General features: G+C 36.8%; 1 pseudogene; it reads left to right on the top strand.

The window, feature by feature from the left end:
- The first annotated feature begins 1,316 nt into the window (after positions 1-1,316).
- LOC142538731 (uncharacterized) lies at positions 1,317-28,000 on the top strand (annotated as a pseudogene).
- The last annotated feature ends 32,948 nt before the right edge of the window (positions 28,001-60,948 follow it).

The raw sequence follows: 60,948 nt of genomic DNA, 5'->3' as shown, positions 1-60,948 counted from the left end.
TCATATTCAAAGTTTTACACTTTGAATAATGAATAGCTAACTTCCTAAAGTTGAGATGAAAAGGTGAAACTCTTGGCATGATAATAAGGTTACTACAAGGTAAGAATCTATGTTTTATATTATTTAATCATTATTTATTGTTTATGTTATATTTATTTCTTTAAGCATTTTTATACCCTACTTGTAAGTGGGAGTTTTGATTTATTATTGCTATATGTTACACTAAATTCTTGGAACCATTTAAATGTTAGTTTGGTATTACCAACCATTTAAAGTGGATGCCTTGATTTATTATATATAAATATATTATAATATTAAATTCTTGGAACAATTTAAATGTTAGTTTGGTTTTACCAACCATTTAAATTGGATTCCTTGATTTATTATATATGAATATATCATAGTATTAATTTATTGGTACCATTTAAATATTTGTTTAGTTTTACCAACCATTTAAAGTGGGAACTTTGATTTAGTGTTTACAAATATATATAGCACAATAAATACTTGACAATATTTATAAGTTTTGGGATATATTATATACTTATAAGATAATAATATATAACATAATATAAATATGATTATTTAATATATTGGAACCATTTTATTAAGTGGATTTCAATAATGTTCGTTAATGTTAACTTTATTAAAATACCAAGAGTGGATCCTTTAATCTCAACTACTTAATTAAAAATTGAATAATTAAAAATTATCAATTAAAGATTCAAACAACTAAAAAAAATAAAAATAAAAAGACATTGTAGTGGACTTGTAATTACCTTAGCTTCCCTGTGGATACGATATTCGGACTCACCGAATTATACTACTTGTGGACAACCTGCTCTTGGGAGTAAAACAATCAAAGTCGCAACAAGTTTTTGGCGCCGTTGCCGGGGAAGTATAGTTTAATTTCAAGTCTATTTAATTTTGTTTATAGTTTATTTATTTGAATTTTTATTGCTTTTGTGTGTTTTTATTCTTTTGCATTTGCATTTGCATGAGCATTTGGTCTCGTACACTTAGTGGTCGACTCATTCGAAATAACCCTTTATTTTTACAAAACATGGCGGAAGAACCCATCCAAGAAAATGAAGATGAAATTCAATCTCAACATGATCATGATAGACGAAGAACACTTAGAGATCACATGAATCCTACACGTACTAGTGCACCTTCATGTATAGTTTTTCCCCCTGATGCATCTCATTTCAATTTTAAACCTGGTATTATCCAACTTTTACCCAATTTTCATGGCTTAGATTCTGAAAATCCATACATGCATTTACGAGAGTTTGAAGAAGTGTGCAGCACATATAATGATCTAAATTGTAGCATGAACACCATTCGACTTAAGCTTTTTCCTTTTTCTTTAAAAGATAAAGCTAAAACTTGGCTACAAAATCTTAGATCGGGATCCATTCGAACTTGGGATGAATTGCAACAACAATTTTTGAAAAAGTTTTTTCCATCTCATAGAACAAATTCTTTCAAAAGGCAAATCATCACTTTCACTCAAAAACAAGGAGAAACTTTTTATCAGTGTTGGGATAGATACAAAGAATTGCTTAATCTTTGTCCACATCATGGTTTTGAAATTTGGAGAGTTGTTTCTCAATTTTATGAAGGCTTAACACCTAAAGATAGGCAAATGGTTGAATTTATGTGTAATGGAACATTTGAAGATAAAGATCCAAATGAGGCAATTGAGTATCTCGATTCATTAGCTGAAAATGCTCAAAATTGGGACACTATAGGTACAATCGAACCATCAAAATAGATTCAATCTCCTACATCTAGTGGATGTATGTACACTCTCAAAGATGAACATGATCTTCAAGCTAGATTTACCTCTTTGGCAAGAAAAGTTGAGGCACTTGAATTGAAAAAGAATGGTCAATTAAAATCTGTTCAAGAAATTGTGTGTCACATCTGTGATACAAGTGATCATTTTACAAAAGATTGTCCCACTTTGCCCTCTTTTAAAGAATGTCTCCATGAACAAGCCAATGTTTTAAACAATTTCAAAAGGCCAAATTTTGAACCATTTTCTCAAAATTACAATCCAGGTTGGCGAAATCATCCAAATTTTTGTTGGAGGAATGATAATGCAGCACAATTTTCACAACCACATTTCCAAAATCAACAAAATTTTCAAAATTATGCACCTTATGTTCCTCCACCTAAAAGAAATTTGGAAGATACATTGAATTCTTTCATTGCAAAGCAAGAGTCTATCAATACTCAAACTGCTCAAACCATGACAGATTTGAAAGATACTCTTGCTAAATTTGCATCTGCACTTAATGTTCATGAAAAAGGTAAATTTCCTTCACAACCTCTGCCTAATCCCAAAGATCATCATTCACAAACTGGAACTTCTGGAACTCAATCGATGGATCAGGTAAAATCTGTTATTACCCTTCGAAGTGGTAAGGTTGTGGAAAAATCCATTCTTGAACCTTGTGAAGATGATGATAAATCAACTCCAAAGGGTAAGGAAGTGGAACCCATAACTTGCGAAGGGGAGGTTCAACAGACAGTGTCACCACCATTCCCTCATGCATTGAAAAATACAAAAAAATCAAATTTGAATTCTGATATATATGATATTTTTAAACAAGTAAAAGTTAATATTCCTTTATTAGATGCAATAAAACAGGTACCATCATATGCCAAATTTTTGAAAAACTTGTGCACTGTGAAAAGAAAATTGAATGTGAAAAAGAATTAGCCGAACAAGTAAGTGCAATCATTCAAAATAATAATACTTTGAAATACAAAGACCCTGGTTGTCCTACTATTTCATGTATTATTGGAGAACGAAAGATTAAAAAAGCCTTGCTTGATCTTGGAGCTAGTGTGAATTTACTTCCATATTCAGTTTATCAAGAACTCAATCTAGGAGAGTTAAAATCTACTTCGGTAACACTTTTACTTGCCGATAGATCTGTTAAAATGCCAAGAGGTATGGTAGAAGACGTATTGGTCCAAGTTGATAACTTTGTATATCCTGTTGATTTCATAGTTTTAGATACACAACCTATCGAAGTTTGTAATGCAATTCCTGTAATTCTGGGTCGTCCATTTTTAGCAACTTCTAATTCTCTTATAAATTGCAGGAATGAAATAATGAAGTTGTCATTTGGTAACATGACCTTGGAGCTCAATGTTTTTAATATTTGTAAGCAACCACATGACAAAGGAGATGAAAGTGAAGATGAAAATCTTATTGAAACTCTTGTGGAAGAAAACATTCAAGAAGGGAGTACTCGTGATCAATTAGATATTTGTTCAATTGAAACTGTTAAAGAAAATATTGAAATTGATCTTGATGATTTTATCAGGTATCACGCGTTACCAGGATCAGAGAAAGAATTTGATGCCAAATATGAGAACAAAGACGAACCACCCATATTGGAGTTAAAACCCTTGCCTAGAAGAATTGAAGTATGCATTTCTTGGAGAAGATGAAACATATCCGGTGGTAATTTCTTCCAAACTAGAAAGTGATCAAGAAGGTAAATTAGTTGATATGCTTAAAAGACATAAAAATGCAATTGGTTGGACACTAAAAGATCTCAAGGACATTAATCCACTAATTTGCACACACAAAATTCATTTAGAAGAAAATGCTAAAACATCTCAACAACCACAAATGAGATTAAATCCACACATGAAAGATGTTGTGAAAACTGAAGTTCTCAAACTACTTGATGTTGGGATTATCTACCCTATTTCTGATAGTAAGTGGGTAAGCCCAACACAAGTAGTTCCAAAAAAATCTGGCATCACAGTGATAAAAAATGAAAAAGGTGAATTGTTAACAAGTCGAGTCCCATCTAGTTGGTGGATGTGTATTGATTATAGAAAATTAAATGACGCCACTAGAAAAGATCATTTTTCATTGCCATTTTTGGATCAAATTTTAGAAAGAGTAGCAGGTCATCCATACTACTGTTTTCTTGATGGATATTCAGGTTATTATCAAATTCCCATTGCACTCGAAGATCAAGAAAAAACTACATTCACATGTCCTTTTGGAACATTGGCATTCAGAAGGATGCCATTTGGTTTATGCAATGCCCCAGCAACATTTCAAAGATGTATGCTAAGTATTTTTTGCGACATGGTTGAAAATTGTTTGGAAATTTTCATGGATGATTTAACTGTCTTTGGGAATATATTTGATAATTGTCTTGAAAATTTGGAAAAAGTTTTAAAAATATGCGAGGAAAAATGTCTTATTTTAAATTGAGAAAAATGTCATTACATGATTACTTCTGGAATTGTTTTGGGATATGTCGTGTCATCTCATGGAATTGAAGTTGATAAAGCAAAAGTTGATGTCATTGCCAATTTACCCCCTCCAAAAACCATTAAAGAAATTCGCTCATTTTTGGGACATGCTGGATTTTATAGGAGGTTTATAAAGGACTTTAGTTTAATCTCTAAACCCATTTGTAACCTCTTAACAAAAGACACTGCATTTGAGTGGACTCAAGAATGTCAAAATGCTTTTAATAAAATTATTCGACATTTAACATCAGCTCCTATCATGCAACCTCCTGATTGGTCTTTACCATTTGAAATCATGTGCGATGCGAGTGATTATGCAGTCGGTGCAGTACTGGGTCAAAGAAGAAACGGTAAGCCTTATGTGATATATTATGCAAGTAGAACTTTAAACAATGCTCAAATGAACTACTCCACAACTGAAAAAGAACTACTTGCTGTAATATTTGCATTAGATAAATTTCGTTCTTATTTGATTGGATCAACGACTATTGTGTTTACTGATCATTCTGCTATTAGATATTTGTTGACCAAACAGGATGCAAAGCCACGACTGATACGATGGATTTTGTTACTCCAAGAATTTGACATTGTGATCAAAGATAAAAAAGGAACCGAGAATGTCGTAGCCGATCATTTATCGAGACTAGTAACAGGATCATCTTGCGAAATGACACCAATTAGCGATAATTTTCCTGATGAACATCTATTTTCAGTTACTACTACACCTTGGTTTGCTAACATAGTAAATTTTCTTGTGACATGAAAAATGCCACCGCAATAGAGTTCCCAAGATAAAAGAAAATTTTTGAATGAGGTAAAAAACTTTTATTGGGATGATCCGTATCTGTTCAAGTATTGTCCAGATCAAATTTTTCGACGTTGCATACCCGACAATGAGGTAAGTAGTGTCATTAAATTTTGTCATTCAGAAGCATGCGGAGGACATTTTTCTTCAAAGAAAACGGCTGCAAAAATCTTGCAGTGTGGATTTTATTGGCCCAATTTGTTTAAAGACACCCACGAAATCTGCAAGATCTGTGAAAATTGTCAAAAATTGGGTGTGATTTCAAAAAGAAACATGATGCCTTTGAATCCTATCTTTGAAATTGAAATCTTTGACTGTTGGGGAATTGATTTTATGAGACCTTTTCTATCGTCGTTTGGATATTTGTATATTTTAGTTGCAGTTGATTATGTTTCCAAATGGATAGAGGCAATTTCATGTCGAAAAAATGATCATAAAATCGTCATCAAATTTTTAAAAGAAAATATTTTTAGTAGATTTGAAATTCTTCGAGCCATGATAAGTGATGGGAGAACTCACTTTGTTAATAAACCATTTGCTTCATTAATGAAAAAATATGGTATTACTCATAAAGTAACTACTCCGTATCATCCTCAAACAAATGGACAAGTTGAATTAGCTAATAGGGAGATAAAGCAAATTTTGGAAAAAACTGTTAACTCAAATAGAAAAGATTGGTCTCTGCGACTTAATGATGCACTTTGGGCATATCGAACAGCTTTTAAAACATCATTGAATATGTCTCCATATAGGTTGGTTTATGGAAAACATTGTCATTTGCCTGTGGAATTGGAACATAAAGCTTATTGGGCGATCAAAACTTTAAATTCAAGTATGGATGATGCCAACAAATTGCGTAAATTGCAACTTAATGAACTTGATGAACTCAGAAAAAACGCGTATGAGAATTCAAGGATTTATAAAGCAAAAATCAAATCATTTCATGATAAAACAATTCTTAGAAAATCTTTTGAGATTGGTAAAAAAGTTTTGCTTTATAATTCTCGACTTCACATATTCCCAGGAAAATTACGATCAAGATGGACAGGCCCATATGTTGTAAAACATGTGTATACTTATGGAGCTGTGGATATTGAAAATCCTAAAAATGGTGATATTTTTAAAGTAAATGGACAAAGGCTTAAACCATTTTTAGAAAATGAAATCTTTCAAGAAAAGTTTATTTCCCTTTCTGATCCTTGATTTCTTTTATTTTTTCGGTGTTGCATTTAAGTTTGTTTTTATTTCAGGTTTTCCTAATCTTTTTATTTTCTCGGTTAAATGGCGGATAACGGTACTCCGTGACTCTCATAGTCGGTTAAATCAGTTTCCCACAATTGCTGATACAAAAATAAAAAAAAAATCATTTCATTTCTTTTCAAAATGGATGAAATTCTCTCAAAAATTTGTAAATATTTTCCCTCTGTTTCTGAAAATGTTCTAAGAAAAATTTATGCAGGAAGGTGTGAAAGATTGAGATTGCTAATGCAAAAAGGAATTCCAGAAGATATTTGTCTTGTAATAGAAGCTAAGGTCCGATTAAGAGGAGAATTTCCACAATCATTGCTCATTCGGTATTTGCCTGGATTAGGAAAAAGCACTTATGCAAAAAAACGAAGGGCCAAAAGTTTAGGGGTTTGTCATAAGTGTGCAAGATGGACTTGTGACAAACGATGCAGATCTTTGGGATGTGTTTCCAATAACAGAGAAGATAAAATTGGTTTCATTAAGAATGGGCTGAGTAAGGAGTCTTTAGATAACGTCTTATTGACTCTTGAGACGCATTCTAGTGGACATGTGCATATTGAACTTCTCCGTTTATGGAAACAATTCCAAGATGAGCGTCATAGTCTTGGGAATCCGACTAAAAAAGACCCTGTTTGCCAATTTATAAGAAAATTGGATGGGAAGCATATCCTCGACTCATAGAAGGCGTTGAAGTCGTTTCTGGACGTAAAACCAGAGGAAAATTAATTTCATTTCAGAAAATTCACGACGGATGCTCATATGTGCTTCGACTGCCGACCAATTAATTGATGATTTGGAAACTTTTGTTCATAAGCCTGATCCGATGATAACAAAGATCAATTGGTCACAATCAAGCAGTAAGAAAAGGAAGTTGGATCATTGATTCAAAAGTCGTGGATTGATTTGCGTTTGTTTCAGTTTGTTATCTTCAATAAAATTCCAGGTGATATCTCTTTCATTATGTACTCTTTATTAATAGTTATTTTGACATTAGGGACAATGTCATATTCTGATTGGGGGAGAACAAACTTATTAAAAATTTTTTTTTTTAAAAAATAATATATATTATTTTAAAATAAAATCATGTTTATTGTTTGTATCTTAGTAGTTTTTGCAAAAATGTCATACATTACATGTTTGAAAGATTTAAATTAGAACATGCATTAATCTATTTAAGAATGTTTAAATTTTTATTTGAAAAAAAGTCAATTTTAATATTTTGATCAATATAAAAATATGATTTATGAAATCTTTTTGAGTGATTAACCATTGTGATAAAATCAGGTATTAAAGTATATGGCCCAAGATATACCTTATAAGAGTGCCTAAAATTTAAACTCACACATATTTTGTGAGTGAGTGGAGAGGACTGAGTAAACAGCTTTCGAGCCTTTATTGATCATGAGAGAGACTATCTATTGTTTAGATCTTGAGTTCTTATTTTGAAGAAAAAAAATGATATTTCCTGAAAAAAAAAGGGAGAAAAATACAAAAAGAAAGATATTGAAGATCTATGTAATTTTTAAGTTATATGCTACGAGCCATATATCTCTCATAAAAAAAAAACAAAAAAACAAAAAAGAGAGAAATTTATTGTACAAATTAAATAAATATGTGGTCAAGAAGCATAAACTTAGTCTGATTCCATGATATTATGAAAATATATATATATATATATATATATATATATCAGGAAAAAATATATAATAAGAACAACTAGATTTTGAATCAATGGATTTTCTATCTTTTGATTAGTTTGGCTCGTTTGTCTTTCTGCATTCTGTAAACCATTTTTCTGAGCATTTATCTGTATTTCAACTCCATGAGAGAAATCGTTGCCATAAATTAAAACATTTATTAACCTGTGAGGATATGGAGTTGAGACTCTTACTAGGAATTTCTGAAGGCCTTGTACATTTAACTACCTAAAATAAGTTTTGAATTGATCATCTCAAATTATTTCATAAATTATAATTATGATGATCTTGATATAACTTTGACAGTTTTCAAATTTAATTTAAACACTTAGATAGTTTTGATTACATTTCTATTTAAATTAATCAATATGTTTTGTATTGCTATTAACGCTTAAATTGCTAGGGACTAGCAATAAGTCGGTTTGGAGGTGTGATAAACATAAAAATTGTACATTAATTAAATGTTTTATAATATAAATATATAGTTTTTGTTTTATTAAATGTTTAAGTATTATATGTTTTATAATAAATTGTATAAAATATAAGTTGTTGTGTAATTATAAGTTTTTACTATTTTTTACAGGTTCGATAAAACAAGAATAAACTTGGCGTTGCAAATGGGATTAAGATGATTCTTGGACCTGTAGAAAGTTGATGTTAATATCTACAATATTGGTGGCAAGCATGAGATAAAAATTCTCTCACAATTGGGATCAAATTAAGCAACAAATAAAGTTACCAAAGGAGTGACAATTTTACCATGCTCTAGTATTTTGACGATATCTCTCAAATTACTTGATCAAATGGTTTGAAAAAAATACCACAACTAGACAACTCAATTATCCACATGTTTTTTTTATGTGAAGAAGCAAATTTGGAGAAGAAGATTTTCAATAGTGATGTGTAATATAATATAATATCTTGGAACACCAATGAAGACTTATGTGTAAAAAAATAATATTTTATTTGTGGTTGTCTCCCCCAATTTGGCTATAAATAGGGGTGCATTGTAATGTATTGGGATATCCCTCATTCTATGAACAAACCTTTGAGTTCATAATATTTCTCTCTATATTTTTCCTTTATTTCTTCATTTAAATATAATTAGCATGTTAAATTCATATTCAAAGTTTTACACTTTGAATAATGAATAGCTAACTTCCTAAAGTTGAGATGAAAAGGTGAAACTCTTGGCATGATAATAAGGTTACTACAAGGTAAGAATCTATGTTTTATATTATTTAATCATTATTTATTGTTTATGTTATATTTATTTCTTTAAGCATTTTTATACCCTACTTATAAGTGGGAGTTTTGATTCATTGTTGCTATATGTTACACTAAATTCTTGGAACCATTTAAATGTTAGTTTGGTATTACCAACCATTTAAAGTGGATGCCTTGATTTATTATATATAAATATATTATAATATTAAATTCTTGGAACCATTTAAATGTTAGTTTGGTTTTACCAACCATTTAAATTGGATTCCTTGATTTATTATATATGAATATATCATAGTATTAATTTATCGGTACCATTTAAATGTTTGTTTGGTTTTACCAACCATTTAAAGTGGGAACCATGAGTTAGTGTTTATAAATATATATAGCACAATAAATACTTGACAATATTTATAAGTTTTGGTATATATTATATACTTATAAGATAATAATATATAACATAATATAAATATGATTATTTAATATATTGGAACCATTTTATTAAGTGGATTTCAATAATGTTCGTTAATGTTAACTTTATTAAAATACCAAGAGTGGATCCTTTAATCTCAACTACTTAATTAAAAATTGAACAATTAAAAATTACAAATTAAATATTCAAACAACTAAAAAAAAATAAAAATAAAAAGACATTGTAGTGGACCTGTAATTACCTTAGCTTCTATGTGGATACGATATTCGGACTCACCGGATTATACTACTTGTGGACAACCTGCTCTTGGGAGTGCAACAATCAAAGTCGCAACAAATCATAACCACAGACTTATCCTCTCGATGAATGATAACCACTTGGAAAGTCCGAGGGAGGGTTGTTCGGTATAATCATCATATGACTTATCCATCTGTATGTTTGGACATCTCTATGCCCTTACCAAGAAACGCAATACACAACATCACAGATGCTAGTCTCGAGCTCAAGCGACCTTTATCCATGTTTTAGGCAGCTGAATCGACTAGGAACTAATTTAGAATATGCAGTGTTTACAAATGAGTTTCAACATCGAATTACGATTCATTTGTATTAAAGCATAATCAAGGAATTTATCTATGTTGTTTGCATGGGTATACAGATAAAGTATAACGAAACCATTAAAAGTTAAATTATATTAAAATAAAGATTATTTATTTCACTTGAGTCAATAAATTCCCTAGCCAACCAGTTGCTTGCAGGGCATCTACTCTAACAATCTCCCACTTGCCCTAGAGCCAACTACCCAATCCCATTGCTTCGCGATGCTTCTCAAACAATGGTCCTGTCAAGGGCTTTGTAAGTGGATCAGCAACATTATCTGCAGAGGGGACTCTTTCGACTGATATGTCTCCTCTTCCCACAATCTCCCGTATGATGTGGAACTTCCTCAGTACATGTTTGGATCGCTGATGAGACATTGGTTCCTTTGCTTGCGCAATGGCACCAGTGTTGTCCCAGTACAACGGGACTGGATCAACTCCATTAGGAATAACACCCAACTCTTGGACAAAATTCCTCATCCAAACTACCTCTTTTGCTGCATCAGATGCAACAATGTATTCAACTTCAGTAGTGGAATCCGCAACGGTGTCTTTCTTGGAACCTTTCCAAGAGGCAGCCGCACCATTAAGCTTGAATACAAAGCCAGATGTCGATTTCGAATCATCTACGTAACATTGGAAGCTAGAATCAGTGTAGCCTTCCAATTTTAATTTTCCACCCCCATAGACCATGAACAAGTTCTTAGTTCTTCTCAAGTACTTAAGAATATCTTTCACGGCCTTCCAATGTAGTGGATCAGGGTTCGCCTGATATCTGCTTGTAACACTCAAAGCATAAGCAATGTCAAGACGTGTCTATATCACACCATACATGATACTACCAATGGCTGACGCATATGGAATACGTGTCATCATTTCTATCTCTTCATCAGTTTTGGGACACAAAGCTTTAGATAGAGTAACACCATGACACAATTGTAAGTATCCTCTCTTGGACTCTTCCATAGAGAATTGCTTTAGAATGGTATCGATATAAGTGGTTTGGGTGAGTCCGAGCATCCTCTTTGATCTATCTCTATAGATTTGTATTCCCAATATGTAGGATGCTTCACCCATATCTTTCATGGAGAATTTACTGGCTAACCATACTTTAGTTGATTGCAGTAATCCTACATCATTCCCAATGAGCAGGATATCATCAACAAAAAGTACTAGGAATGTCACTGCACTCCCATTAACTTTCTTGTACACACACGGTTCCTCAGGATTCTTAGCAAAACCAAACTCTTTGATAGTGCTATCAAATCTGAGGTTCCAACTTCTTGATGCCTGCTTGAGACCATATATTGATTTCTGAAGTTTGCATACATTATGCTCACTTCCCACTGATGTGTATCCCTCAGGTTGAGACATATCAATTTCCTCTTTGATGTCTCCATTGAGGAATGCAGTCTTTACATCCATTTGCCATATCTCATAGTCATACTATGTTGCTATGGCTAGTAGTATTCTAATGGACTTAAACATAGCAACTAGTGAAAAAGTTTTCTCATAGACAACTCCTTACCTTTGAGTATAACATTTTCCAAGCAATCTTGCTTTGAAGGTCACTACCTTCCCATTCGCCCCAAGCTTTATTTTGTAGATCCATTTGCATCCTATGGGAACGATTCCCTCAAGTGGATCAACTAATGTCTAGACTTGGTTTGAATACATAGAGTCCATTTCTGACTGCATGGCTTCAAGCCATTTGGTTGAATCAGTATCAGATATTGCTTCTTTGAAATTCATTGGATCACATCCAACACAAGACTCATCATGGCCTTGTTCATGAAGAAGCGTATATCTTGCAGGTGGTCTAATAACCATATCAGACCTTCTAGAAGCTTGTACTTCAACTAATGGTTCTTGGGAAATGGGTTCAACTTCTATAGTTGAGGGAGTATCTTTAATTTCTTCAAGTTCTATTATCTTGCCTTTTCTATCTAATAGAAATTCCCTTTCCAAAAAGGTGGCATTTCTTGAAACAAGCACTTTTGTTTCATTGGGATGATAGAAGTAATATCCAACAGAATTCTTTGGATATCCTACAAAGTAGCACAAAGTGGATCTACTATCCAATTTGTCTCCCACTGTCTGCTTCACGTAAGCAGGACATCCCCATATTCTCATGTAAGAATATTTGGGAGTTTTACCCATCCATATCTCATATGGTATTTTATCCACTGCTTTTGTATGGACATTATTCAACAACATTGCCGCCGTTTCAAGCACAAAGACCCAAAACGATATAGGCAATTCAGTGAATCCCATCATAGATCGAACCATGTACATCAAGGTTCGATTTCGACGTTCAGAGACACCATTCAATTGTGGTGTTGCTGGTGGAGTCCACTGTGAGAGAATCCCATTCTCTTTTAGATAACCCAAAAATTCAGCACTTAAGTATTCTCCACCTCGATCAGATCGAAGTGCCTTAATACTTCTTTCAAGCTGATTTTCTACTTCAGATCTGAATTCTTTGAACTTTTCAAATGCTTCAGATTTGTGTTTCATCAAATAAACGTACCCATACCTCGAATGGTCATCAGTAAAGGTAATGAAATAGGAATGCACAAATTTTGTGCTAACACTTAGCGGGCCACAAACGTCTGTGTGGATCAAATCCAGTAGACCATGTGCACGTTCTACGTTTCCATCGAATGGAGTCTTGGTCATTTTTCCTTTCAGACAGGACTCACGGGTAAGTAGAGTATTTATGTCTGACAAGTCAAACATGCATTCTCCCACTAGCTTGTACATCCTTCTTTGAGAAATGTGACATAGTCTAGCGTGCCATATTTGTGTGGGATTTGGATCATCTAACTTTCTTTTGTTTGTTGTTGAAATCAAGTTTACTTGGACATTCACTTATCATTTCCAGAACATTTCTGGCACATATAATTTCTTATGTCCGGACTTCTTGCAGTGAAATAAATATGTTCTAACTTATCGGGCTTTGTAGGTCTTTTAAGTGTCTCTCAGAGTTTGCCTCTTATTGGGATTGTTTTTCTTGTGCGGGGCAGAACATTTCTTTCCCTTACCTTGTGGGTCATTTTTCGTCTGACGAAAGACTCATTATAAAAACAACAATTTTTCTTATTTTATGGTGATCTCATAAGTTATAAGCATATTGACTAGCTCTTCAAGGCTATCAAATATCTTATTAAACTTGAAGTTCACCATAACCCCGTCAAATGAGGAAGAGAAAGACAACAAATTGATGTTATTAATTAACTCGTTAGGAATCACATATTCCAGGCTCACCATATTCTCAATAAGCACAGTCATACGTACACCATGCTCATGGGCCAGTGCCCCATCTTGCATGCATGTAGTCATGAACTTTTAAAATGATGTTCATCACTGTACGAGTTTCATGTACCATGCAACTCTTGCATGATTATTCGAATGTCAGCAACATTCAACATTTCCTCAAACTGTCCCTACAGTTCATTTGACATAAAAGCGAGCATATTACACTTTAGCTTGTACACTATGGTCCCACCATCTTGCATGCATTGTCAGTTCAGCATGACTGACATTAGTGTGTATATCATTTTCTCCGAATTTAGAACAATTTTCCCAACCAGTCTTGAAAAATAGATTCGATTAGCTTGTTAATAATCAAAATGGATTACGTGACAAAATCGAAAATATACTGATACGGAAACAGAATAATGGTTGCTGATTATTTTAAAATAATTTTAAGATATAAAATATGGATTTTATTTTATAAATCTCTCTCCCACTATTTTGACATTTCCACCACCCTCTGATGAAAAAGGGAAATCGTATTTCCTTATTGGGCACGTAGAGTCCAATTAGCCAATTATAATCACGAATAATATCAGCCAATTATAATTTCTAAAAGGTAGAATCCAATTGCATCCCTATACAACCTCCGCGTGTTTTGCCTCACATTTAATAAGGACCCAATAATATGACGTCGTTTATTTTCGCGTGTCAAACCTACCCATCAATATTGAATTGTTGTAGACGGTCGCCATGAGTTCCCCCAATAATATGAGCCGAAGTCATGGGAGTTCCACTCAATTCACATCATATGTCCGGTGGAAGTCACAACTTTCCGGCTGTAAGGCCTGAGATTATATCATTTTAATCCGAGATTATTTAATTTTCGAATTTTGGAATGATGAATTAAATTCCACGATTTTTGTAATTAATTAGGATTGAAATGGAATTAAAAAGAGTTTTGAGGACCAAATTGTAAATAGTGAAGAATTCAGGGGCTAAAGTGCAATATTGGATTGAGTGGGACACTTGTCACCACCATACAACTTGATACATATATCACAATCTCCAATTCATTCTTCAGCAAAGAAAATCGAGAACAGCTCCAAAGAAGTGCTCAAATTCCTTGTGATCTTAGAAATCTATTTATGCATGATTCGGCCATCAGAATTTCTATCCGAACACGGTTCTGTGCTCCTCTCGTCACCTACTACACAAGAATGTAAGTTTCTTTACTTTCTAATATGGTTTGAAATTTATGTATTGGGAGAATTATTATTTGATCATTATGATGTGTTCTGGGAATACTAGACATTGCATAATCGAAGTCGGATCGAAGAAAAGATTGATTATGGAATTGTTATGAATTTCTGATTATATCGATTGAAATTGGACAGATTTGAACTATGAATTGATTACAGACTATATTGGATATGGGTTATGATTTGTAATTAATATCTGTTGAGGTTGTATTGACGGGAATATTCAGATTGTTCCGTTATGCCGTTGATTTTGAATTAAATTTCAGATTGATCAGATTCAGTGTTGAATTGATAATGGAATGTTGATATTATGATTCTCGATATGTCATTTCAGATTGATAGAGACAGTCTTGAATTCAGAACTTCCAGTTCGTCAGACCGAGACTACGAAAGAAAAATATAAGTCAATGTGGTATTGGGAGAACGACTCGAGTAGGATATACTTGAGTTTCCCTAAATCACATACTTATTGTTATTGTATGCATTGTTTTGAATTAATATGCTTGTTCTATTGATTTATAGAAAGCATGTATTAGACGAGTATTAGACGAGTGATCTTGTGACAGAAGTGCCTGATAGTGGTGGATCGCCACGGGCACATTGCACGATGTCACAGGATAGTGAATCGGCGATAGTGCCAAAGTTTGTGACGGATAGGTCAAGACACTGGATGTTTGGTTATATCGGCGTGGATAGAATCGGAGTTTCTTCTATTACTGATGGTCGATATGGAATGCCAACGTCTGGAAACCGGGATCCCTAGACTAGGATTGAGTCTAGTCTGAGACGTGGAGTCACGAGTCGGATTGACATCATCATATTGATTTTATTTCCAGATTTTGATATATATATCTGATATCTGTTGCATGCTTTGTATTGATTATATGATTGCATGTTCGTTGATTTATACTGGGATTATATTCTCACCGGAATTATCCGGCTGTTGTCGTGTCTGTATGTGTGCATGGTAACAGGTGGGGCAGGATCAGGGTCGAAGAGATGAAGAGAGATCTTGATAGAGTGAAGACTACAGACTTTATTTTAGATAGGGTTTGAACACTTGATATTTAGCTGTTGAACCTTAGTTTGTATTGAATGCATGTTGTACCCAACTACCCAATCCCATTGCTTCGCGATGCTGGCGGCGCACGCGTGCGGACACTCAGCACGCTGCGCCGCCCGACGCGCTGAATATGCGCGCGCGCGTCTCTGCGCGCTGGCCGTGCGCGCACGCTGAGGGCACCCGTGCGCGACCCTGCGCGCACGGGTTGCCCGGAACAGTTTCGGGCAGAAACAAATTTTTTTTTTGTTTTCAGAAAAAAAATAATTTTATGGTGCATCAATTTTCTGAAAAATTTTCTTGTGTGGTTAGAAATAAATTATTCAATATCAAAACCATACGATCTAGAAAAACCATGGCTCTGATACCACTGTTGGATCTCGGTTTTCTACACGACCAATCGCAGCGGAAGTTTTAAAAATTTTAGATCTTGACATTCAATATGTGTTTTTCTTTGGGCGCACGTATGATTTTATTATAAACATTCATAGGATGTCAGAAATTATACCTTTGTGAATTAATCATGTGGCTCCAACTAATCCGGTATAAACGGATTAGCTCTTGTTGATTCCCTACGAACTTTCTTCGATGAAATCCTTTCTTTTCTTCTAATCAGGTCCACGACTGAATTGTATGATCCTATTCCAAATTGCACTAAAAATATTGGAAGAGATTTAACGTAGGAGAAGATTATTTGAGAGATGACTCAAAAACCTTTCTCAAAAGAAGGTGGCCTTTTTTTTCTTTGGAGGATGATTCACGTGAGTTTAATGGTGGTAGGCTAGGGTTTTTCTTTTCATGTATTATTTATAAGTAAATAATAGCCTAATTACATAATTAACATTAATGGGCTTGATTTAATTAATTGGGCTAGTCAAACTAGCTTAATTAATTTAATCAAAGCCCATTAAAACTTTAATTATTTAATATGTTGGACTTGTACCCCTACAAGCCCATTAAACATATTATCCACCATATTTAATTTAATAATTAATAAACTCAACTTTTGAGCTTAATAAATTAAATACATTATAAATTCAACATTGGAATTTATTATTTAAATTATAACTTCAACTCCTTGAATTTTTATCACCTCCAAAATTTAATATTTAATAAACCCAACATTTGAGTTTAATAAATTAAATTCTCAAATTTTATAAATTCAACTCCTTGAATTTATTCTCTCAAAATTTAATTATCATAAATTCAACTCCTTGAATTTACTATATAATATAAATTCAACTTCTTGAATTTATTATCTCAACGGGAACAAACAATCCAGTGCTTGTGTGACCCTCAATGATTCATGGATACAGCTAGCCGTGGGTTCACAACTCTTTGTGATTCAGGACATAATCCTTTATTCGGGCTTATCCTAGTTAGCCCTAATCTTTTCATCAACACCTTGATCAAGAATGTCAGAACTCATTTCTGATTGCAGCCATCGGATCATGGTAAGAGCGTCTAGTAGCATCGCCCCATGACCCCCTAGGTATCACTGATAGAGCCTGCAAGAACCAGTCGATTATGATTAACGTACAGTACGGTCCCTTCATCTCATATATCCCGATTGAATCTGCAACCATTGGTTCATCGAGGGTTGCATATTAATTCGATAACTATGTGATAACTATAATAGTGGCATCGCGTGTACTATTGGAGAACTCCTTCTCCAACGTACATCTCATACTCTGGCCAGGAATTTCATGCACTATTATTACATCAAATCACATAGGATATCCACACCCGTAGGTGAGCGGTGAATCCCCGATTACAATGCACTGGCTCCTATATGTGTCGGAGCTGTGCCCAACCTCACCACCTGATGACTCTCCTGGAGCCGGTAAACGAGTCAAAGCATAGCCCTAGCATATAGAGCCTTAGTGTTGTCCCGGGTCGTAAGGACTAATGGTGTACAATCATAACCACGGACTTATCCTCTCGATGAATGATAACCACTTGGAAAGTCCGAGGGAGGGTTGTTCGGTATAATCATCATATGACTACCCATCTGTACGTTTGGACATCTCTATGCCCTTACCAAGAAACGCAGTACACAACATAACAGATGCTAGTCTCGAGATCAAGCGACCTTTATCCATGTTTTAGGCGGCTGAATCGACTAGGAACGAATTTAGAATATGCAGTGTTTACAAATGAGTTTCAACATCGAATTACGATTCATTTGTATTAAAGCATAATCAAGGACTTTATCTATGCTGTTTGCATGGGTATATAGATAAAGTATAACGAAACCATTAAAATTTAAATTATATTAAAATAAAGATTGTTTATTTCACTTGAGTCAATAAATTCCCTAGCCAACCGTTGGCTTGCAGGGCATCTACTCTAACATCACCAAGGTGGTCGAGGCAAGGAAAGTTTGATTTGGTGCTGTGTCAATTGTAACCAAAGGATATGACAAGGGAGAAGATGAGATATGAAGTGTGGTAGGGGTGAAAGTGAGATAGGAGGTTGGCAAGTAATGATACCAGCTATGAGGTGTTGCGGGAAAGGAGGTGGAGAACCAAAGATGTGCTAAGGAGCTGAGGATAAACTTCGGAGTTAGGGAGCCGATGATATGCTAAGGAGCCAGGGATGAGCCTATTAGATGGGACGTGGATGAGAAGCAAGGGTGAGGAGCTTGCCCATGGAGGTCGAGCCTCAAGGGGCGAGCTCCTAGTCTGAGCCTCACCCCAGGGGCGAGCTCACCGTTGCACTTGCCCTAGTATGGCGTTCCATATTCAGAGAAGTGCACGCATGTCGTCTTTACATTTCTTCTATAAATATTGGGTTTCCACATTTATTTGTAATTCATTACTTTCATTTCGAGGGACGCTCTAGCTCTTATATTTTTTTATTTATGTTTCTGACTTGAGAATCAAAGGAGCTATGTCTGGACACTCTCCCGGCCCCCTCTAACACTCATTGTGTGGTTTCAGGTTCGCTTTTGACTTGAAGATTTGGTCTTGGGTTGGATTAGGATTTCATGCGAGGACTCTCAAATTTTATTATGTATCACTTGACGTCGTCTGTGGGAACATTTGAGCTATGACGTTGAGATGGTAGGCATGAAATGGAGAAGAAGAACCAACTCAGATTCATCACGCTCTCGGTCGAGGCACGAAGAGCCTCCTCCAAATAAGATTGTCGGGAACTTGACGCTAGAGCATGTAGGCTAATTCATTACCAAAACAAAAGAAGAGGCCATGAAGAAGAATCAGGAATCCACATTTGTCAAATATCATGATCAACGGCAAGAAAATGATGAGAATGTCGAGGGGGGTCATCAGATTTGAGCTTCCAAGTGGAGAGAATCCTAAGATGGAGGATATGTGAAAAGAGATAAGAATGTGGAGGCAGCGGTTGGGGAACATGGCTCCAACATGAAAGAGAGAGTCTTTTTCCCCATCACATCTTAGAAGAAGAGATTCCACCAAGTTTTAGGCAATCAACCATAGGAAAGTACGATGAGCGTATCAACCCTGAGGAACACTTGGGAAGATTTGAGAATGTTGTGTTGTTGCATCAATACTCGGATGGCGTTAGGTGCAGGTGTTCCTGGGTATGTTGGTGAAATCAGCTCAACAATGGTTTAACATGCTACAACCAAATTCTATAAGGTCCTTTGAAGATTTTGATATGGATTTCTTGCACCTATTTGCTAGTAGCAAGAGATGCCGGAAAAATTATCTAAGCTTGTTCATAATGAAGCAGCTTCTTCAACAATGTAGCGCTAGAAATACTAGAGGCTACACCTGACTTTATGATCGGTGTCTTTACCCAATGATTAAAAGAAGGAGAATTTTTTCAAATCATTGGTCAAGAACATCCGTTGAGCAGGATGATCTTTTGGCTTGGGTGGAGTAATACATGAACCTTGAACCCAAAGACATAAGAGAATCGAACAAAGAGAAGAAGGTAGTAAGGTGGAAGGTACGGATAAGAGAGGTAGGAAGCGGGGAGTGGGAGAGATGGAAGATGAGGTCAGGGGCAGTTTTCATCTTATGTCCTTTTGGTCTCAAGTTGGGATCAAGTGATAGTGGTGGATGAAGGAGGTCAGAGACATGAAAGATCGCAAAGGATTTAGGAAGGACCTAAGTTGCCTCCACATCGGGGGGCAAACCAAGAGTTAGTCCTCCCCCCTAGGCAAGTCCGATGCCCTCCACGAGAAAATCAAAGTGAGGAGAAGCCGAGAAGGGAGGTGAAAGGTTAGAATCCTCAATAACCTGACCAACGAAGGAGGAGGATGGACGAGGCTAACAATCCTTCAAGAGGTATGATTCATATGATTTCGGGAGGTGCTTCTGATGGGGACTCTAGGCGAGCTTGTAAGGTACATGGGATGAGGTTGGAAAACTTTGAGATATCGAAAGAGTTGAGTTTACCACAGGGTTCCATCATTAGCTTTGGGCTGGAATACCTGGTATTGTGGCTTTGCATAATGATGCCTTAGTGATGACATGCACATTTTCAAATTATTATGCAGCTGGAATATTTATTGACAGTGGAAGTTCGGTGAACATCTTGTTCAAAGGAACTTTGGATCTTATGAAGACATGAAGAATTTGAATTGGATCCAATCTCTACACCCTTAAATGGATTTACGGGTCATGCTATTCAATTGACGGGCCAAATTGATCTTCTAGTATCCATGGGAAGTGATCCTATGAGGGTAACAAAATGGAGAGCTTTACTCAGGTAGATGCTCCACCATCTACAATGAGATTTGGGTCGGCCGGCTATGAAAACTTTAAAGCCATCCTTCTACATATCATTAGAATGTCAAGTTTCCAGTAAAAAGATAAGTTGGGGTCTTGCTTGGGAATCAAAGGATGGCACGCCGATGCTAGGATGGAGTGGTGAGAGAGGAAGGAAAAAGGGCATGGGTGGAGGTTAACATGATAAAAAAAGGTAGAAGTATGTTTCCACTGGCTGAGAAAAAGATTTCAAATACTTGAGAAAGAAGAGCTTGAAGTAGTAGAATAGGGCCTGGGGGGATAAACTTAATTCTTGAGCCTATTACTTGGGGAATGCACATGATAAGGCTTTTATCATAGTAGGAAGCATTATTCTTAAGTTAACTATTGGTGTACCTTGATTTGAACTACTAATTTTGTAATTGTTTGAAGTTCAATGAAAGTTATTTTTTATGCTCGAGTAATGAATGTTGTTTTACTATAAAGAGGGTGGTGATTTTATCTCGCTCCGAAATCTTGGGAGCTTCAAGTATAACTTGTATAAAAAGTTATATTTTTCTACTATGGGTAAGACCTAGTAGAGGCGTTAGAGTAGTGGAAGTTAAGAAGTTATATTTTACCTACAGAGGAGTAAAGGTGATGAGGGTAAAAAATTGGTAAGAAGTTACATTTTTCCTACCAAAGCTCACCCTAGGTAGAGGAGTTGAAGTGAGGTGGATGAAGCTTATATTTTTTCTATTAAGGGAGGAGCCTAATAGAGAAGCTTGAGGTGTAGAGTGTTAAGAGGTGAAGAAGATGAAGCTTATATTTTTTCTATTAAGAGAGGAGCCTAATAGATGAGCTTGAGGTGTAGAGTCTTAAGTTAATGTTTTTCGTAATATGGCTACGGCCTAGTGGAGGTGTTTGAAACGTGCAATACTTGTTTTTCTTATAAATTTTTTTCTTTCTTAAGCTTTCGACCAAACACATACGCATATAAATAAATATTTTGCATCATTTAAAATAAACCAATCAACCTAATATTTGAAAACCCAAAAACACAATTCGAAACATGAAATCGTAAACGTCAACAAAACCTAAATTTAGCATTCTTCAAAATAAAACATAAACATCTTAATCCATAAAAAATCTCTCAAAAGCATCATAAGTCATAAAATCTTTAAGTAAACTTAAATCATAAACGTAATTGCGAAAAACTAGTGATGGTTCTCGGGTTGTGTGCACCTTCAGTCTAGCTAGTTCAACCATCAATTCCTCCACCAATATCAACAACATGCTCACATGCATCGACCACACCTAGTAGACTCAAAAAACCTTAACCATGATAGCAAATAATATATATACATTCACAAGCAACAGTGAAAATATTTTTAGTAAAAATAGCTTTTATGAACATACATAAACTTAAAAATTTTTCCTTTCATCATATCTTATTTCCTTTCATCATATACGTACACGTTTACCTTTTTTTTATTGAATTCAGAAACTTAATTGTGATATTCATATCAGCTGTAGGTCGATGAATCCATCTATGTATAACCATGGTGGCGGGGATATCAGCGACACTTTCACCCATCAACTGAGCCTTGACCTTACATATCATTATATCATCGTATTAGTCACAATCAATTCACCTCCTTCAACCTTTTATATTTCCATCACTTATAAAAATTCATGCATATATAAATCATTTTTTTAAAACCAAGCATGCAACATGTCTTTTAGCATTAACGTTTCATCATAAAATTCAATAAACTTTTGAAATAAACATTTTAACATTCATTACAATATTCAGGGCACTGCTAGGGCGTCTAACATTTTTCAGGTGTAAAATGATCATTTTGCCCCTGAAACCCCAACTTTCTCAATTTATCTTTTGAATTTAAAACGACGAACCAAATCCATCCAAACTTAACATAACACCTAAAAATACACCAGTAAATATTTCTTAGACATAAACTTAAGCTCCTCGACTAATTTGCTAATCTCTTTTTCAAACTTAAACGTACATCTCAGTTTTAACTCAAATCGACTCAAAACTTAACCAATCCTTACAACACTTGAACCATAGCTTAATAACGCCTAACCATACCATATACAATCCAAATCAAGTCCATTAAAACCATCTAACATGCCTAGAACAGCAACTGAAGTTTTCCCCTATTTTTTTCGAAAATCTAGCCTAGCTTGCCATGCATCCATTCGGCCCTAGCCCTCAACCAACACGGTCAGCCCCTATTAACCCTTCCTAGGACCTTGAATGAACCCTAGGGAACCTGCTGGACAGAGCTTAACAAGCCTAGAATCCGCAGCCCTCAAAGCCGATCGCCCCTAGCCATGCGCGCCTAAGCCTTACGTCCCAACCCCTTGCCTGCGAACCATCCCTCATGCAGCCACCCTAGGACCATCATACAATCCCCTTAGGTCTCCTGGATGTGCCCTTACAACATCTAAGTGACGTGCCCCGCTAAGGACCCGTAGCCGAAACCCTAACTCCCATATAATCAATTTTTCGTTCAGCTTTTCTACCCTCAATATCCAACCCTTATGCAGTCTATTCTAGGCCCTTAAACCCTCTGTAATTCATCTTTCTAAGAGCCCTACAATGGCAGCCCTCTTTGTGCAACATAACCATAAGTTTTAATTCAAAAAAAAATCAAAGTTTTGGTATGCACAAGCCATAAAAGGAAAATACATGAATGAATTCATATTTTTTATGCACACATGATTAAACATACATAATATAGTGTGAATGATGAGTAAAAGAAGATTAAGGCATGCCTTTGTGTTTATTACGCATTAAAAATGACTTGTGATGCGAGGAACGTTGGCGGAGAGGGACCTTGCTGAATTTTCTTCCCAAAACTCACGTAATTTCCCCTTGGAACGTGCTGGTGTGTGTGTGTGTGTGTGTCGGCTGATGGGAGAGTCCTAGTAGGTTTCTAGGTGAGTGGCGTGTGTTATTGTGTGTATAGGTTAGGGTTTTTGGGCTAGTTTTAATATAAATAACAAGATACAAGGCATACGCCTAATAATATGGGTATAATAGGCCCATTAGATAGTAGATAAAAAATTTTATTTAGGTTGATTTTCAAAAATATTACCGTGTAACGTCCGAAAAACCAACTTATGTAAACCATACGCATGCAAATTATTTTAATTACTTAATTGTTTTATTTAATTGATTTTAAATGCTTGCATGATATTTATTAAATGATTAAAGATATGATTGCATGATTAAATGATATATGATATGATTTCATGAAATTGAAGGATTTTACCCGAATATTTGATAGGTGTCATTTTTACGTGTTTTATTGCATTAGTTTTGTGTGTGTTTGCATTGTGCATGCATACATTTCATTTACATTTCGTTCATTTTACAATCAACCTATGCATATGATAGTGTCTCACTTATACGTGATGAATCTGCAGGTAAAGTGACCGAAGAGTCAAAATCGGGACAAAAGTGCGAAGGCCACAAGAAAGTAGCAGAAAAGCTCGCGTCCGAGAGGTAGAATCTTACCGCTCAAGCGCGAGTGTTGCTTACAAGGCGCCTGGGACAGAAGAGTCGGTGCCCGGGCGGTATAATCTTATCGCTCGGGCGCGAGATGTGCATAATGAAGACTGAATTTACAGAGAAATTGGCGCTCAGGCGGTAGAATCTTACCGCCCAAGCGCGAGTGCCGCACTTAACAAGCAAATTTACAGAGAAGTTGGCGCTCGGGCGGTAGAATCTTACCCTCGAGCGCCACTTAATTTTGGAAAGATTTGTTGGCCGATTTCTTCCCAAATTTTCTGGAGGAGGATGATATGGTAAGAATTTGGACGAGTTTGGGAAGGGGATTTTCAGACACTATCCAGCAGCCACCTCAAGCCTTAGAGAGGATTTTGCGCTTGGATTGAAGATTTCGAGATTTCCGGGCACTGTTCCTCGCACTTTCGTCACGAATAGTATTTCTAATTTAGTTTTTATCATTTAAACGTTGTGGTGTTTATTTTTACTATGAGTTCGAGTAGCTAATTTACAATATTTGTTGGGATTTAAGGGGATTCTACCCGAAACTGATTTAGTTAATTCATATTTCGATTTTTGGTTTATTCTTGACTATGCTATTGTGTTATCGTGTTGTTAAAGTGTAGCTAACTTTAATAAAAAAATTTATATCGTGAGTGAGTTCGAGAGAATAACTTGTGATAGGAACGAGTAGTATAGTCCGTTGCTTTACAATTTACATAGACATATGAAATTGGATACGCGCCGATAGTCATAGTCCGGTAGGGCAAAAACTAGAGGATTTCATAGATCGATATGCGATTCACTCTTGATAAATAATTAAAGAAATTTAATTACTTCATTGAGTATAGTTAGTTTGGCATAGCTCGAGAGGGCATGTTCAATTGAATAGGAAATCCCGTCGGAAGCGTAGATCATTATCGAATGAATTAAGTAAATAACGAGGGGTAGGTGAACTGAAATTCCCAACAAATTCATTTTTTAATTGAATCTTAATTAACCATTCTAGATTATATATCTCATTAGTTAATTCTTGAAATTTACCTTTGAGTTTTTATTTAAGTATAGTCGTAGAAAATAATCACTCAAATTTCGTTGCTAAATATTTGATAACTAAAAATAATAATTGTAAAATACAGTCTCCAGTGGAACGATACTTGTACTCTCGTACATTATACTATTACTTGACATCGTGCACTTGCGATCATTTCGAGCTTAAATATTACAAATTTACCAAGGATTTTATAGTGCAAGTTTTGCTCGATCAAGTTTTTGGCGCTGTTTCCGGGGACTGTTAATCCACAATTTTGTTGGACACCTTCGATTTGTTTGCAGTTATCTCTCTCGTGCATGCCAAGGTCTCTAGAGTCTGAACTAGAGATATTCGATCCCGAGATGGTAAGAACCTTATGCAGAAGAAGGCGACAACAGAGGCTTAGAGACATGATGAACATGAACAAACATGAGGAAGAGCATCATGAAGATCTAAGGGTCGAAGAACCAAGGCGCATACCCATGCTTGAATATGCACAACCTTCGCTTGATGGAGCACGTCCAAGCATAGTGCGACCAACTGTCAGGGCGAACCAATTTGAGATCAAGCCATCCATAATTCAAATGATCCAGAACACTGTCCAATTCAGGAAAAATGCGCTAGATGATCCAAACACTCACATCGCCGACTTTTTAGAAATTTGCGACACTTTTAAATGTAATGGAGTTTCTGACGATGTAGTTAGACTACGTTTATTTTCGTTCTCTTTGCGTGACAAAGCTAAATCTTGGTTGAATTGTTTGCCTGTAGGTTCCATCACAACTTGGGAAGATATGGCCAAGGAATTCCTCTTGAAATACTTTCCTCCATCAAAAACCATGAAGCTGCGAGCAGACGTAACCACCTTCTCTCAATTAGAGCAGGAGTCACTCTACGAGGTTTGGGAGCGCTACAAAGACTTATTGCGAAGATGCACACATCATGAGTTGTCTCATGTGTTAGTTGTCCAAACTTTTTACTATGGTTTAATTTCCTCTAACCGTACCATGATAGATTCTACGGTCTGTGGAAATCTGTTGAGGAAAACGGTCGAAAAATGGTATGAGTTACTGGAGGAGATAGCTGCTAGCAGCTATCACTCTCAATCTGAGAGGAACAATCAGAGAAAGAATGCAGGAGTACACTAGGTAACTGATTTTTCGGCTGTCACGGCACAGTTAAAAGCACTTAACAGGAAAATAGACAGCTTGAACATAAACGGGACAACGATGCACCTTCAAGAGATATTTTGTGAAAAATTGCGGAGGCGAACACTATATTAAGGACTGTCAAGACAGTGGTCCTTTCTATGTGAATGAAGAGGCTTCAGTGAATCAAGTGGGGATTCAAAACCTTTCGAAGAATGATCTTTATTCGGATACATATAACCCTGGATGGAGGCAACACCCCAAATTCTCATGGGGTGGTCAAAGCAGTCAGAATCGACCTCAATGAGGACAAAAATATAATAAGAAACCGATGTATCGACCTGAGCCTTGAGGTGATAAGTATAGTTTGGAGCAAATGATGTCCAAGATCATCTCAGCCACCGAGATTAGAATTTAGAACCAGGACGCATCAATAAAGGGCTTTGAGAATCAGATAGGTCAGTTGGCTAAAATAATCACTAGCAGAGAACCGGGCACCTTGCCAAGCAACACAAAAACTAACCCGAAAGAGAAAGTGAAAGCCATAGCGTTGAGGAGAGGAAAATTGCTTGAACAAGAAGAGAAAGAAAAAGAAGATCAAAGAGAGGGAGCGGCTGCCACATCCATAGGTAAGTCTTCTAAATCTATACCCGCACCCACTGCACAATCTAAAATTGTTATCCCTCCACCTTTCCCTACGGCATTAAAAAAGGCGAAACTGGATGCGCAATTCGGAAAGTTCTTAGAAGTATTCAAGAAATTGCACATTAATATTCCATTTGCTGATGCCCTGATGCAAATGCCAAGCACAATGAGGATGAAATTGGTGTTTGGAAGAGCGAAGAGATTTGACCCCTCCAAGTCAAGCATCGAGGAACCACCGATGCTTGAGCTCAAGCCATTGCCTCCGCACCTAAAGTACGTATACCTAGGTGAGAATAACACTTTACCTGTCATTATTTCAGCAGCTTTGACAGATGTTATGGAGGGAAAATTGTTGCAAGTTCTCAAAGAGCACAAAAAGACATTTGCCTGGAAGGTGGCAGACATCAAGGGAATAAGTCCATCAATCTGCATGCACAAAATCTTGATGGAAGAAAAGTACTCACCCCTCGTGCAACCTCAAAGACGACTCAATCCAAAGATGCAAGAGGTAGTGAAGACTGAGACTGTCAAGCTTCTAGATGCAGGTATTATATATCTTATTTAAGATAGTGCATGGGTAAGTCCTATTCAGTGTGTGTCTAAGAAAGATGGGATTACTGTGATCACTAATGAAAATAATGAATTTATTCCCACGAGGACTGTTACGGGGTGGAGAGTGTGTATTGACTATAGGAAGTTGAATGATGCCACCCGTAAGGACCACCTTGCCCTCCCTTTTATTGATCAGATGTTGGAAAGACTAGCGGGGCATGAGTTTTACTGTTTTTTAGATGGGTATTCGGGGTATAATCAAATCACTATTGCACCTGAGGATCAAGAGAAAACCACCTTCACTTGTCCTTATGGAACTTTTGCTTTCCGTCGTAAGCTCTTTGGTCTTTGTAATGCCCCTGCTACATTTCAGCGCTGCATGATTGCTATATTCCATAATATGATTGAAACCTTTCTTGAAATATTTATGGACGACTTTTCTATCTTTGGTGCAAAGTTTGATGAATGTTTGCAGAATCTGATCTCCGTGTTGAGGAGGTGCGAGGAGACGAACCAGTTAATGTAATTGGGAGAAGTGACACTTCATGGTACAAGAAGGAATCGTCCTAGGACACAAAATTTCGGAACAAGGGATTGACGTGGACAAAGCAAAAGTGGAAGTCATCAAGAACTTACCACCACCGACTTCAATAAAGGGAGTCAGAAGTTTTCTAGGACATGTCGGGTTCTACCGGCGGTTCATTAGAGATTTTTCTAAAATTGCTAAGCCTCTATCGTCCCTACTCATGAAAGATGTACCATTTGACTTTAACTCTGATTGTTTGCAGGCATATGAGTTGGTGGCACCGGATTGGGATCTGCCTTTTGAGGTAATGTGCGACGCCAGTGATACTGCAGTTGGTGTTGTCCTAGGCCAAAGGCGGAACAAGGTATTTCACACTATATACTATGCAAGTAAGACTCTAGATGAAGCACAATTAAATTATTCCACCACTGAAAAAGAGTTACTTGCAGTAGTATTTGCACTTGACAAGTTCCATTCATGCCTTGTTTTGTCGAAAGTAATTGTGTTTACTGATCACTCTGCCCTTAAATATCTGCTTTCTAAGAAAGAGGCCAAACCAGGATTGCTTAGGTGGATATTACTTCTCCAAGAGTTTGACCTCGAAATAAAAGATAAAAAAAGTGTAGAGAATGTGGTAGCTGATCATCTTTCTAGGCTTGAGCATGTTAGTGAAAATTGTGAAAAGGATGAGATAGATGATTGGTTTCCGGATGAACAACTGCTAGTGGTGAAAAATTGTCCATGATTTGCAAACCTTGCGAATTTTCTTGTGACAAGCTCACCCCTCCCCCCACCCCAAATTTAACATTTCACCAAAAAAAGAAATTATTTTTGGACCTGAAATATTATTTTTGAGAGGAACCTTTTTTGTTCAAAATATGTGCAGATGCCATGATACAGAGATGTGTAGCGGAGGAAGAAATGGGATCGATTCTCAGTCATTGTCATGACCGCGAGGTAGTTGGTCATTTGGACCCACATGAACGACATCCAAGGTACTCGAATGTGGCTTTTATTGGCCAACTCTATTTAAAGATGCTCGTTCTTATGTGCTTGCCTATGATAAATGCCAGCGGACAGGTAACATCTCTAACCATCATGAAATGCCATTAAACAATATAATTGAGTGTGAGGCTTTTGATGTGTGGGGGATAGACTTCATGTGACCGTTTCCCAGTTCGTTCACGAAAAAATATATTTTGGTTGCGGTTGATTATGTGTCTAAGTGAGTAGAGGCAGAAGCATATGCCACTAATGATGCTCAAGTGGTTCTGAAATTTTTAAAGAAAAATATTTTTAACAGATTTGGAACACCACGAGCAACCATTAGTGATGGTGGCACCCATTTTTGCAACAAACTATTTGAAAAACTTTTGAGTAAATATGGTGTCACGCATAAAATCTCTACCTTCTATCACCCCCAGATGAGTGGTGTTGCGTGTTTTCTTGATTGCTCACAAGTGCCCGACGTCAAGTTATAATAAAATGTATTTTTGAGTACAAGTGTCGATCCCACGAGGATTGTGTATATAAAAGTATATAAGTTCTTGTTATTAAAATAGTCTTGACTTTATTTAGAATAATCAATTAAAAGATTTATTTGCAAGAATAACTAAATTGAAAATATATTTAAATGTAACACCAAATTTTAGCAAATAACAATGAAATAAAACATATAGAGATCCGATTTCACGCAACCGTCCACCATGTATAATTTCTTGTAGCTATGTTATAAAAATCCTTCTTAATCATTAGCCAAGAATCCTATAATTATCTACTCCCTCTCCCAAGTGATAAGTAGATGTTAGTTATCTAAAAATAGATTGTGACATCCCCATCAACAATTTACAATTAAATAACACATCAAGCACTAGATTCTCTATGGGCTTCGATAGCATTATAGGCCATTCCAAACTCTATAAATACCATTGACGTATTTTTCCCTTTTCTTGTTTATAATTTTCTCTTCCGAGTGATAAATTTTAAACATATAAATCATTCAAATTATGGTCAATAAATGAAAGAATTAAGATTAGAACAATATAAATTAACAATATGAAGAACTTAAATAGCTTAGTTCATAAATTACAACACATGGTTTTTAGTTTTGTTCCATATTTCCTCTAGAAATAAAATTTAGTTCATAATAACAAAAGCAAAACAACAGAACATGGTTCTAAAACAAGACATATCAAATGAAAAAAAAGAAAGAAGAATTTAGAACAAGAGTTTGAAGTGCTGATTCCGTCCCCGGAGTTGTGCAAAAGATTTCCCAAAAACTTGATGAGCTTGGGTCTTCAATCTTCTAGCAGCAGCCTCCACTCTTCCCTTGGCTCCCCAATACCCTAGATGGTAAGTAAATGATAAATTTTATAGCCCCAGACAAGCCCCAATTCGCAGCACACCAAAATCTTTGACTTCCATGCGCTGCACACCAAAATACAGATTTTTCGGATTCTGTCTTGCAAGGACCACAGGTGCGGTTAGGAAGTCATCGCAGGTGCGGTGCAGCTACTGGTGTGTGAGCGCGGGTGCAGTATGTTTTCCAGCGCGGGTGCGGTGTAAATATAAGCGCGGGTGCGCTGTAGCTTCTGTATTTTTGCATCTTTTGCACTTTCCAATTCAACATTTTAATACTCCAAACTCTCATTCTAAGCTTCCAACTACAACAACAAAAACAACAACAAATCCATAAAACCTGCTCAGGAATCACAAAATTCCAAGTTAAATACAAGTAATAAAAGTGCAATAAATTGCACTTATCAAACTCCCACAAACTTAGGATTTTGCTAGTCCCGAGCAAAAAAAAAAACAACACAAACAAACAATTCATGAAATATTTTTAAAAAACTTGGCCTCAAGATAATTTAACTAACTCTTCATGCATTCATTATTCCATATATGACAAGTCAAATCAATCCAACCAATTTTTTATCCGGATATAATCATGCAATCGGTTAATTTTCTAAACTTCTGATCTCTTCAACTCATGTTTCAAAATATTCTCAATCGATTTCAATTTTATACAAACATAAATCAAGAGGTATTTTTCGGTAAAAATTGAGTTCAAAGCAATATTCATTCAAGAAAAGAGTACGCAATGAATATTTGATGCAATGAGGTGTGTGTAAAGTTGATCAAGATTCATATTCAATGTAAGTGTTTATCGATTGTCCATAGGCTTGATCCTCCCAATCCATCTCCACTAGTATATTGGACAACTATGACTTAGTCAATAGGATTTGCAATGCTTGTAATGTTAGTAATAGGATCGAAACTAGGTTAAAAGAGCGTTTAGAAGGGGGGGTTGAATAAACACTTCACCACTTATGTATGTTTTTCGAATTTTGAGTTCAGTTTAGTGATAAACTGATACTCAGAATCTTGTCAGTCAATATCAATCAGTTAACAATTAAGTGCGGAATAAAACTGACTAATAGATAGAATAAAAACTGAGATAAGAACACGAGATTTTACGGATGTTCGGAGATTTCAAACACTCCTACGTCACCCCTTTTATCACAAGGATATGATATTCACTAAATGACTTTGATCGATACAAAGGTTTGTACAGACCCACTTCAGTTTGGACTTAACACAGCCAAAACTAAAACTCTTAGTTTACAAAATGCTTCACAGTATAAAACTAAATTTAGCACAACTGATCTCTTACAGGATCGAGTTTTACAATGATAACAATGTTCTTGAAAGCTCGAAAGTATAGCCTTGATTGCTTCGAATATATGCGATAAGAGTGAGCTTTTATTTCAGCAGAGTAACAACGTATTTTTCAGAGAATAGAGGAGTTTATATTTTAAGAATTTTAATGTGTATTCTCTACTTTTCTCAGCTGCTCTTCTCTGCTATATATAGGATTTTCTTCAACGGTAGCATTTAATATTTGAATCTTTTTATCCGTTGGTTTGCCATGTCAACATTCTACTGACATTTGTACACTGCTACTGACTTGCGGCTTTCCCACTATCTGTTGTGGTCTGCTTTTGTACTATTGTCGGTTGAACGTCCTTTTCGTTAACTAATGATGCCTTCAGCTGAAGAATCAAATAAAGCAATGGCTGGTAAGCTCACAACTGAATGTAGCAACTGATCAGTTTCCAACTGATCAGTCAGTTGACTGCGTAGGTTCAGATTTGAGTATTTTACAGTTACTCTCAAACTTCTTGATCAGTTAATCCAATCGATTGAAGCACTTAGTTTGTCAAATAACCGAAATTCAGTTTCCAAAAATTTCCCCTTTTTTGGCGTTTGACAAAACTTGGAATTTATGAACTGATCAACTGAATCGAATACTCGTAGATAAAATAATCTTTTCTCAAATACTTGTAGATAAAATAATTTTTTCAATGTACAGATTCGTACAAAGAATAAGAGAATGAAATAATCCGAATAAATAAAAGAATCTATTTCTCTTTGATAGTCTTTGAGGATGTCTTTGAAGATTTCTCTGGCTTTTGTTCTTCCCCTTTTTTGTCAAACCCGTCAACCTTTCTCGATAAAGTCCGCACATCTGTGTTGAGATCTGACACGGCATTTAATAGTATGTCTTGCAGTAAATCCATTCTTTTAGACATAGTGTTTTCTAGATAGTTTGAGTCTGGAAATGAGCTTCAGTTGACACTGTCTTTCCAAAGTTCGTCTAATTGAAGGAATAAAGAAGTGACGTCCTTTTGGATTTTGTGCAAATTTCCCATGGTGTTGTCTTTCATCGAATCAAATCTCATAGTGTGCAAGAATTGAGTTGACTTGATATTTGAAAAGGTAGACTCTATACCAGCGAGATTGGATTGGATCTCCTGAATTTCTTCGATCAAGGATTCACTTGCTATCGAGATGCCAGGAGACATAGCTTCAGAAGCTGCTAGTTCCTGTTCTCTGTCTTGTTGATCAAAGATGATCAGTGCCCTGTCAGTTGTATCCGCTTCAAGTGTCACCAGTTCTGAATCTTGTTCTGGTAAGACTTCCTGTTGAAGTTGTTGAGAAGGATTCGGATCTACAAAGGTACTTGATGGCTCTTCAGTTTGTTGATTTGCTGAAACAGTCGATGGTTGTTCAGTTTGCTGCGCAGCTGATGTACAAACTGGTTCTTCAGTCGGATGTACAACTAAAATATTAGCTGGTTCTTCAGTTGGCGCTTCTTCAGTTTGTGCCGAGTCTAACTGAGCCTCTTCAAAAACTGCCTGTTCAGTCATTGCAGCTGACTGAACTGGCTGTTCAGTTACTTCAAAAATATCTTGTTCGGCTGGCTCTTCAGTTTCAAAAAATTTTCCAACTGCTTCAGTAGTTTCCAGCTGGATATCAGCGGTAACTGAATTGATAAATTCATCATGATTGGCCAGTGACAGCTCAGTATCCGAGTAAAGTTTAAGTTCAGCAGTTGAGGATGGAGGTACATAAGATAATGGTTGTACATTTCGGAAGTAGAATCAGTTGCTTGCTTGGAAAACTCAGCAACTGGTTCTTTGGAATGCTCCTGATGTTGAGCTGAATGTTCAGTTGGCTCTTGAGTTGAGAGATTTTGGGAATCTGCTGGAAGAGTCAGTTCTTGGTCCATTTCCCATTGTTTGATTTCTACTTGGAACGATAGAAGATCCGAGTCCAGTTGGTCATAAACAGCTTTATCATTGAATGCTGTTGGACTGGTAGGATCAAAATTGAGTCGCAACTGAGTAAGAATTTTTTGTAACTTCTTCTCACGTATCTGGTCAAACAAGTATTTCTTCCACTCCAGTGCTTGAACAATTGAAGAAGCTTTGATCATTTTAAGCACAACCTTCTCTTGTTTTATAAATTTCTCCAGAACTGATTTCTTCTGAAGCTGCGTAGCAAAAACTTCACTTCTGAATTTAAGCCATTCATCGTAGACTTTCAGCTTTGTCAAAGAAAACTCATTGATCTCTTTCCATATAAGATCAATATGAGTTTGAATTTGGTTTGTTGGCCTAGGCTCTTCTTGCATTTTCCCTTTGCCTTTTGAATCAGTTAGGGCATAAGGAATGCTGAGCCCTGAAGTTGTGGCATCAATGTTGCAGACATTGCAGAAACATAAACTATTCGCAAAGTTCAGTAAGTGCGAATTCTGGTTAGAGAAGGTGGCGTTCTTGGGCCACATTGTTTCTAGCAGTGGCATTGAGGTAGACCCGGCGAAAGTTGCAGCAGTCAGAGATTGGGTTGTGCCTCAGAATGCATCAGAGATCCGCAGTTTTCTTGGGCTAGCAGGATATTACAGGAAGTTCATTCAGGGATTCTCATCCATTGCCGTTCCACTCACAGCACTGACCAAGAAAAATGTAAAGTTTGTGTGGAGCGAGGAGTGTCAGAAGAGCTTCGATACTTTGAAGCAAGCTCTTATCTCAGCACCCGTTTTGGCTGTACCGTCAGGATCTGGCGAGTTTGTCCTTTATACCGATGCTTCGAAGCTTGGTTTAGGTGCAGTTTTGATGCAGCATGGGAGAGTGATAGCGTATGCTTCTCGACAGCATAAAATCCACGAGAAGAATTACCCTACCCATGATCTGGAGTTAGCGGCCGTAGTTTTTGCTTTGAAGATTTGGAGGCACTATCTGTATGGAGAGAAGTGCCAGATCTTTACCGACCATAAGAGCCTCAAGTATTTCTTTACGCAGAAGGAGCTGAACTTGCGTCAGAGGCGTTGGTTGGAGCTTGTGAAAGACTACGATTGTGACATTAGCTACCACCCGGGTAAAGCTAATGTAGTTGCGGATGCTTTGAGCAGGAAAGTCGCAGTGATGGCTCATTTGACGATGCAGAAACCTCTTCAGATTGAGATGCAGAGGTTTGATCTTGAGACTTACCCTCGAGGTAGAGTTCCTCGTGTATTTACCTTGACTATCCAGTCCTCTCTTATTGACCGTATTCGCAGCGGTCAGGCAGCAGATGAGCAGTTGGCACAGTGGAAAAAGAGAGATGAAGCCAAGGGCAGTGTTTTGTATTCAGTCAGCGACGGTATTGTGAGATACCGAGATAGGATATGGGTTCCCAGCAGTGATTCTATCCGAGCAGACATCTTATCAGAGGCCCATACGTCCCCGTACTCCATTCACCCTGGGAGTACGAAGATGTACAAAGATCTGCAGCTATTGTATTGGTGGCCAGGAATGAAGAAGGACATCAGGCGTTTTGTATCCGAGTGCCTGACTTGCCAGTTAGTGAAGGCCGAGCATCAGAGACCAGCAGGTTTGCTCAAGCCTCTTCCTATTCCCGAGTGGAAGTGGGAGAACATTACCATGGACTTTGTGACCGGATTGCCGAGGTCAGCCAGAGGATCGTATGCTATCTGGGTGATTGTAGATCGTCTTACCAAATCAGCGCACTTCTTGCCTATTAAGACGACTTTCACCATGGTTCAGTATGCAGAGCTGTATATCCGAGAGATAGTCCGACTCCATGGTATTCCAGTTTCTATCGTATCCGACAGAGATCCCAGATTCACTTCCTCGTTTTGGAAGAGTTTGCATTCGACTATGGGTACGAAGTTGCTGTTTAGCACATCTTTCCATCCGCAGACAGATGGACAGTCGGAGCGAGTTATTCAGATCTTAGAGGATCTTCTCCGCGCTTGCGTCATTGATTTCTCTGGGAGTTGGGAGTCGAACTTACCATTGGTAGAGTTCACCTATAACAACAGTTTCCAGTCGTCTGTAGGTATGGCTCCGTATGAAGCACTGTATGGCCGCAAGTGTAGATCTCTTGTTCATTGGGATGAAGAAGGAGAGAGAGCAGAGTTGGGTCCAGAGATTGTTCAGCAGGCAGCAGATGTAGTAGTCAAGATCCGTGATAGGATGAGGACTGCTCAGAGCCGACAGAAGAGTTATGCCGATCAGCGGAGGAGAGACTTAGAGTTTGCAGTGGGCGATCATATCTTTGTGAAAGTGGCATCTATGAAGGGTGTCATGAGATTTGGCAAGAAAGGGAAGCACAGTCCGAGATTCATTGGACCGTTTGAGATCCTTGACAGAGTTGGGACGCTTGCTTATCGTGTGGCTCTTCCGCCAAATCTGGCCGGAGTACACAATGTCTTTCACGTCTCCATGCTGAGGAAGTATATGGCAAATCCTTCGCATGTGCTGAATTTCGAGCCGTTGCAGCTTACTCCGAACTTATCTTATGAGGAGAGACCCGTGCAGATCCTAGACAGACAGGAGAAGAAACTTCGGAACAAGTTGGTTAAGCGAGTCAAAGTCAAATGGCTCAACCATTCAGAGGAGGAAGCTACGTGGGAGTCTGAGCCGGAGATGAGAAGTCGATACCCTGAGTTATTCGGTGAGTTCAAATTTCGAGGACGAAATTTATTTTAAGGGGGGGAAGGATTGTAGAACCCGTAAATCAGTAGACGTATAAGCCATGCATAATTCTAGATTTTTAAATTTAATTGACTTCATTGCATGATTATTTTAAATGCATTTGTTTGAAGTTAATTATTTTATTATTTCAGTTCAGTAGATTGATTTTTAGCATTTCAGTTATTTCAGTGAGGCCGGACCGGAGTTGGAGTTTTGAGATAGAATTTAAGATTCGAGAAATATTTCCAGAAGTTAATTTAGCTAGCAACCAAGTTCATTTAAGTTAGAAAGGGAGGTTTGAGGATTTAATTTAATTATTTGAGGTGATTAAGAAATGAACTCATTTAAGTTATTAAATTAAGGGGTTAGCTCACTAAATTATTTAAAGGATTAGTAAGGCTTTCAAGGATTATTAGTTGACTAGATAATCAACATTTCCCTTTATTTTATCATGCATATTTCGGCCACTACCTCCTAGAAGCATCCACAAACTCATTTGATATCAAACCATAATTCAAAATTCAAATTTGGGAAGACTTGGTCTTGGATCTTCCTTAAATCTTGCACCCACTTCCTTCACCCTCCTAACCATTTTCCCCCCCCTCTCCTTTTCGAAATTCAGAGTGTTTTTGAGAGAGGAAAACCGTGGGAATTCAGTAGGAAGCAAGGGAAGGAAAATCGAGAGCAAGAAAGGTAAACAAGAGAAGCGCTCCACCTCCTCCGTGCCGCGTCGTCGTTGTTTCGTTCGTTTTCTTTCGAAACGAAACCAGGCATGTCTAGATTTCTTTCAAACCTCAATCAAGTCATATTATCATTTATTTTTCAGTACATGATCATGTTTATTCAAGTAAAAATCGAGATCCAAGTCAAAACATTTTGAAACCACACATGCAGAATTTTCGATTTCCTTGGCAAGCTTCACGATTTCTTTTGGTTTGTGAGTTTTAGGTATTGGATCGACTCCAGGCTCCCAAGGCGGCTTGTATACATGTAGTAGGATGCATTAGGACCATGTTGGTCCATTCAAACCAGCCCCATGCTTGCTGGAAATTCAGAATGACAGCAACCTCCCCATAGGTGCAGAAATGTTGTTCGAAAATTCAGTTTCTTGTCATGGAGGAAGGATCTGATCTTGGCTGCCCCAAGGGCCTATAGCCATGGTTGGATCACTTCCCTAGCAAGTCTAAGACGTGACTAAGTTGCCCTTTTGGTGGCTTGGTCCATGGCCCCTCGGTTTTTAATCAAAACATCACAACAGCCCCTATACCCCTTCGGCTACTTCGGTTGGACAGTTTTTGGTTCGTTTCTTTTGGTTGCTTGGTATGGATCTTGGTTGGCCTATGGCCCTTAGCCACGGTTCATATCATGCTCCTAGATGTCTAGATCGTGCCATGGTCAATCAAATGGCCATTGGAACGACACGAGACATCGATCATAGCATAAACACTACACACGCATGCACGTTGCTCTCGGTTGGACCCTTCGGTTGAGTTATGGTGTGATGCGGATTGTGGCTGGCCTAGGGCCCTTAGCCATGGTTCAAATCATTCCTTGGGATGTTGGTAAGAGTCTCTGGTCGGTGGTTCACTCCCCTAATGGCCGATAGTCTCGAAACCAACGCAAGTCTTGTAGTTGCGCAGCTGCTGGAAATTACAGCAAGTTGCTGTGTTGGTTCAGAGGCTCGTTCGAGTTCTTGGTTGGCTTTTAGCCCATGGCCTTGGACTGGACAGTGTCTCATTGAGTTAGGAAGGTCATGTTTTCGACCGTTCGTCATTTGGATCATTTTTGAGGTCGTACGAGAATTTACGGTGCAATGTGCCAAATTGACTCTCGAAAGAGCGTTTCGTGTTTTGGCCTCCATTCCACCTAGATTTCGACCCTATCATTTTAAGAGCATTATTTTATGATTTTTCAGCGTATTTTAATCATGACTATACGTCGGTTCAGTGTCGGTTCAAGTTGGCTCGGAGTCATGATTAAATGCGAAGTCATTAGGCGTCATAGTCGCATCTTTTGAATGTAAATTGCGTAGTTGGTCATGTTTAAGCTATTGCATAATTTTCATGGCATAGTTAGGTTGCAGCGAGCCTGGGAACGATCCAATCCAATCCAGTTGGTAAAATTACAGGAATTTTCATTATGCCAGTTAATTATTTTACGTGCATTAAATAGAAAATGATTATTTTTGAGATTTATGCGATATGACTTGTGGTTCATTCACTATGTGGGAGTGTTATTTTATACGGTCGCCAGGGACCGATCAGTTCAGTATGGTACCACCCGGTCGCCAGTGACCGGCCAGCTCAGTTCAGTTTCAGCCTCCCCGGTAGCCAGTTACCGATCAGTTCAGCTTAGTGCAGTGGCCACAGGCGTAAAACATAATCTCAACAGAAAATTTTACCAGATATTTCAGTACAGGCTCCAAGGAGCAAATATTTTTACAGTGATTTCCAGTTCAATTATGCACGTATTATAATTGCTCAGTACAGATTATTTTCAGTATGCCTCAGGACAGGATATGTTAACTCATGCATATTTTTAATTCAGATTTTTACTCGTTACCTGTGATATATGCATGCTGAGTCTTTAGGCTCACTAGACTTGATTGTTGTAGGTACTGATGAGGCCAGGGCCGAGGGCGGGGACCAGTGAGACAGCTTGGGTCGGCAGTAGTGGCACCCGAGGACCTCAGTGCAGCAGTTGTTATTTTATTCCGCAAACAATTTTATCAGTCGTTGGATATTTTTAAATCGTTGTTGTTGGAAAATCTTTAATTTTCTTCCGCTGCAATATTTTGAAATATTGAACTTGATTCCCCAGTGATTTTATGAATGAGGCCATTTAAGTTCTTTTAAAAAGAAAAATTTTTAATTTTCCGCAAATTTTCAAGAAAGGAGTTTTAGGCCCTTCACATTTCTTCCATCCGGAGATATAGAGAAGTCACACTCTGATTGAGTAGATTCAGTCTGTATGCGGTAAACTCATTGGTCTAGTTGAGCTTCAAGGTGTGTGCGAGCTGATTAGACTGTATTGCAAAAATAACATTCATCTAATTGACGAGGTTCGGCTGAAAGGTTTGAAGTTCCTCGAATAGGGCATCAGTGTCTGAAATTCCAGGAGACATGGCTCCAGAAGTTTCTGGAATCTTTTACCTTTTCTGTTGAGTAAATACAACCATCGCACCGTCAGTTAGTTCTGTTTCATGCGCCACTATTTCTGAAATATCATCAGTTGTAGGGTCCTGCGGAGGAGACGAGACAGTTGGAGGAGCAGAAGTAGAAGAAGGTTCTTCAGTTGATTCAACAACTGGTTCTTCGGTTGGTTGGAGAACTAGCTCTACAGCTGGCACTTCTTCAGTTGAGACTGAGTGCAGCTGAGCCTCTTCAGTTGGTTGAGAAACTGCCTGTTTAGTTTGTTCCAAAACTGCTTGTTCAATCACAGTTTCTGATTCAGCTGGCTCTACAGTTTGTTCAAAAATAGGCTCCCGACCGGTTCTTCGAAATTGACAGCTTGAACAGCTGGTTCTTCAGTCATGACCACATCTTCGACTGGTCTAGAATTGTCCAGCTGAATATCGGAGGTTACTGGTTTGATGACCTCATCGAGATTGACCAGTGATAATTCAGCTTCAGTATAAGGCGTTGGATCAGCAGTGAAAGAGGGAGGTGCTGAAGAAGAAGTAGGTTTGGCAATTGATGTGAAAGGTTCAGTTGCCTGTTGAGTAGCTTCAGCAGTTGAGTCTTTGGGTGGCTCTTGAACTGACTGTTCAGCTGGCTGTTCTTCAGTTGATAAATCTTGTGAAGCCGCTGGAATGATCAGTTCTTGATCCATTTCCCAGTTTTTGATTTACATCTGTAAACAGAGAAGATCCGAGTCCAGTTGATTATGCACAGCTGTATCATTGAATGCAGTTGGACTTGTAGGATCAAAATTCTGTCGCAATTCAGCAACTATCCTTTGAAGCTTCTTGGCTCTCAGCTGATAGAAAAAATAATTCTTGTTTTCCAGAGCCTGAACAATTGTAGAAGCTTTGACTATTCTCAAAACAACAGTCTCCAGAGCAATAAACTTCTTCAGTTTATTCTTAGACTAAAGCTGTTTAGCAAGTACTTCAGTTCTGAACTTCACCCACTCATTTTAGGCTTTGAGCTTGTTTGCTACAAATTCATTGATCTCTTGCACGATGAGATCAATGTGCGTTTGAATCGCATTAGTTGGCCTGGGTTCTTCTTGCATCTTCCCTTTGCCCTTGGAATCAGTTAGGACATGAGGAATGCTCAACCCTGTTGTAGTTGCATCAATCTTCTCTCTGATCACTATTCCCTTAGGTCTGGCAGGAGGTAGGAAAGTGTAGCCAGTAATAGTGATCAATGGAGCCTTAACTCCAGCAAGCTTCTTCTTGTCACCAGATTCGGTGACCTTCTTCTTCGGTAGAATTGTAGATAGAGGCAACTGATCCTTAGTTGAGGGTTCAGTTGGAACAGCTTTCAGTGGTATAGCCTTGATAGGTTGTTGGGCTCCTAACTGCAATAGTCTTTCAGTTGGAATGGTCTCAACTGCAGCAACAAGCTTGGTTTTCAAAGTTCGTGGCTTCTTCACGACTTTGGGAGATGGGAGTCCTCTCAGAATCAGTATCACTGACAATCAGTTTGCGCTTGATTGTCTTCTTCTGAGTCTCCTTCCGTGCTTTCTTGACTGATTTTGGAGCTCCTTCCATCCCAATTTCCTTCTTCACTTGAATGAAATGCTCAGGTGACATATCCAGTTTTTGCTTAGGTGGCTAGACAGTCTTGGCATTGAAAATATTCATCTTTGATGACTTTTCAGAATCATCAGTCACCATCCCTTTTACTTTCAGCACGTGGCTAAGCTACACCGCAAAGCCCTTTGACTGCTTGGACGACTGAAACATATTTTTCAGAATATTGAAGATAATTTTTCTCCAGTTCATCTTTTGGCCAGCCATGATAGCAGTCATGGCCTGAAACTTATCCAAAGTCAGTGCAGCAAAGTATCCAGCCTTTGCCAAAAGCCCCTTCGCTACAATATCAGCCATGAATTGTACCTCTGGCTTCAGTTCCTTCTTTGGATCGGAAACCTTGATTTTCCGACCATCAGCAGATAGGGTAGATTGCATATCATCAATATCGGTTGCCTTCACTTCAGAAAGATTAACCAGCCCATCAGTAGGCAGTTGGAAAATGTTGCAGAAGAACTCCTCCTCGATGATCAGCAACTGACCATTTATAGTAGATGCTATACTGCCTTCTTGAGTGATATAGCCGGTGGCATAGAGTTCTTGGACCTCTTTGGCATAGATTTCTTGGGAAGATAATCCCATAAATTGCTTTAATCCAGCTGCTTCCAGTTTCAGAAAAACATTCTTAACTCCTTCGTCTTTCACAGTCAATACTGAATCAAAGTCGATCGCCATAGCGTTGAGCAGGAATTTGGTTGGCCATTTGAGTAGCTTGAAATCTGCGAAAAAGTATGCTTGAGTAGAGAATTTGCTTTGAGTGCTGAATGTGCGCGTAAAATAAAAACTGAAATGAAGCAGGGTATAGTACATATGTATGTGACTGTTCAAATTATTGGACACGTGTTAGTCCAGGAAAATTTGAATTAAAAACGTGTGTACGTGTGGTAAAAACGTGCATAGAAAATGAATGGATTAAGTGGGTCCACATTTCAAAATACTATTCATCGAAAGACAACATTTAATGCTTCGACAAACAGTCACTTCATTGATTATGGAATATTTATCGATTTATTAGTTAACATATAGGGGAAGATCAGTTAGATCAGCAACTGAATGACCAGTTTAAAACTTAGGCAGTTTAGTTGAAGACCAACTAACTGTTGTCTTCTCAGTTAACTTTTTCAAATCAAAAGTCCCTGTAACGCCCCAGATTCGACGACTGTCCTCACTGTATTAAGATGGGTCCTTTCCAGCGTGCTTATGTCCTCACTCACACGCACCCTGAGAAACTTCCAAAGAGGGCACCCATCCCAAAATTGCCACAAGTCAAGCACGCTTAACTTTGGAGTTCTTATGTGATGAGCTACCGAAAAGAAGATGCACCTTCTTGATATGAGTAGTACAAATCAAATCTTTTAAGCCCTCTTCAACTGTACAGTCCATTACATTTAACATTCTCGGAATCCCTCTCATTCCGGTGTGGGAACGGTTCATTCATGTTCCCTCCACCTAAAAGCCTGCTAGGAGCCGCTCATTGTCCATGCAACCTCATGGCACCGGCGATCACCCCCCGCCCTCTTCGGCCCCTGGACTCACATGCCCACCAGCTTCCGCTTGGTTCGTCCCCGAACCACACCGTACTAAGAGAGGTCGGCTCTGATACAAACTGTAACGCCCCAGATTCGACGACTGTCCTCTCTGTATCAAGACGTGTCTTTCCAGCGTGCTTATGTCCTCACTCACACGCACCCAGAGAAACTTCCCAGGAGATCACCCATCCCGAAATTGCCCCAAGTCAAGCACGCTTAACTTTGGAGTTCTTATGTGATGTGATGAGCTACCGAAAAGAAGATGCACCTTCTTGATATGAGTAGTACAAATCAAATCTTTTAAGCCTTCTTCAACTGTACAGTCCATTACATTGAACAGTCTCGGAATCCTTCTCATTCCGGTGTGGGAACGGTTCATTCATGTTCCCTCCACCTAGAAGCCTGCCAGGAGCCGCTCATTGTCCGTGCAACCTCATGGCACCGGCGATCACCCCCAGCCCTCTTCGGCCCCGGGCCTCACATTCCCTCTCAATAAATGTAAATAAATAAGGGTAAGAGAAATTTAGTCTGAATCAGTTAAGGCTCGATGACTCTTCGGCTTCCTCCTGTCTCTTCAAGTCTCGTCTATAAGTTAAGACCATTGTATTTGGTAATGACATCTGAAATTCAATGGCAATAGATTGTGAGAGCAGCACACATGTCCCTCATCTTTCATAGATGCCTCAACGTTTGCATAAATTTAAACGTGGTGCAGAAGACTACATCTTTTCGGAGGTTATGTCCATTTGGACTACTGCTCATGACCTCCAATTAATCAACACCGGAGAATTTCCTGCTTCTGCTAGGTAGAGGTCACTCTCTCGGAGGTTCAAGAGGCTTGCTCGGGTTGATCACATATCCGAGCTAGTTAAGAAAGATGTGCTGTTACACATGATGGTGTCGAGAGAGTGGGACTTGCTTGATAGAGTTGCTAATTCCGAAAACTTTCGGAATATTAGGATTCATGACATGAATAACTGGTTGATGTTGTGGCAAGATGCTGTAGAACGTTGTTTGAATCATGTTGTATGGCATCGATTCCATGCTTAATGAAATTTCAACTTGTATCATTTATGTTGTTTCTTCATTTTTCTGCAAACTTGACTTTCATCAGTTGATAAAAAGTTGACAAACTGAATATAATAATTGAATAAATGAATAACTGACATCAGTTGATAGACAGTGAATGAACTGAATATCATAACTGATAAATGACTAACTGATGTCAGTTGACAAATAGTTAGTGAACTGAACATATGAACTGATGAGTGAATTAACCGAAATCAGTTGATAAGAATTTAAATAATAAATGACAAACTAAATGAACTGCATTTGAACTTTCTTCAGAGCATGATCTCTGATGAATTGATGTCTGACATCAATGTGTTTGGTCCTTGAGTGAAGAACTGGATTATAAGTTATTGAAATCGTGCTCGTATTGTCACAGAATATGGGAGATTCTTTAGCATCAACTCCATAATCTTTCAGTTGTTGCTGAATCAAGAGCATTTGGGCACAACAACTTCATCCAGCAAGGTATTCTGCTTCAGTTGTGGAAGTGGCTATGGATGTTTGCTTCTTGCTGAACCAAGAGATCAGTCTGTCTCCTAGAAACTGACATGATCCAATGGTGCTTTTACGATCTAGCTTACATCCTGCATAATCTGCATCTGAATATCTAACTAAATTGAAAGAATAGTCCTTAGCGTACCATAATCCCACATTTTGAGTGCCTTTTAAATATTTTAAAATTCTTTTGGCAACAGTAAAATGAGATTGCTTAGGATTTGATTGAAATCTACCACACATGCAAACAGCAAACACAATATCAGGACGACTTGCAGGTAGGTACAATAATGAACCTATTAAGCCTCTGTAGAGTGACATCTCAACTGATATTCCCCCTTGATCATTGTCCATTTTAACTGATGAACTCATGGGAGTGCTTGCAGTTGAAAATGTTTCCATGCCAAATTTCTTGAGCAATTCCTTCGTGTATTTGGTCTGACTGATAAAGATAACAGTTTCCAGTTGTTTCACTTGCAGACCGAGGAAAAATGTCAGTTCACCCATCATGCTCATCTCAAAATTGTCCTGCATTAACTTAGCAAATTTCTCACATAATTTGGGATTAGTTGACCCAAATATGATAACATCAGCATAAATTTGCATAAGTAAAATATGATCATTCTTAGAAAATTTAAACAAGATCTTGTCAACTGATCCAACAGTGAAATCATGATCAGTTAAGAATTTTAAAAGTGTCTCATACCAAGCTCTTGGAGCTTGTTTAAGATCATATAAAGCTTTGTTCAAATGATAGACATGATCAGGAAATGAGTGATTGATAAAACCTGGAGGTTGTTCAACATACACTTCTTCTTGCAACTGACCATTCAGAAATGCACTTTTTACATCCATTTGATAGACCTTGAAGTTCTTGAATGATGCATAGGCAAGGAACATTCTGATTGCTTCCAGTCTTGTAACTGATGCATACGTTTCATCATAGTCAATTCCTTCTTCCTGCCTATATCCTTGTGCTACCAATCTTGCTTTGTTGCGTGCAACTGAACCATCTTCGTTCATTTTATTTCTGAATACCCATTTTTTACCTATAATTGTTTTACAAACTGGTCTTGGAATTAAGTCCCAGACATTGTTATGGGTAAACTGATTTAGCTCCTCTTTCATAGCATTTATCCAATTAGGATCAACAAGAGCTTTTCATCAGTTTTCTTTGGTTCCAGTTGTGAGACAAAAGCAGAATGAATGAACTATTAAGCATTTGATTTCTTGTTCTTACCGGGTCAGATGGATTACCTATCACCAATTCTGGTGGATGTGCTTTCTTCCATATGAGCTCATTGTGTTTTGCTTCCATATCATCAACTGTTTCTGTTGGCAACTGAATGTTTTCATTTTCAATTAAAGCTGTATCAGTTGGTAACAGAATATCATCTGTTTGCTCGACCAACTGATTAACAGGATCAGGTTCTTGTTCAACTGATTGATCTAAGATTTCTAGTTCAGGTGTTTGAAGGATATTTCTATTGATATGATTTTCTTCTTCAGTTTCATCCTCTAAACTGATATCTGTAAATCAATCAACTAGCTCAACTGGATCAGATGGCATATCAGTTAGTACAGTTTCATCAAAAACAACATGGATAGATTCTTCAACATTTAAAGTGTAACACCTCTGACCGATTTTAATAAAATAACACAGCGGAAAATTAAAAATTTACTTAGAGGGAAGAAGGATTTAAAATTCTCTTACCATAAAACATTTACAATCAAAAGTATAAACATGATCAATCAAGTGTTGCATCAAAATACAAAATATCATTTTTGATCATGTCAAAATGCTAGCAAAATAGCCTTCTTCCTTCCCTCTTCTATGCATATGACCTCGGCTCCAATCAACGTCCTGGCCCGTCCCTCTTATCTGCATCACATGAATAACTGAAATGAGTATAAAACTCAGCAAGTGGAACTCTTACATAACAATCTGTACATATCATACTCTGTAAAACATGGCTTTGAAAACATTAAATACCATCAACTCTGAAACATGAATAACATGGTATCGCATAACAATAACGATGGTATTTCTCTTTTCTCTGGTGGATTGATATTTCAATAGTATCTCTGTCTCTGTACCTATATCCCATCGATATAAATCGATTACTCTGTTGGGATATAAGCCTATGGTCGTTGATCAACTCATTGCATGCAATCTCTGACTATCTCTTTATCAATCCAATAAATCATTTGAACTTTCTCTTTGGCATTAAATCAAACACTTTGCATACTCTTCTCTTTTGTATTCCCTTTTTCACAATTGAGACATATAAAGCCTCTCATATACAACATTGTATATCTATACATAATATGAATCAAATGGAAGGGAATAACATGTTAAAACATTGGAACACAATACATATATTATCATGTGAGCACAAGGGAATGAATTCCACTTACAACACTTGGAAACCTTGATTCAAAACTCTTGGTACAAAACCTACAACAATAAACCATGTATTGCACCATCAACAACTCAATAATCCAACAACCAAACCATAACATCCATAAAACCAACACAATCAACAAACCCATGATTTCTTCCCAACACCAAAATCCAAAGAATAACTACACCAAAAGCTTACCTTAGCTTCTTGAACCCAAAAGAACCTTGTTCTCACTACAATACTCCAACTAAAAGCTTGAATCAAAGAAAGGAAAGAAAGAAATGTAGGAACCCTAGTCTCCCTTGAGCTGCAAACCGAGAAGAATGGGAAAGAAATGAGGGAAAAGTGAACCAACTCATGTATTTAACCACTTAAAACCGAAAACACTGCGCTAACTTCATCACCGCGGGTGCGCTGAGTGTACTGGACAACATACAAAAATCCGAAAACTTCGACCGCAGGTGCGCTACAAAACTGACCGCGGGTGCGGTGCCGGCTCTGCCAATCCACCGCGGGTGCGGTCACCTCTGTAGCCAACAACAACTCTATGCAATAAAATCGAATCGCAACGTCGCTTCTCCTCATGATTTGGCAACACTCTCAACATGAAAGTTGAACCTCTATGTCTTATCTAACCACTCCAATTGGCCTCATACCAATCGGCTCAACATACGAATTACCATGAATTAAATCGCAACGACTCTACAATAAAACCACATATCAAGTATAACCAACGATACTATAAATCATAAATCGAAACTCTTAACATCTAATCTATACTTAAACTTGACCAAGTAGTCAATAAACGTATGAAATCTTAAACCGTACTGTAAACTGATGAAACTTAAAATTAATAATTTATTATATGTTAAAACCTGTATTTTAAAATTTAAGTTTCATTAAAATTATAAAATTATGTTATTTTAGTATTGTTTGTTTATATTTAATTTTCTTACTAAATATGTTTTATTTTCAGGTTTTCTACGTATTGGTAAAATAATGATAACTCAAGCTAGAAAATTCAAATGGAGGTGACTCAAACATGTTTGAAATCCTTGAGAAATTATCTACAACTTTGCAGAAGACATGATTGCCTAAAAAGTTCATTAAGATGATCAAATTGTGCAAATATCAAAAGGAGGACAAATTTACTTTTACTATGACCAGCATATAGTAAAAAAATCATAACTATTTAAATATTTAACCAAATGAGGTGAACCAAGTGGCCAAATTCATCTACAGACAATTCCCCACATGTTTGACGTTTTGAGCAGAGTCAAATTCGGTGATTAATGTTGTGGAACAAAGCATTGAAAGAAGGGACATGGAATTGAACTTGGAGGAGACAAAGAATACTATTGCAACTACATGGCATTAATAAAAATTTTGACCCTTTCTCTCATTTGGCCTATAAATAGAGGCCTTGTGCTAGCTTGAGAATCATTCTATCTCATTATAAAATATAATGTGAGTGTGTATCAAAGTTCTAAGTTCCAATATATTTTCTTTCATGTTCTCAACTATGAGTGATATTTATTGTTGATCAAAAGTAAGCTTATGGCAAGCTAAATCTATTATGTCAAGGTGAAGAGGATGCATTCTTGGTGAAGTAAGATTGTTTATATTTTGTATATTCTTTCTTTATTTCTTTTCATTTAGCTAACTTATTTTTATTGTAGGTATAAAAATGAATTATTTGTTGTTATCAATTTACATCAAATGCTTGATACCATTAAAGTGGTTATCTTGATTTGTTGTTTAATTTTGATACAATAAATATTTCATCACTTATTATTATGTATATATAGATAGATATATATATATATATATATATTTATTTATATAATAATATCATAATATTTCATTTAGACGATAGCGTGGCTCTGCCGGTTGTTCTAAATGAAATATTATGATTTAATACTAACATCTAACAATCTAACATTTACTTTATCGCAACTAAATTTTATTTTTCGCATCTAACTTTTAATTTCTCGCAACTAACTTTTACTTTTCCGCAACTAACATTTACTTTATCGCAACTAACATTTACTTTAACGCAACTAACTTATTAAATCAATATATTTCATTTAGGCAATAGCGTGGCTCTGCCGGTTGTTCTAAATGAAATATAATGATTTAATTTAACATTTACTTTATGCAATTATTTATTTATATAGTTATAATTATAATCATAGGTACCATATATAAAATATCAGTTAATTCGGTATTTTCTATAGTGGGAACTATATTATATTATGTGTGTGTTTAATTTTCTTGGAACCATTATTTATGGTAGTTTCTTTTGTTTTACTTGTAGTTAAACAATATTACATAAACCAAGAATAAATCCTCAAGCCTTGACAAAATTTATAATTTGTAAACTTTATTCTTGCATTTGGTAATCTATAAATTAATAAATTTAAACTCAAAATAACATCTCTGAGGATCGATCTCGTACTTACGAAGTATATTACTTGCAGACAACCAACACTTGGGTGAATTATTATTTAAGTAGTAGCACCAGGCTTGGATATTACATAAAGAATTTTTATTGAAAACTCTATATGCTTTGCTAACTGAAGAATATCCAAAAAATATTCCCTCTGCAGATTTAGCATCAAAGGCTTTTAAATTATTTTTACCATTGTCAAGAATAAAACATCTGCAGCCAAATATCTTGAAATAAGAAACCACATTTTTTCTTCCATGCCAGATCTCATATGGTGTTTTCACGTGATTCTTATTAATCATTGATCTGTTCTGAGTATAACATGCAGTGTTTACTGCTTCAGCCCAAAACCTTTGAGAAATACCAGAATCAACAAGCATTGTTCTAGCAGCTTCTTTAAGGGTCCGATTTCTTCTCTCAGCTACACCATTTTGCTGAGGTGTTCTAGCTGCTGAGAGCTCATGCTTGATTCCAGTATCTTCTAAAAAAGTTGAAAGATTTTAATTAATGAATTCAGTCTCTCTGTCAGACTTTATTCAATCAATCCCAACTGATTTTTCATTTAAAAGTCTTTTGAAGAGTTTAATCAGTTGTGCACCAGTTTGGTCTTTTGATTTGAGAAAAATTACCCAAGTAAATCTTGAAAAGTCATCCACAACTACTAGGGTGTATTTCATTCCCCCTAAACTCATGACTAGTATTGGACAAAAAAGATCCATGTGCAACATTTCTAAGCATCGGGAAGATGATTTACAACCTCGGTTTTTGAATGAAGATCTTACTTGTTTTCAAAACTGACATGCTGAACAAATTTTGTCTTTTGAAAATTCTATTTTGGGCAAACTAGTTGCAAGATCATGGTTACTCAGATAGGCAATAGATTTCAAGTTTAAGTGGTTAAACCTCTTATGCCACAACCAGTTTTTAGAGGATTTGGAAGCAATAAAACAAACTGGTGCATAAGGTTGTTCAATCCAACTGACTTTGTAAGTATTACCACAATGATTTCCAGTTAGGATGACCTCATCAGTTGAGTCTCTAACTGAACACGTGTGTCTGTCAAACTGAATTGAGAAATTATTCTCGCATAACTGACTGATGCTTATCAAGTTATACTTCAAATTCTCCATTAGCAAAATATATTTAATTGTAAAGTTACCATAGATAAGATTACCCTTACCCACAATTTTACCTTTAGAGTTGTCTCCAAAACTGATGTTTGCTCCAGTATATTTGATCAATTGAGATAGAAAATTTGCATCTCTTGTCATATGTCGCGAACAGCCACTGTCTAGATACCAAATTGATTCTTTGCTCGTACCTGTTACCTGCAATCACATAGTATATATAATTTTGGTACCCATATTCATTTGGGTCCTAAACTGATTAGTCTTTTAGGAACCCAGACTTGAATCAGTCTAACTGATTTCTCAGTTACTGTGTTTCAAATGGTTTTTTTTGAATTTTTGGTAATATGTGTGTGATGTGAGGATGAAACAGTATGATTTGTATCATTTTTCAACTGACTATTCTTTTGATATCGTTTTTGAACTAGCTTGCAGTTGTAGTAATTGTAATAGCCATTCCTTGAGTACTGATTTTTGTAACTGAATCGTTTAGAAGACCAGTTTCTTGTATCAGTTGAACTCTCTGAACTATATCCAATACCATACCGTTTGCTTTTGTTCTTACTTTCAGTCAATTGAACAGTTGGTCTACTAGCTTCCGAGAATTCATTTACCATAGTTGATTTTACAAAGGTAATGTACTTTCCTTTGTCTTTATTCAACTTTGGTTGAGCATGACTTGAAGAATTTTCATCAAAATTGTTAAAACCTAAACCAGTTTTATCATCAAATGATTTTTGAGAATTCTGCAATTCAGTCAATGCAACTGAAGACTTGTTCCAAGCTTTAATCAGTTCAACATGTTTTGAAATTTCTGTTTTTAACTGACATATCAAAGCTTGATTTTCAATCATTTCAGCTTTTTGCTGTGCAATCTCCCTTTTTAGACTCAACAGTTCAACTGACTCATCAGTTTCTGTTTTTTTGTCATTGGGATCAGTTTCCTTAGTTCTAACCTTCTGAAATGATCGAGCAAGTTTGTGATACTCATTTACCATATCATGCAATGTGGTAATGAGTTCCTCACGAGTGAAATCAGTAGAGCTGAAGTCAAATAACTGTTCACTTGCTGACTCTAGTTCAGCATCATCTGCCATTAAGCACTTGACTTCCTCTTCATCATCATTTGAACTGATCGGGCTTTATGGTTCTGACTCGTCACTGTCAGTTTCAGCCCACTTAGATTTGATTTCTTCGGCCAAGAGCACTTCATGCTTCTTTTTGAATGATTTATTGTCATCCTCTGTCCTTCTTTTGTGCTCATAGGGATTCTTTCCCTTATCAGTTGATACTCGACTGTCCTTCTTTGGCTTAGGACAGTCTGCTATGAAATGACCAGATTTGCCACAGTTGTAGCAAACATAAGATTCTTCTTTGGATTGGTTCTTCTGATATTGCTTCTGGAAGTTTCCTTGATTCCTCCTCATAAACCTTCCAAATTTCTTGACAAACAATGACATAACATCATTGCTCAGTTGATCAGCAGATTTGTCAACTGAACCAGTTGGTTCTAGTCTGACAGCAGTTAAAGCAGTTGTGACAGCAGGTGTAGAAGGTTGTACTTCTCTGGTTTGTAGTTCAAACTCGTAAGCCTTTAGATTAGCAAACAAGTCATGAAATTCGACCTTGTTAAGGTCCTTTGATTCTATCATTGTCATGGTCTTGACATCCCATTATTTGGGAAGACCTCTGACCACCTTCAGTGCCGCTTTTTTGTTGGTATACACTTTGCCAAGTGCATTTAGCTCATTGAGAATTCAACTGATCCTCTCATCATAGTCATGCATGGATTCACCAGCTTTCATCTTGATGTTATCAAATCTCTGAACAACAGCAGATAGCTTGTTCCCTTTTGTTTGCTCGTTTCCTTCACACAGCTGGATCAGTTTTTCCCATATTTCTTTGTCAGTTTTGCACATCTTGATTTTGCTGAAAATGACTTTATCCAGCGTTTTGTATAAGATATCCTTAGCCACATTGTCTAGATTGGCTTTCCTTTTGTCCTCAGTTGTCCATTCATCTCTGGGCTTTTCTATGCGATGAGGTGCCCCCATCAGTAATGGAAACTGCAGTGTTTGCTTTTAGAATCTTCATGGGACCATCAATGATGACATACCACATGTCGTCATCTTGTGCAGCTAAATGAGCCTTCATTCTGATTTTTCAGTCTCCAAAATCTTCACTGGAAAACATCGGTATTTTGTTGAATGAAGACATGTTGATCAGTTTGTAAGTAAGAATATTATGAGAAAAGATTCAACTGCTCTGATACCACTTGTTAGGATCGGTTGATTGGTTGAAAGGTATTTAGAAGGGGGGGTTGAATAAACACTCACGATTTTTATAACCTTTTCGAATGAAATGTCAGTTTTGTAATAAACTGAAAATTAACAATTTTGTCAGTCGTTAACAATCAGTTTAACTGATTACAGTTGTGGAAATAAACTGACTGAAAGATAGAATAAATGACTGAAGTAATAACAAGAAAATTTATGGATGTTCGGAGATTGAATAGCTCCTACGTCACCCCTTCTATCACAAGGATATGATATGCACTAAAAGACTTTGATCAATACAAAACTTGTACAGACCCATTTCAGTTTGGACTTAACACTGCCAAGACTGAAACTCTTAGTTTACTAAATTTCTCACAGTTCCCTACTGGACTTAGCACAACTGATCAAGTTTAGATCAAATAACTAATACAATGGTTTGTGCTAGTACGCTCAAAAGGTAGGCTCAAATGCTACAAATAAATCGGATAAGAGTGAGCTTTTGATTCTTGAGTGAGAGCTATAAATTTAGCAGGGTAACAGCAAGCTTGAGAATAGACATATCAATTGCTTGTTCAAGAGTTGTTTCTCAACTGCTCTTCTCACCTATTTATAGGCTTCTCTTCAACGGTAACATTTAATAATATTTGAATTTTATATTCGTTGATTGCCACGTCAATATTCTTCTGACATTCGTACACTGTAAACTCTGAAATGCGGCATTCCACTACTAGTTTCAGTATGCTTTGTACTGTTGTCGGTTGAATGTCATTTTCAACTGATGACGTGTACAGCTGGATAATCAGCTGATATGAAGACGCTGGTAAGCTCTCAACTGAATATATCAACTGATCAATTTCCAACTGATCAGTCAGTTGACTCTGTAAATCAGTCGGCTGGTTTCAGTTGCCTTTAATAACATGCGCATTAATCTTCAGTTAGGCAACTGTCAGTTCGTGATCAGTTAGTTTAATAAATTTAATCTCTTACTTTGTCAAACCACCGAAATTAAGTTTCCAACACAAACTGACATGCTGAACAAATTTTATCCTTTGATAAATCTATTTTGGGCAAACCAGTTACAAGACCATGGTTACTCAGATAGGCAATAGATTTAAAGTTTAAGTGGTTCAACCTCTTATGCCACATTCAGTTTTTAGAAGATTTGGAAGAAATGAAACAAACTGGTGCATGAGGTTGATCAGTCCAACTAACTTTGTAAGTATTTCCAAAACGATTGCCAGTTAGGATGACTTCATCAGTTGAGTCTCTAACTGAACAAGTGTGTTCGTCGAACTGAACTGAGAAATAATTGTCGCATAACTGACTGATGCTAATCAAGTTATACTTCAAATTCTCAACTAGTAAAACATCTTTGATTGTAAAGTTACCATGGAAAAGCTTACCCTTACCCACAGTTTTACCTTTGGAATTGTCTCCAAAACTGATATTTGTCCATTGTATTTGATGAGTTGAGATAGCAAATTTGCATCCCCTGTTATATGCCGTGAACATCCACTGTCTAGATATCATGTATATTCCTTGTTTGTACCTGTCATCTGCAATCACACACAATATATAACCTTGGTACCTATATTCATTTGGGTCCTAAACTAATTAGACCTTTGGGAACCCAGACTTAGACCAGTCTAACTAACTTTCCAGTTGCTGTGTTCCAAAGAATTTTTCTCGACTTTTGGGTATTAAGTGTGTGGTGTGAGGAAGAAAAAGTATGATTTATACCCTTTTTCAACTGACTATTCTTTTGATACCGTTTCTGAATTGGCTTACAGTTGTAGTAATTGTAATAGCCATTCCTTGAGTAATGATTTTTCTAACTGAATCGTTTAGATGACCATTTTCTTGAATCAGTTGAACTCTCTGAGCTATATCCAATTCCATACCGCTTGGCTTTTTTCTTACTTTCAGTCGATTGAACAGCTGGTTTACTCGGTTCTGAAAATTTATTTACCATTGTTGATTTTACTAAGGTAATGTACTTTCCTTTGTTTTCATTCAACCTTGGTTGTGTATCACTTGCAGAATTTTCAACATGACTGTTAAATCCTAAACCAGTTTTTATCATCAACTGATTTTTGTGAATTCTGCATATTAGTCAATGTAACTGAAAATTTGTTCCAAGCTTGAATTAGTTCAGTATATTTCGAAATTTCAGTTTTTAACTGATTTATCAAAGATTGATTCTCAATCATTTCAGCTTTTTGCTTTGCAATCTCCCTTTTTAGATTTAACACTCCAACTGACTCATCAGTTTCAGTTTTGTTATCATGGGGATCATTTTGCTCATCTATGACCTTCTCGAATGATCGAGCAAGTTTGTGATACTAATTTACCATGTCATGCAATGTTGTAATGAGTTCCTCACGGGTGAAATTAGTAGAGCTGAAGTCAAATACCTGTTCACTTGCGGACTCCAGTTCAACATCATATGTCGTTAAGCACTTAACTTCTTTTTAATAATCACTTGAGCTGTACGAAGTTTCAGGCTCTGACTCCTCACTGTCAGTTTCTGCCCATTTAGATTTGCTCACCTCAGCTAGAAGCACCTCATGTTTCTTTTTGAATGGCTTCTTGTCATCCTTGGTTCTGCTTTTATATTCATAGGGCTTCTTCCCTCTTTCAGCTGAGCCTCGACTATCCTTCTTTGGTTTGGGACAGTCAGCAATGAAGTGATCAGTTTTGCCATAGTTGTAGCAAGTATAAGGTTCTTCTTTGGAGTAGTTTTTCTAATATTATTTCTGGAATTTTCCTTGATTTCTTCTCATAAATTTTCCAAATTTTTTGACAAACAATGACATCGCGTCATTGCTTAGCTGGTCAACAGACTTGTCAACTGAACCAGTAGGTTCCAGTCTGGTAGCAGTTAAAGCAGTTGTGACCGCTGGTGTACAAGGTTCCCCTTCTCTGGTTTGTAGTTCAAACTCATAGGCCTTCAGATCAGCAAACAAGTCATGAAACTCGACCTTGTTTAGGTCCTTTGACTCCCTCATCGCCATAGTCTTGACATCTCATTCTTTGGGAAGACCCCTGACATTTTTTAGTGCTACCTCTTTATTCGAATGCACTTTTCCAAGTGCATTTAGCTCATTGATAATGCCACTTACTCTTTCATCATATTCATGCATGGATTCACCAACCTTCATTTTGATGTTGTCGAATTTCTGAACAGCAACTGATAGCTTGTTCTCTTTGGTTTGCTCATTTCCTTCACAAAACTGTATCAGTTTCTCCCAAATTTCCTTAGAGGTTTTTCACATTTTGATTTTGTTAAAAATGACTTTATCCAGCGTTTTGGATAAGATATCCTTTGCCACATTGTCTAGATTGGCTTTCTTCTTTTCTTCAGCTGTCCATTCTTCTCTAGGCTTCTCTATACGATGTGGTACCCCATCAGTTATGGTTACAGCTGTGTTGGCTTTTAAAATCTTCATGGGTCCATCAGTAATGAAGTACCACATATCATCGTCCTATGCAGCTAGATGAGCCTTCATTCTGATTTTCTAGTCATCAAAATATTCTCTGGAAAACATTGGGATTTTGTTAAAAGAAGACATGGTTATCAGTTTTGTGGATAAGAATATTCTGGGACAAAATTTAACCTGCTCTGATACCACTTGATAGGATCGAATACTAGGTTAAAAGAGTGTTTAGAAGGGGGGTTGAAAAAACACTTCACCATTATGTAAGTTTTTTGAAAGTTGAGTTCAGTTTAGTGATAAACTGATAATCGAAATCTTGTCATTCAATATTAATCAGTTAACAATTAAGTGCGGAATAAAACTGACTAATAGATAGAATAAAAACTGAGATAAGAACACGAGATTTTACGGATGTTTGGAGATTTCAAACACTCCTACGTCACCTCTTCTATCACAAGGATAGGATATTCACTAAAAGACTTCCATCGATACAAAGGTTTGTACAAACCCACTTCAGTTTGGACTTAATGAAACGTCATGTCCTTTTTATTGCTTTAAAAGTACTAGAATTTTTTTTTATAAACACTCGATTTTCGACCATGACATATGATATTTTCCCCTTTAAAATAAAATCTCAACCAACTAGCATTTTAAAAATCAAGTGCAATAGTCATAAAATGAAATCATCAACTGTTTTTACCCAACCTGAAAAGCAATAACTTGAAAAGAATAGCTCATACTAGACCTCTCAAAAATCTCTCAAATGCATAAATAAATAGTCTTAAAAATCTTTAACAGTAATCATAAAACATAATGCGGAAATAGTAGAAGCGCTGGTCCTCGGGTTGTGTGTGCCATCAGTCCAGTCAAATAATCCGTCAAGACCACCCTCAACCTCACCTGCATCCATCACACCTAGTGAGTCTAAAGACTCAACACACCATCATCTTTATAGCAAGTAATACGTAATACAGTCAACATATAACAGTGAAAAATATTTGTACTTAAAATATCATTTTCATGAAGATGCATAAACTTCAAACATGAACATTTTCGTAAATCTTTTATGATGCATGAACTTTAAATAGAAACATTTTCATAATGATGCATCAACCTTAAGCATAAACATTTTCATGACATGTATAACATAAACCTTAACTTTTTCCTTTTTCCTCAACATGACATGACATAAAACCTTTTTAACATGATCATAAACATTTTCTTTTCCCTTTTTGTTGAATTCAGATCGTTAATTGTGACTTTCCTGACATGACATGACATGAAAATCGATGGATCCATCTACGTGAAACCGCAGTACTGGGCGGCGGGGGACACCAGCAACACTCTCACCGGTCAACTGGGCCCTGGCCTATCATGATTGCATAGAAATACGATCGTCGATGTTCCCTCGGGGGCCTTTTCCCATAAATGGGTTCCCTCTGGGGCCTCTTTCCCTCACGATATTCCCATTCTTCCGTTACCACAAAACCGTTACCACATATTCGCAATGATTGAAACACGATCGTCGGGCTCCCACTGGGACCATAACCCTCACGATGTCGCCAACATTAACGAATTAGTCACAATCACTTCACTTCCTTCAACATTTACATTCTCATCACTTTATAAAAATCATGCATAACATAAAATTTTGTTTTTGAAACCAAGCATGTAACATGTCTTTTAAATGTCTTCTTTAATTCATAAAAATCTCATGGACATTAAAAAAATCATAATTTAATCATGAACATTTCATAAACATTTAAAATGACATTTTACCCTCAAAACATGTAAAATAACATTTTTACATATTAAATCATAACCATCTAAAATTCCTTAATCATTTAAAATATCATTTTACATGTAAAATCTCATAAACATTTAAAATATCATTTTAACATAAAAAATTCCATAAACATCCATAACTATAGAAAATATTAATATTAGCACATAAAACAGTATTCAGGGCACTGCCATGACGTTTACTAATTTTTAGGTGTAAAAAGACCGTTTTACCCCTAGACTCGACATTTTACGATTTCTATTTTTTCTTGATTTCATGACTCTAACATGTCCCAAATAATTATTTAAGCCTACATGAATTTTTTTTCATAATTTTATTTGGCTTAAAACTTAGACTTTTTCAATTATCTTTACTTAATTGTTTTAACGGTGTTTTAATTCCCGAAAAATCCCAAACTTTAATATAAAATTCCTAAATTCTAAATTTAGTCTTTTTATATTATTTTAGCCCTTATGGACCACGACTCGACCCCCGTGAGCCGTTTTCCAGTTTTTCTTTATTTAAAATCCCTATTTGACACCTAAACTTCGACCCCGAGCCAACTTTTGATTTTCACGAGTTACCCCCGAGCCATGTTGATCCAAAACTTGACCAACCTCCTAACTTAACCTACTGGACCCTTAGACCACCAAGAACCCAGCCCAAACCACAAAAACGAGCCCTCTTCTCCTTACCCCTAAGCTGGCCGAGAGTTGCACCTAGATTAGGACTCTTGTTTTGCTTCTAGGACTTTTCCCCACGCACCCAACCACTAAACCCACCTTTTTTACATCCTCTAAGGACCCTAAGGACTCCCTAGAACCCTACCTTCAAACCCAGGCTGCGCCCCAAATCCCCTTGCGCGACGCTGAACCCTGCGCGCCTCACATGCAATTTCTCGGGTAGAGTCCTAGCATGGCTAGGACTCTTTTCCCAGCCCCTACTCGAGTCCTAGCTTGGCTAGGACTCTCCCTCTGACTCACGACAGACTTTGGTCGAGTGTTAGACCAGACCAAGACCAAGCCGCCCCCTTCCCTCAAGAAAACCGAACCCAAAACCCTTTGACAGCAAGTTTCTCGGTTCCTGCTGTTTCTTTTCCTTTTTGCTGTGAGTTTGGTGAGTGTGTGTGACTCTAATTCATGTAAAAACCTCTCTTGATCTTACCTTATGTCATGGCAGCCCCTTAACCAATCAATATGCAATTTATTTGATTCAAAAACCATGTTTCTTCATGCATACATGCAATATTACGAAAATTCTGAAAATAAAGTCTTGTTTTTCATGCACCCAATAATTCAAACCATAATATGATATGATGGATGAGAAAAGGAGATGTATGGCATGCCTTTGCGTATTATACGCTCGAATAATTGTTGACGACGAAGAACGGGAGAAACTTTGGCTACTTACTCCTTGAATCCTTCGAAAATCCTTCCTCCAAGTGTGTTGTGTGTGTGCCGTGAGATAGGTGGAGTTGGGAGAGAATATTTTTCAGAAAATAAAAGTGGCCGATTGTTTTGTGTGCAAGGTTTAGGGTTTTAGGTGTTTTAATCTCATATAAACTCTAATTAAGTTACTAACTAGGCTTTAGGCCTATCAAGGCACAATTAAGCCCATTAGTCTTTTAATTAGAATTAAATAAAATATATTAGTAAAGTTTTGGTAAAAAGTTTATGAATTAAATAGCCGGGTTGCCAAAAAGTTCGCATTTTAGTTGAAAAGCCAACACCGATAAAATTTACGTCCCGGCGTATAAAATCACCTCTAAACCCCCTATTTTCAAAAATATGAAAAACCATCAACTTTATTTTAAATAATTAAAAATAATTATTTAACAAAAACATTTTACATTTACAGCCCTCGGTCCCCGTTCCTCGATCGTCACTTAAACATTCCTTAAAAATACCATTTTAATGCAACATGTAGAAAAATATATTTTAAACATGTAAATATGCACAACATAATTAATTCATGCAATTAAAACATTTAATTAAAATACAGGAGAATTTAATAATTCAAATGCATGTGGTTCGCGTGGACATTTAAATTTTCGGGGCGTTACACTTAACACTGCCAAAACTGAAACTCTTAGTTTACAAAATGCTTCACAGTATACAACTGAATATAGCAAAACTGATCTCTTACAGGATCGAGTTTTTCAATGATAACAATGTGCTTGAAAGCTCGAAAGTATAGCCTTGATTGCTTCAAATATATGCGATAAGCGTGAGCTTTTATTTCAGCAGAGTAACAACGTATTTTTTAGAGAATAGACGAGTTTATATGTTCATAATTTTGATGTGTATTATGTACTTTTCTCAGCTGCTCTTCTCTGCTATATATAGGGTTTTCTTCAACGGTAACATTTAATATTTGAATCTTTTTATCCGTTGGTTTGCCATGTCAACATTCTACTGACATTCGTACACTACTACTGAATTGCGGCGTTCCCACTATCTGTTGTGGTATTCTTTTGTACTATTGTCGGTTGAACGTCCTTTTCGTTAACTAATGATGTCTTCAGCTGAAGAATCAGCTAAAGCAATGGCTGGTAAGCTCACAACTGAATGTAGCAACCGATCAGTTTCCAACTGATCCGTCAGTTGACTACGTAGGTTTATATTTGAATATTGTACAGTTACTCTCAAACTTCTTGATCAGTTAATCCAGTCGATTGAAGCATTTAGTTTGTCAAACAACCGAAATTCAGTTTCCAACAGTTAGGCCTTGGCTCATGGCTACAAATGAAGATTAAGAATTCAAATAAGGGAGTAAGTTGAATTTGTATCTCTTTTGCATAGTTCAATTTTTCTTTTATCTCCATTTTTTTTTAATTCATTTCATCTCTTTTTCTCCCCCCCTTTTTTTTTTAAGTTCTTCAATCAAAAATCATTCATTTTTCTTTTCTTTTGTAGAAGAATTTCAATTTCTTTGATCCCCACCCCTTGTCTCCTCAAACTTATCCTCACCTGCATCGATCAAGTTTAGTGAGTCTAAAGACTCAACATGTATAAACTGGAGATAGCAAGTACTACATAATAAAATAACATGAATCTTTAAAGTAGGGATTACATACTTGAAACTTGAACGCAATAGCATAAACATACTTGAAACTTGAACGTAGTAGCATAAACGTAGACGTGTCATCATCATAAAACTTTTCTTAAACATACTTGCGACATACATACTTGAGCATACATAACAACATTTTGCGTAGAGATATGTTTCAAAACAAGTGACCCATACATAAATGCGTCTGATCAGACTAAACTACAGTACTGGTTTGGCAGGAAAAG

This window comes from Primulina tabacum, chromosome 3 (assembly GCF_025594145.1).
Source record: "Primulina tabacum isolate GXHZ01 chromosome 3, ASM2559414v2, whole genome shotgun sequence".
NCBI classification, from domain to species: Eukaryota; Viridiplantae; Streptophyta; class Magnoliopsida; order Lamiales; family Gesneriaceae; genus Primulina; species Primulina tabacum.
The sequence above is the reverse complement of the archived record's forward strand: the minus strand, read 5'-3'. Positions and strand labels throughout refer to the sequence as shown.